General features: G+C 37.5%; 4 protein-coding genes and 3 pseudogenes across 9 annotated transcripts in view; 6 read left to right on the forward strand and 1 right to left on the reverse strand.

Moving 5' to 3' along the window:
• Window positions 1–3,824: 3,824 nt before the first annotated feature.
• Window positions 3,825–12,928, forward strand: LOC107644291 (uncharacterized). 2 transcript variants are annotated; one of them, XM_016348132.3, is made up of 14 exons: window positions 3,825–4,405; window positions 5,059–5,133; window positions 5,214–5,321; window positions 5,729–5,761; window positions 5,842–5,931; window positions 6,064–6,189; window positions 6,366–6,509; window positions 6,755–7,171; window positions 7,289–7,423; window positions 7,897–8,115; window positions 8,216–8,494; window positions 8,642–8,779; window positions 9,296–9,598; window positions 12,196–12,928. In XM_016348132.3, exons 1-14 carry the CDS (start codon window positions 4,208–4,210, stop codon window positions 12,421–12,423), a joined length of 2,493 nt encoding a protein of 830 aa, XP_016203618.1. In that variant the 5' UTR covers window positions 3,825–4,207; the 3' UTR covers window positions 12,424–12,928. The 2 variants fall into 2 exon arrangements, with proteins under 2 accessions (XP_016203618.1, XP_088344326.1); XM_088488200.1 differs by lacking the exon at window positions 5,729–5,761 and having other exon boundaries at window positions 5,214–5,332; window positions 5,826–5,931.
• Window positions 12,929–14,088: 1,160 nt separating this feature from the next.
• On the forward strand, window positions 14,089–20,744 carry EMB1865 (CRS1 / YhbY (CRM) domain-containing protein). 2 transcript variants are annotated; one of them, XR_001621294.3, is made up of 10 exons: window positions 14,107–15,224; window positions 15,919–16,372; window positions 16,452–16,582; window positions 17,468–17,815; window positions 18,221–18,377; window positions 18,456–18,748; window positions 18,848–18,907; window positions 19,025–19,108; window positions 19,460–19,680; window positions 20,201–20,744. XR_001621294.3 is itself a non-coding variant. In XM_016348133.3 (9 exons), the coding sequence occupies exons 1-9, from the start codon at window positions 14,286–14,288 to the stop codon at window positions 19,595–19,597; spliced, it is 2,604 nt and encodes an 867-aa protein (XP_016203619.1). In that variant the 5' UTR covers window positions 14,089–14,285; the 3' UTR covers window positions 19,598–20,001. The 2 variants fall into 2 exon arrangements, 1 of the variants encoding a protein (XP_016203619.1); XM_016348133.3 differs by lacking the exon at window positions 20,201–20,744 and having other exon boundaries at window positions 14,089–15,224; window positions 19,460–20,001.
• A 2,941-nt stretch (window positions 20,745–23,685) lies between these two features.
• LOC107644298 (uncharacterized) lies at window positions 23,686–25,759 on the forward strand. Its single transcript, XM_016348137.3, has 2 exons — window positions 23,686–23,921; window positions 24,028–25,759. The coding sequence occupies exons 1-2, from the start codon at window positions 23,814–23,816 to the stop codon at window positions 25,573–25,575; spliced, it is 1,656 nt and encodes a 551-aa protein (XP_016203623.1). The 5' UTR covers window positions 23,686–23,813; the 3' UTR covers window positions 25,576–25,759.
• A 147-nt stretch (window positions 25,760–25,906) lies between these two features.
• On the forward strand, window positions 25,907–28,845 carry LOC107641212 (putative serine/threonine-protein kinase SIS8; annotated as a pseudogene). The gene is made up of 6 exons (XR_015883534.1): window positions 25,907–26,754; window positions 26,887–26,927; window positions 27,202–27,270; window positions 27,884–27,984; window positions 28,342–28,420; window positions 28,525–28,845. The product of XR_015883534.1 is annotated as a putative serine/threonine-protein kinase SIS8 (transcript).
• Window positions 28,846–43,864: 15,019 nt separating this feature from the next.
• LOC148566098 (uncharacterized) lies at window positions 43,865–45,697 on the reverse strand. The gene is made up of 2 exons (XM_088488201.1): window positions 44,935–45,697; window positions 43,865–44,847 (listed from the first exon to the last, which is right to left on the reverse strand). Exons 1-2 carry the CDS (start codon window positions 45,695–45,697, stop codon window positions 43,865–43,867), a joined length of 1,746 nt encoding a protein of 581 aa, XP_088344327.1.
• Window positions 45,698–65,338: 19,641 nt separating this feature from the next.
• Window positions 65,339–67,369, forward strand: LOC107644295 (uncharacterized; annotated as a pseudogene). Its single transcript, XR_015883533.1, has 2 exons — window positions 65,339–65,542; window positions 65,637–67,369. The product of XR_015883533.1 is annotated as an uncharacterized LOC107644295 (transcript).
• Window positions 67,234–71,415, forward strand: part of LOC107647920 (putative serine/threonine-protein kinase SIS8) — a 6,463-nt pseudogene continuing 2,281 nt past the window's right edge. Inside the window, exons 1-9 of the transcript XR_015883376.1 lie at window positions 67,234–67,242; window positions 67,431–67,437; window positions 67,533–68,329; window positions 68,462–68,502; window positions 68,775–68,843; window positions 69,452–69,552; window positions 69,914–69,990; window positions 70,094–70,255; window positions 70,456–70,606. The product of XR_015883376.1 is annotated as a putative serine/threonine-protein kinase SIS8 (transcript). The remainder of the gene's footprint in view (window positions 67,243–67,430; window positions 67,438–67,532; window positions 68,330–68,461; window positions 68,503–68,774; window positions 68,844–69,451; window positions 69,553–69,913; window positions 69,991–70,093; window positions 70,256–70,455; window positions 70,607–71,415) is intronic.

The raw sequence follows: 71,415 nt of genomic DNA on the forward strand, positions 1-71,415 counted from the left end.
ATTTATCAAACATAACTATTATAAATAATAAAATTATATTTTAAAATTAGTTTTAATAAGTTATTTTAAAAATTAATTTTTTTATCAAATTGGACTAAAAATGTCCAATTACCAATGAGAAAATTACAACATGAAATAAAACAAAGATTACAATGCTTGACATGTCTCAATTGCATGTTACAAACATGTGAACCACTCGTTGATAATGACAACAACAAGGTTTTTAAGGGAAGCTACTGCATGAAGTTCTTCTTGTCAAAACAAAGCTTGATCAACAAACACCTTCAAAGAGAAAATTAAATTTGGTGGTGTTTTTGGATGCTGTCACATTTGGATGTCTAGAAATTGAAAAGTCTTTGACTGGCGATCTATGTCATCAACTCACATTCTCATGAATCTTCGGTGTCAAATTTTCTTCCTCTCTCTTAACTCTATGTAATTTTATTTTGTCTACCTCTAATAGTATACTTGAGATTTTCTATTTTTTTTTTCACATGTTTATGCTTATTGTCCTGTTAGACCTATTTATAATTTTATTTTACTCGTCAATAAAGTTTGATGTATTTTTGAAAAAAAATGCAAATCAATTTATTTATAATGTACATTTTGTTTTTCATAATGAGTATGAAAATTTTAGGTTTGGAGTAGTATGATCTCTATTCAAATGTAATAGTGTTGAGTTGTCATTTCTCATAGAGAAGAGAGATTATTATAGAGCAAATGGAATTAAAAAAATAATCAATTTTAGAATAAGTAATAAGAGAAAATAAATAAATAAAAATATTATTAGAAATACTAATTTTAAGGAATAGTTTTATAAATTCATTCTTAATTTTTATAACTTTAATACATTCTAATAATATTTTAAACTAAATAAAAATTTTAAAATCAACACTCATTTAAAAACAGAATACGACTTCTGTTACATAATTTACGATTACAAGTACTTGATCAAGAGAATTGAGAGTGCTTGTAAGATGAAAACCACATCTTATTACATGAACAAGACAAAAACACTTGACTAATACTTTCGGTACTTTTTATCCTTTAAGGATTTAATAATTAAGCCATTTACTTTATCGAGAAAAGAAAATTCTTCCGGTTATGGTTTTCTTTTAGCAATAAAAAACACACAAATTTAAATATAAATTAATATAGTCTAGACCGGCCAATATTAAAATTTAATTTGATGGTCAAGCCTATCATTATGGAATAAGACTTGCTACCAAGAAAATAAGAGAGAAAAGTCTAATGGCATATCACAATTAGATTGTGGGTCAACTCGGGTATGACATATAGGTTGTTGAATCAATCTACAATTCTCTAATAATAATAATAATAATAATAATAATAATAATAATAACAATATAGCAATGTTTGGGAACATTATCTTTGTACAACTACTGTACGTTCAAGGTTTAGATAATTCTTATGTTTATTTATGTTTAAAACATTTTTATATCATGGATACAAATATGAAAAATTTTTAAATAACATTCAACACAAAAAAACAAAAAGCAGGTGAGAAATTTGGATGTATAGGTTTGTTGTCATCATTGGCAATGGGGTGGCATCGATCGGCATGAAAGGCAAGTTGTCCTTCAATGTGGCTGGCCACATGCTGCATATAAAGTAATAAACCTACCTTTCTGATTTGATATATTATTTTTCACTTCATTTTAAAATAATTATTATTTTGTTTTTTATATTTTTCTACCTTTTATTAATTTTTTATGTATTAAAAAAAATAAAACGAAAGAAAATAATATTTCTAGTTCAGATTGGTAGTAAACAAATAAATAAATAAGAGAATGAAACTCATTATTATAGTCACTCATTCGGTGAAATATCTGAATATATTTTTAATTTGCTATTTAGTATTATGTTTTAAAGAAAATCTTAATATTTTTTAAAACAATAAACTTTACATTTTTGTTCTTTCTTTCAATAAAAACTTAGTACCAATTTAAAAATTAAAAAATTCTACTTACGCATAAAAAAAAAAGAATTTAAATTTTTTAAAATAAAGAATCAGCAACATGATAAAATAAGGAGTTAATTGAATATTTTTAAACAAATAAAAAGTATAAAAATTATAGATATAGATATAGATTGAAATATTTAATTTTTTATATTTTATTATTTATCTCATTTTCATATAAAACGAATTTGTTATATACATATTTCATTCTTAAAAAAGATAAGATTAAAAAAAAAAAAACAGTGTATTTAGTTTGTGATGAGATAAGATATTATGATCATTGTAAATATATTTCGCCTATGATAAAGAGAAGATACATGTATAACTATCTCATTTACGATGAAGATGGAATACATGCAAAAATAACCTATATATATTCGTCTGTAGACGAGTTCATTTGTTAATTTTTTAAGTTCTTTTAACATTTTTTTAGAAAAATTCTGTTTTTTCTACTTTTCTCGTTAGATTTTAGATCATTGAACATTCAACCGATTGAATGCGACTACACATTGCTAACGTTCGCCTGTAACTGAATTAATTGATTATTTCAATATTATTAATAGTATATTAATTTTGTTAATTAGTTTAAGTTAGATAATAATGATTTTAAAAAATATAATTGTTAGAAAGTATGTAGTTTGTTTGGATTATTTGTTGGGTAGTTAGTTATATCTTACTTAATAATTTTATTCTAATTAATTTAAATTAGTTAGACTTTTTGTGACATGATAAAATATTATTGAAGAAAATTGAAAAAATAATATTGGTGTTATAATGACATACATAAACTCTTTGTAAAGCTGAAAATTCTTAATTATTCTATATCACATATATGTACATATGACCATTGAATTTTTGATGAGGAGACGAGATACTTATTTAAAAAAAGTGAGTTATTTAGATAAAGGTATCTAAATTTTTTTTTAAATATATTTTGTAGTAATTAAAATTTAATACATATAATCAATTAAATTGTATTATTTTTGTCAAAATTAAGTCAGACAAATTAATTTGATCAAAAAAATAATGAATCAAATCTTGAATTAGTCTAAATTAATATTATAGAAAATGACTAAAATACTCATATATAACGCTATGACGACAGAGAATTAAAGAACTAGAATTTAGGATTCTCAAAATTAACACATATAATAGGAGTATTTTAGTCATTTTCTATAATAAAGGTATTGTAGTTATTTTCTATAAAAATAATATTAATTTAGGGCGGTTCAAGATTTGATTCACTATTTTTTTCAGTCAAATTAATTTATCTGGCCTCATTTTAACAAAAATAATACGATTTAATCAATTATATGTATTAAATTTTAATTACTAAAAAATATTTTTAAAAAAAGACGTTTAGACGTTTTAAACGTCTTTATCCGAGTGACCCCTTAAAAAAATAGTGTTAATCACAATTGAATTTTTAATTTTTAGAAAAGGTGTATCTTATTATTTTAATTTAAATATGATTAACTTTTATTTCATTAATTTAAAAAATAATTACAAAATTAATTATAATATATTTATATATAAATATATATTATTTAATTTATTTTTAATATATATTTTATATTTTAATATTAATATTAATCACTGATTTTATATATATATAGTAAACTTGTTTTAAAATCTTATTGTAAACCGGTTTAAATTCACCGTCAGTAGATATTAATTATTACCCATTAATAAAGACGATCACTCTCCAAATGATTGAAATATCATCACTCCGAAATCCATATTATTATTTATTACTGCTATTGAAATTCATGATCACTCCATAATTAAATAATTAATTAAAATAAAAAAAGTATATAATATTAATATCCGCATTTTTCCACTTGAAGACATTCGGAAACTGCTTCAGTTTCAGTTATCGAATTTACCATTCAGCTCTTCCCACTTTTTGTGGTCTTTGTTTCTCTCTCTCTTTCTCTCTCTCTCTCTGTTCTTCTTCTAGTAATACAATCCCCTTCAAAATCCGTCAAATCTTCTTCCTTTATTCCATTCTTCAATTCCATTTCCCAATTGGGTACTCTTTCATTTCCCTTTCTCTTACCCCACCTTGTTTTCTGGTCTCTTATTGTAAAAAACTATGAATGAGTAGGTAATGCATAGCAACAAGATCACACTTTTTGACAACTACAAAGAAGAAGAACAAGAAGGAAAAAAAAGTTTCCTTTTTTATTTTTGTGGCATTAAGAGCAGAGTGATTTGGTGGTTGCAATGAGTAGAAAGAAAAGGGGACTTTTGTTCAACATAGAAGAAGTTGCAGTGGACTTCTTCTTCAACCATCTCTTGAAGGAGAAGCCATCAATTCCATTCTTCATTCCTCTGGTTTTGGTTGCTTGGGCTATTGAGAAATGGATGTTCTCTTTCTCCACCTGGGTTCCCATTCTTCTTGTTGTGTGGATAGCTATACAGGTAGATATTCAGTGATGATTGGTAACTTTTTTATTTTTATTTTTATTTTCTCATTTTAAAATCTGTATTCAATACATGAATTGAATTTGAAGCAACAAAATGTTCCCCAATTTGGTGGTCTTCCAATCATTGTCCTTAGTTTCCCCTCTTTTTGTCTTACTTTATCCATCTGGCATTTACTAAAATATTTGTGCACAATTTTTAGTACTACAAACTATCTTGCCTGATCACTTTAATTGTTGTTGTCAAATTTCATGAAATTGAGGTCATTTCAGATTCAATTTTTAACTAATTATATTTCTGATTATGGTGATACCTAAGTTTTTAGTATAAACTGTTAAGATATGCACCGTTGACCTTTTTTGATTAGTTGACATTGGAGCATAGTTACATAGAACGCAATCCATTTGTATATAGTATGCCACATTTAAAATATTTTTTGAGGGAAATATATTATGGGGCTTTGGTATGCAGGTGAATTGTGAATTGGTCACTTAACGGGTGAATTCATGTAACTATGCATCGAAACACTTATGTGTAATGTAATAGAAGAAAATAGACAAAATCAATGGTGGTTGAGCCTGAGCTTAATGATATTTTTCCTAGTGTATGATATAAGCAGTTAATGTGAGATTTTGCTGTTCCATTTTTAGTATGGTAGGTATCAACGGAAACTACTTGTTGAGGACTTGGATAAGAAATGGCAACGAATCATACTGAACACATCGGTACCTTTCCCTTCTCCTTTTCATCATTTCACATTCCCAAAGTGCTTTATGAAGTTGACTTCAGCTTCCTGTTCTTATAGCCGATCACTCCGTTGGAGCATTGCGAGTGGCTGAATAAGCTCTTGACTGAAATCTGGTCCAGCCATTATAACCCAAAGCTTTCAATAAGGTTATCGGCGATAGTTGAGGTGAAATATCAGTGCCGTTTCCTAGTACATTTATGTTACTGTCAACATTAAAGTATAGTAGTTATTATGGTTAAAGTAGTTTGTTTAGATTCTACATATTGTTATCTTCTACATTTTGGAATACTCTCTATGTTTTCAATAAAAAGGGTAACTTAGATTGGAAGTCTGTAACACAAACAGATTTCTGTTTTTGTAATTTGTTTTTTCCTTTAGCTCTTATGGTGATTAAGAAAACATTGAAAGAGTCGATAAGTTTCTTGTTGGCAATTCTTATTCATTCTACACTCTGCAAGATTTCTACATTCTGTGCAACACACTCTTCAGACATGCACTAACACCCCACCCCCCGCAGGAATTGTTATGTATTTTCTAATTTGATTTTCTTGCTTTTATCTTTATGTCTCTAGAAACGTTTAAAGCTCCGGAAGCCAAGACTTATAGTAAGAAACACTCTTTTCCTTCAATCATAGATGCTGGAAATTTCATAGGTGCATGCTGAACTAGGGAAATCATTCTGTAGGAAAGAGTCGAGCTGCAGGAGTTTTCATTGGGTTCATGCCCTCCTAGTGTGGGTCTTCAAGGGATGCGATGGTCAACTATCGGTGATCAGGTTTTACTTCCTTCACATTTCAATATTATAACCTGAAAAACAGTAGTTTTAGATATTTTATTAAGAATATTTCACATGATTAGGTTTTGATTCAGACACAAATGAAATGAGCATTTTCTTGGTATTTAACAGCGAGTCCTACAACTGGGTTTGGATTGGGACACAAATGAAATGAGCATTTTGATGCTTGCGAAGCTTGCAAAGCCATTGATCGGAACTGCTCGGATTGTGATTAATAGTCTTCATATCAAGGGTGATGTATGTAAAAGCAATGTCCGCATTTTGAATTTTGAAGAAGCAAATTTAGAGAAAAAGAAAACATTTGGATATGTTATCTTTACTTCTAGGGCTATGAACTGATTTTCATGCATTAATTAAAAACATGGTTTGGTGCTTTATCTTTTTGTTATTAAGATTCATATTTCATTTTGCAGCTTCTATTTACACCAATCCTGGATGGAAAAGCACTTTTGTATTCATTTGTATCAACTCCTGAGGTGAGAATAGGAATCGCCTTTGGAAGCGGTGGAAGCCAGTCACTTCCTGCCACTGAATGGCCCGGTGTTTCTTCTTGGCTGGTGTGTTTCTACTACGTTTGATTTAATATAATTGTTGTAAGAAAAATAATAAATTTCGAGTTGTGCTGTTTTCCATAAAAGACTTCTATTTGCGGTGCTGTTGTAGAAAGAATATGAACTTCGGTTTTGATGCAACTCTTAGAAATTGTAATGCATTGTGGATTATGAAGCTGATTCTATGTAAACGGATATCAGCTTGATGCCTTTCTTGTAATCATGCTTATTTTGAATTTATTTTTTTGTAGGAAAAGCTTTTTACTGACACCTTGGTTAAGACCATGGTGGAACCTCGGCGCCGCTGTTTTACTTTGCCTGCTGTTGATTTGAGGAAGAAGGCTGTTGGTGGCATTATATATATTAGAGTGATTTCGGCTAGTAAACTTTCAAGGAGTTGCTTCAAGGGGGGATCTAGGAGGCCTCAAAATGGTACAACCAATAGTTTCTCGGTGGACAGTTTTGATGACAAGGACCTACAAACATTTGTCGAGGTAGAAGTTGGGGACTTAATCAGGAGAACAGATGTTAGACTTGGATCAACCCCTCGATGGGATGCACCATTTAATATGGTTTTACATGATAACGCTGGAAACCTTCGTTTCAATCTTTATGAGTCTCATCCCAACAATATCAAGTGTGACTACCTAGCAAGTTGTGAAATCAAGGTACCAAAATAATTACCATGTCAGGTCAAATAGTAGTTACATTTCTTTAGTCTTTATTATGTTTTGGAAACTACTTCAACTTTTATACAGTCCTTACTATGGTAAGTTTTTGAGCAGATGAGGCATGTTGAAGATGATTCAACAATATTCTGGGCAATAGGACCCGATTCTGGGGTCATAGCAAAGCAAGCACAATTTTGTGGAGATGAAGTTGAAATGATGGTCCCATTTGAGGGGGCTAACCCCGGGGAGGTACAGTGTTTATGACCATTCTATAATTAGTTCCTCCTGCTTTATGATTTAGACACTTTGGTTGCATTATGGCCACGCGGGAAACAATTTTCTCATGTGAAATTTGTACACGAACTGGACATATTTTCAATGTTGATAACATTTCTTTGTAAATAACATTATATCGATATTAATCATTTAAAATTGATTATGGAGTTTCATAGTGATAGCCTTTGTTGTGTTATGCTTCTAGCTTCATCTGTTTGTGGTCCGGGCTTAGTTTATTATATCAATTTTAATTGGTCTTAATGAATGCTATAACCTTTTAATATACAAAATGATTATTTTTCTATTTTTGACTGATTTTTAGTAATACCTCCTAGAAAAATGCTCTTTAGGCCAGATTTTGTGATGGATAATTGATTTAGCTTTTTGAATGAAAATAAAATATTGTTGAATGGCATATTCATTTACCTCCTTTCTTCAATTTTCAGTTGAAGGTCAGCATTGTAGTAAAAGAGTGGCAATATTCTGATGGTACGCATAGCTTGAACAGTCTCCGGTCGAGTTCTCAGTCATCAGTTAGTGGATCATCAAATATTCAGTTAAGAACTGGAAGGAAACTTAACATAACTGTTATGGAAGGAAAGGATCTCGCTGCAAAAGATAAATCTGGAAAGTTTGATCCATATGTCAAACTTCAGTATGGTAAGGTGAGTGGTGTTGTGTCTCCAAGGCACTTCTCTCTCATTAACATGATTAACTGAGGTTGTAATGATTACGCCATATATAATTTTGTTGTTAATCTTCCAGACTGTCCTGAAAACAAAGACTGCCCATGGTTCGAATCCTGTATGGAACCAGACGTTTGAATTCGATGAGGTTAGTGGCGGTGACTACTTAAAAGTAAAAGGCTTCAGTGAAGAAATTTTCGGAGACGAAAACATTGGTAGTGCAAATGTAAATTTGGAAGGGCTGGTAGATGGAACAGTCAGGGATGTATGGATACCTCTAGAAAGAGTGCGTTCTGGAGAATTAAGACTTCAAATACAAGCAGTCAGGCTCGACGACCAAGAAGGATCAAATTCAAGGGTGTGTTTTATCAGTAAAAAAATTAGTGATGCTTTTAGTAAATTATACAAATCAGAAGAAAAGATATGCAAACAGCTGAGATTCTATTTGTATATTATCTCTTAATCACTTAATTCTAACATGCTTTGCTACATTGAAAATGGCCAGGGATCAGCTCCAGGCCCGGCCAATGGTTGGATAGAACTTGTTCTAATTGAGGGAAGGGATCTTGTTGCCGCTGATCTACGAGGCACAAGCGATCCATTTGTGAGGGTGCAATATGGAAACATAAAGAAAAAGACGAAGGTTGGAACACTTTTTCCTTGGTTTCTTTTCATGAAAGTGATTTTCCTTAGGCATTACAGTTTTATCTGGATTATGATACAAATATTAAGGCAAATTACACTGACTTGCCCCACAGTTAAGCGTTATTAGTAAAAATGACATTCCTTCGTTTGTAAAAGTATACACTAATCTTTTGAAATTTAGGTTATATAACACTTGACACCCTTGTATTCTGTAAAATGTGACATTAACCTCCATTATAGACATATTGACCTCCCCTCGAACTCGAAGGAGGGTAGTGTAAGCATGATAAATCAAGGGGAATTGTGTGTAACATCACCTAAATATTAAAGGTATCCATGGCATGGTGGATTCTTACTAACTTCTATAACTTTTCAGTTTGCCGTATCTCTCTTATCTTTCATTTCGTTTAATCCTTTTGGGGTAACTTGCTCCTCAATTATGTATTGCTTTATTTTGCAAGGGTAGATTGCACTTTTTTTTGTCTTGTAATTTCATATTTTCATTGTGGTGTAGGTTATATACAAAACTCTTAACCCTCAGTGGAACCAGACCTTAGAGTTCCTCGATGATGGTAGTCCCCTTGTACTCTATGTGAAGGACCACAATGCATTGTTGGCCGCATCAAGCATAGGTGAATGTGTCGTCGAATATCAAAGGCTGCCTCCAAATGAAACGGCCGACAAGTGGATACCCCTCCAAGGTGTGAAAAGGGGAGAGATTCACATCCAAATTACTAGAAAAGTTCCGGAGTTGCAAAAGAGAAATAGTATAGATTCTGAACCTTCCTTGAGCAAATTACACCAAATTCCGAACCAGGTGAGATCTTGCAAATCTAGAAATTTCTCTTCTAAGTTGCTAACTAGATGGAGAAGCATGGGTAGATAAAGCATATTAATTATATTTTTTATAGATATAATAATAGAAATAATTAAGAGAGAAATGAAAATTTAGTGAAAGCAAATTATCTTTTACAATAAAATAAAAGCTTACTGACATAAAGGAAAGAAAAGGTATGTAACTATGATGACCCAAAGCCGAGTTATAGATTCAAATATTACAAATTTGGTAATATAAAGTTAGAAAAATGTATATAACTGTTATGGCCAAAGCCCCATTATAAATTTGAATAATTACATGGAATGGCTTTTGTGATGTTTCCACAATAATGTAGATTTATAGATGGTTAGCGTATATACTCTCTTGTCTCCGCACCGATGTAATGCCCCACAAAACTTGCACACACTTGTTGCCCTTCCTAGATTCCAGGCTTCACTAATATAATTTGCCAATAGGTGCATATATACATCCAAACATAAAATTATTGATGAACCAAAGATTTTTTTTTTTCACATGTAAGTTTATTTGGTATTTGGATATTGAGCAAAACAAATTATGTTTTGTTGTAAACAATAATGGGATAAGATTCTAAGGGCTTACCTGTCTGGAAAAATGGCAACTAGTAGGAATTGTTTTTGTGAAGAAGTATGTTCAATTTGTAAAGTATGTGTTTGAAAGTAAAATAATATAAATTAATAAATAAGGGAAAAACTCTTTAATATATAGTCATATATACTTGAAGTATGAGGGATGTTGGACATCGTCTCAAATTAAGTAATTGCTTTCTGAAATCATCAACTCGTGCCATAGAACAAATTTATATATCTAAATAGCGCCAAAGAAAAATATCAAAATAGGATATTGTTTCGCTTTTGCTCTTACTTGTTGAGTAAAACTAATCAATCATGCCACTAAACTCTTTATTCTGTTGTTCAGTTCCTTGTTTAACAATTAATAGTTGGGTTTCCTAGATTAACTATGTTTCTTTTGAAATAATTAATTCTCTTCACCTCAATGTGAATACCTAATCTGTTAGAATAAACTACACTGAAATGAATGATTAAGAAGATCAGTGGATTCCTTACCAAATAACCACACAAATTACTTTTGCTTATCTCTTACTTTCACTCAACCTGTAGCAAGCATGACAAGAAGGTTTGAATTCCTTTCTCAAGTTCATGTCAATTCAATCAAGTGTTGATTAGACATTTGAATAGGAAACGTGAATTACATCATAATGAGATTAATAATCAAAGAGTGGCTATATCAATGGCCTAATTAAAGGGTCTATCTCATTAACGATGAGAACAAGATAACAAAAATGGAGGAGAGGTGAAAGAAGCTCCATTGAGATTGAAGCCATTGTGCCTTTTTTGTATCTATTAGTGATCATTTGGAACTCAATAACTTCCAAGAACCTTCTCCAGCTGCCTCCTCAGTGTTAACGGTTTGGAGATTGTGCCAAAAGATGCTTAATTGCATGGTTAAAAACCCTTGAATGATAGACTCTGTAGTATTTAGTTGGATTGGAATTCATGCACCTCTAATGATAGATCTTCAGCTTGACAAGTTTTATGGGATCAAATTAGTCATATAACATCTATTTGGTGTAAAGCTCTCAAACATGTTGAGATTGGAAAGCTGCACTTGGTTGATCTTTTGTTTGTTTTTTGCTTCTTTGTAAGGAGGATCTCTGATACTCTCATCTTTTTGTAATTTTCTTAATGACATTCCTCTTTTATTTTAAAAATACCCCTTTTATTACCCTTAATCACATGTTGATTAAATAATTTACGTGTTGAGAGTCGCAATTGTGCTCCAACATGGCATGCCTGTGTTAGAGCCCACAGTTGCAATCCTGTATCTTCTGACTTGATTGTGCTCTAGCATGGTTGCAATAGGTTGAATTTCCTCTTTTTGTGCTAAACATACATAAATAAGAACTATGAAATCATTAAATAACAAAACTACACAATTCTACTATGTATAATGGTATGGAAATGGCTAACATCTATGCTAAAGACTTGGGAAAACATAACTCACATTGGAGAATTATCATGATTAAGTGGCGATGAGTGAATGCTCACAACAAAAATACCATTCATGAGACAACTGAATTCTCAATGGCTTCGAATTTTGCTGAAGCACTCTCGTACAAAATGTTTCTTTCTTACTATTTCTGCTTACATGTTCTTTATTCAATGTTATGAATGAAATGTTTTATCAAATGAAATGGGGAAGTATAGAATAGGAGGCACATCAAAAGAATTAATTGAAGAGAGAAATCACATTGTAAGCCTAAGGTGTAACCTGTGTTAAGTCCCTTAACAAAACTTGCAAAACGGAATAAAATTAGAACCTAGATCTTGCAAATACACTGCTATAAAATATTCTTACTGCTGTAAAAATGCTTGCTGCAAACTTTCCGCACTGCTATATTGAGCTTCAAAATGACCAATTTTTCAGCATTATTGAACAAATGTTGCAAAACTATCAACATATAAGTTGTGCTGTGTGAAGTTATTATCATCCTCATTTTATGTTGACACATTGCATAAATTGAAATATCGTCGCAGATTAAACAGATGATGATCAAGTTCCGGTCTTTAATAGAGGACGGAAACCTCGACGGGCTATCAGAAGCTTTGAGTGAGCTAGAAACTTTAGAGGATACACAAGAAGGTTACATAGTCCAATTGGAAACTGAGCAAATGATGCTTCTCAGCAAAATAAGGGAGCTAGGTCAAGAGATGATTAATTCTTCTCCTTCAATGAGTCGAAGATCTTCTGGAAGTGGAAGCTGACCCTTGTCTTCCTTCTACTTTGTAGTTGAAGTTAATATATACTTTCCCATGCTCAACTTTGCTTATGGGAAAAAGAAGGACCATCATGAAAAGATTTTGTACATGTTTTCTAATTTTCTTAGCATGCAAGTCATCTTATAGTATCACATTATAGCTTGTATATGGTTAATTTGATTAATTTTTGTATTGGTATGCATAATGTTGGGAATCAGGTGCTGCATTCAATACAGAAAGGACTATTATAGTTTTTCTTCATAGGGTTTAGGCCAGTAGATATCCTTAGAGATTCATGGGTTTGGACAACCAGAAAATTAGTTTTGTTTCTATTGTAGGAATGTAAGGGTTGTGTAGTCTTTTCACAAGACATGATTTTATAGGATGTGAAGGTTGGTTATTTCCATCACAAACTAGTTGTGGAATTGTTACCATTATATAGTTGACATGAGTGGTGTTTATGTAAACTTAAACTGGTGACATATAATATATATAGTTCCACTCTTGTTTATTTTTCTTTGCATATATATAATTTGTCACTTTTGAGCATATATCATGTCTCCATTAACATATCCAGTAACTGAAGAGATACTATTAGTTGTCATTGTCAACAGATTTAATAGATAGATATATGATTCTGAGGTCAAATCTCCAATGTAATATGGCATGGTTGATTGTTTAGATTTAGCATGCTTTTGTATCTCTCTCTTGTTCTCTTTTGGCTAAAAAAATTTTAAATATGGAAACTACATGATGTATCTGCCAAAAAATGGATCAATCAAGAGAACATTTCCTTGGGGTGAAATTCATTTTAAAAATGATAAAGTACATTCATTGGGAAGAATCTTTTTTGTAGTCAACAAAGTGATTTCGTTAAAAGATAATTGCAGACAATGGGTAACAAATTAACCAAGTTCGAAAGTTTAAACAGAAAAGAACATCCATCCAGAATGTAGAAATTGTTAGTGTTTGAATGAAGTTGTAAGTTGAGAGGAAAAGAATCACCATAAGACGATGAAGAACTTTTGTTGTGATGAATGAGGTTGTGTGATCATATTTGTTTGTTTCAGGTACTAATGTTTCCTGTTTTTAGTTTTGTATGTTCTATGTTGAGCTTTAAATTTGAGTTGAGAAAAGGTGAAAATACAAACTTGTACCTCTGGGCAACCTATGTCTTTTTTCTGAAATGATTTTAGAAAATTTTACATAAACAAAGAGTGAAATAATAAATAGATTAATCCCAATTAATTTATTGGTAATAAAAATAATATTAATTTGTAAGCTTGAAATGACAAATCAAATCATAAATTATAATTAATAATTCAATAAAAAAATTAATCATTAAATTAATTATTAATATAAAATATTTATTAAAATATAAAATATATATTAAAAATAAATTAAATAATATATATTTAGATATAAATATATAATTAATTTAATGATCAAATTTTATTTTAAAAATATTATTTTTACACTAAAATTAATTAATATATATTTATGTATAAATAATTAAATACATATATAATTGAACTCATTTTAGTGTGTATTTTATATTTTTATATGTATTTTATAGATGGTTAATTTTAGTATTTAACATGATTGTTTTTATTTACATAGTAATTTTTTAAATAATTTTGTAGATATTTTTTTATGTAAGTTAATTTTCACACCGAAAAAAGTGAAAAACCTTATCGCCTTTTGTTGCTGCCACTTGCATTGCATCATCATCATCATCATTTCTTCTTCTTCTTCTTCTTCTTCTTAGTTACACAGCTCCAAAGTCTGCAACTTTTCTCTTCCGAACACAAACCGAAGAAAACGAAACGAACAATGCGACTCTATTAAGAACTATCAATACAAAACAAATGGCGTTCGCAGCCACCACGACGGCAACTACTAACCTCTCTGAATTGCACCTCAAAACTTGTTCACCTTCATCACTCTCACTCACTTCTCCTCATTCTTCATCTTCCTCCTCAACGCTCTTCTTCTTTGGCTCTAAACCCCCATTCCGCACTCTTACACTCACACCCTTCTCTTCTCTTAGAACCTCACAACAACAACATACAAAACAGAATAACCGTTCTTCTTCCACAACAAAACCTAACACCAACACCAGCACCAGCACCAGCAACCCTTCTGCCCCATGGCTCGCAAAAACCCCTCCCCCCAATAATTCCTCCAAAAGGGTCACCGAATCTCACACCAACGACCCACTTCATGATACAACGGAAAATCGTTACTTTGACGGTGATAAGGGGCAAAACGCGGTTGAGAGGATCGTTCTTCGGTTGAGGAACCTGGGATTGGCTTCAGATGATGATGATGATGATGATGATGAAGAAGGAAAAGAAGAGGTCTCAATTGGTGGTGCTGGTGATGATTTTCCGGTGACCGGAGAAGAGAGGCTTGGTGAGCTTCTGAGAAGGGAATGGGTTAGGCCTGATGCTATTGTACGTGAAGATGATGGTGTTGGTGATGATGAGATGGTTTTTTTGCCATGGCAGAGAGAAGTGGAAGAGACAGATATGGGTGCTGCTAAAGAGGGAGGGGAGAAAGGGATGAGGGATAAGAGGAGAGTAAAGGCTCCAACTTTGGCGGAGCTGACGCTTGAGGACGAGGTTTTGAGGAGGTTAAGGAGGGAAGGAATGCGTACTAGGGAGAGGGTTAATGTCCCTAAAGCTGGGCTCACCAAGGAGGTTATGGAGAAGATTCATGAGAGGTGGAGGAAGGAGGAGCTTGTGAGGCTCAAGTTTCATGAGGACCTTGCAAGGGACATGAGGACTGCTCATGAGATTGTTGAGGTTTGGTTCATTGCCTCTGCTTTTGCTTTTGAATTTCTTTGTTTCGGTTGAGACCTCGGCGCCGATTGATCATCGTGACCTGATAGCGTCAATTGGAATGATGTGTTGGTTTTATAGTTTGCAAATGAATTGATCTCTCTGAGAAGAGTAATGATCTAGCATCCCAAAAATGTTCTAAACAATTTAATAGTAAAGATTTTTTATGTATTGAAATCTTAAAAAAGTTTTCAACTCTTCTCGCATTTGGTATTTAGTAGGATGCTTAGGAGGATAGATCATTGCTTATCTAAGAATAAACCCTTTTTCGCGTGCGCGCGAATCATAGATTAGGACTAAAGATCATGTTAAAATATAATTCAACATGATGCACACCTTCTAAACCATGCTTTGGAAAATGCAATATCAAATCCAGACATGCTAGAAATGGCAGCTTTTTTTTTATGTTGAAGTAGTTGTAGAAGTTGACATGTGATAGGACATGAATAATTTACTTCAGTGTCATTCATGTTTTGGTGGGCTTCGTGAGCCGCTTCTAAAATTAAAATTTGCATTTGATTTACTTGTTTGGTCGATATATCACTGATATACATATTTATACTTGTATCCTTGTTCAAGCATAGCCATTAGAGATTTACCTTTGATGTTTGTTCTAATGCGTTGAAGAGCATATCAACTGACTTGTTGCAGTGTGCAGCGCCGAACAGGAGGGTTGGTCACATGGAGGGCAGGTAGTGTTATGATGGTTTATCGTGGTGCTAATTACCAGGGGCCTTCATCTGGGGGTCAACACAATGCAAAAGAAGGTGATGCTTTTTTTGTACCGGATGTCTCTTCGAGAACAAAAGACAGTGATGCAGCCTCATCATCGGAGAAGAGTGAGCCAATTGTGTGGAATCGAGTACAGCCTGAAAACATGACAGAGGAGGAAGCGGAGTACAATGCCCTGCTTGATAGTTTAGGTCCTCGTTTCATTGAATGGTGGGGTACAGGAATACTTCCTGTTGATGCTGATTCACTTCCCCCTACAGTTCCAGGTTACAAAACACCCTTTAGGCTTCTTCCTACTGGAATGCGTTCTCGACTAACAAATGCGGAAATGACCAATTTAAGGAAACTTGCCAAGACACTTCCTTGTCATTTTGCCTTGGGTAAAATTTGTCTGTTGTAATATTTTGTTGAGTTTATTTTCCTTTTACTTATATGGATTATTTCCTGGCAATTATGAAGGGAGAAATAGACGTCACCAAGGCCTAGCTTGTGCTATTCTTAAGCTTTGGGAGAAAAGTTTAATTGCAAAGATTGCTGTAAAACGTGGTATCCAGAACACAAACAATGAACTGATGGCTGAGGAGATAAAGGTCTGTTATTTGTGGTTTCCCATTTGCAGTTATTTGATTCTATAATTGTGCTTGTATTTAATCCAGAACACTGACAATAGGTTGGAAAGTTGATAACATCAAGTGAAATATTAGAGAATGAGAAGGGAGTGAGACAGAGGAGGCTTGAGGGAGAAGATACATCAGGGGTAGATTAGGTATTTAGCTCATAAGTTTTTTGTCCTAATCTAGTTGGCAGCCCTAGCTGGTAGAGTTTGTTAGTCAAGTCATAGTTCTTCTAATTAGGTCAATCAGGCTGTAGGTAACATGAGTTGCTTGTGGGTGGTTCAATTGGAACCAAGACCGTGCGGAGGTGAGGCTGCGGTGTGGGGGTTGTTAAAATGACCTCTGAAGTTTTTAACCGAAAAAACAGTGTCCCTTTAAGCTGTTGGCTATGCTTTATTCAGTACATTGGAGTAACAAACCAATCAATAATTGTTTTACAGATTGATCTTCCAGTGAAGTAGTGCGTTTTTGGCATTGACTTTTACTAGTAACATAATTATACCTAAGAATAATTTTAGGGGCATTATATACTCAAAGAATATATTATTTTATTATTTTCCTTTTATCCATAAGAATGTGGTTCTTTTTTTAATCTTCATTTTTTAAATGTTATCTTTTTGTTTTGGGGGGGGGGGGGGGGGATCTATTTTGAAGATATTGATACTCATTCTATGGGCTGGTTCATGTAAGGTGGTGAAAAATTAGTTTTGTTTTATTTATTTATTGTTTTTGTTTTCTTGTGTTTTTTTTTTAAAGCATAATTCTTTAATTGCTCACATGTTATAAGCTAAAAATATGTAAATCCATCTCATATGTTAATCTGATTATCAGAAAAGTGACTGTTATTCTGTTAAAGTGCAGACATTGACCGGAGGTACCTTGCTGCTAAGGAATAAATATTACATTGTTATATATCGTGGGAAGGACTTTGTCCCGACAGCTGTAGCTACGGTCCTAGCTGAAAGACAGGAAATGACCAAACAGGTACAAGATGTTGAAGACAAGTTCCGGTCTGGTGTTCTTGATGCTACTCCATCAGGGAAGGATGAATCAGCAACACCACGAGCAGGATCTTTAGCAGAGTTCTATGAAGCTCAGGCACGCTGGGGAAGGGATATATCTACTGAAGAACGGGAGAGGATGATGGAGGAAGCTGCCAAATCCAAGCAAGTCAGGCTAGTCAGACATATCGAACATAAATTAGCTACCGTAAGTGGGTTTTTTTTTTTTAATAATCAATTGTTTATATGCTTAACATGATTTATTGTGCATGTGGATATATGTTTGGCATAGGAGTTGGGTCCTGTCTTTTTATTTCTTCATTGTTCAAGATATATATCCTTATCCTGTTAACTTTATCCCATTAAATTTTACTTTCTTAGTTTGTCTGCTGACAGTTTTGTAAAGTTTAGTTTAGATTGTAAATTTACTCAAATTATGATGCCTAGATCAGCTGGCTGTAACTTTAAAATTATATGCTAAGATGAATGCAATGCAACATATGTTGCCGGATTCTGGGTTGAATGGGATTTTCATGTTGTTTTGATTGGCCTCCGCAAATCTTGACAATTGTTAACTTCCCTTGTTTGTATTTAACACTTAATGTATGAACAGGCTGAGGCCAAAAAACTTAGGGCAGAAAGGCTGTTAGCAAAAATAGAAGCATCTATGGTTCCAGCTGGTCCTGATTATGACCAGGAGACAATCACAGATGAAGAACGTGTTGTGTTCCGTCGGATTGGTTTAAGAATGAAGGCATATTTACCACTTGGTGGGTTGATTTTCGTCTGACCGAAAGCTGTTCCATTCCAATGATACAAAACTGACATCAGTTTGTGTCTAACTGCAGGTATTCGTGGTGTTTTTGATGGTGTCGTTGAGAACATGCATTTGCATTGGAAACATCGAGAGCTTGTAAAATTGATATCAAAACAGGAGACCCTTGCTTTTGTTGAAGATACAGCAAGGTTACTGGAATTTGAAAGTGGTGGAATCCTAGTGGCAATAGAGAGAGTTCCCAAAGGATTTGCTCTTATTTACTATCGTGGAAAGAATTATAAGAGGCCCATCATTCTGAGGCCTAAAAACTTACTGACAAAGCAAAAAGCATTGAAGCGATCGGTGGCTATGCAACGGCATGAGGTACCCCTTTGTTATATTGCTAATCTGTTCATCTTTTTTCTTTTCTTTTTTCCTTTTTAAATCTGTAATGTTATATTCAATCTTGTATGAACTGTGCAGGCTCTTAGTCAGCATATTACTGAGTTGGAGAAAACCATAGAACAAATGAAAACAGAACTTGTAAGTATTTGATCCATCATAGTTTATTTTGCTCTGTGTTTTTATGTCGGCATTTTGGTTTCTCTATGGTCTCTATTATCAAGTTTCATCAACCTATAATTTAAATAATTTCTGCAGGGAATGCCTCAAGATCTGGAAGATGAAGATATGCCAAACATAGAGGACCATAACCAAATAGACAATAGCTCGGAATTCAGCCAAGTAAGATACCCCACTTCTCTTGATGGTTTCTTATCTGCCTTACTTTGGGAATGCAATGGAATTGTTCTTTGCCAAATCAATACAACTTCTGCATATAGCCATGGCTTTCATAATTTTCTCGATCATACAATTCTGATTCTCCTAGACAACAACTTGGGTGATAAGTTTTGGATCTAATGTAAACACAGCTATATAGTATAATGCAATATGAGACTGTTCATCACAGTAATTTACCTATCATTGAAAGAGTGTAGGAGGTCAAACACTGATGGGATTCTTTTTTCCTTTTAATTTTGAAAAGAATAGATTATCATTCCAAAATTAATTTATCCACTTTTATGTTATTTGCAGAGCGAAGATGAAAATTTTGATGGTTTGGATGATTATGATGACGATGAAGATGATGATTCTGATGAGGAGCAAGACATTGATTGGGAAGATGAGGATGACTCTGAGTTTTCTAAATTAGAAAATGGTGAACATCCTTGAAGGCCATATGCAAATCCTTGAAGGCCATTCTGAATTTTCAAAATTAATTGCAATGAACTTTGCCAGTGCCTGCAGCTAGAGCGGTATCAAACTTTGCCATTTGATCATTCAGTTCATAAGTTTGCGACACTGTTTTTAATACCTTGCACTGTAAGATAAGATTGATCTCCCCATTTGGTTAAGTTACTCCAATGGTCCCTATAATTTCATTTAATTTTTAATCAGGTCTTTATTATTTTTAACGTTTGTAATCAAATTCTTTTGTATAGAAATTTTCAAATTAGGTCTCTAGTTCAAACTTCTATAGTCTTACTGTCTTAGTCCTTGTATTAACATTTGTACAATACAGGGACTTAATTAGAAATGTTTAAGCTACAAATATCTAATTGAAAATTTTTATTTAAGAACTTGATTACGAACTTTTAAACTATAGAAAATTAATTGAAATTTAGTGAAACTATAGAAATTTCTAGAATAATTATACCTTTCCATTTCTGTGATTCTAAATACCATTCTTTTTAGCTTTATGATGATTATGCTATGTTAAGTATCAATAGTCTAACATATTAGACTAACTGTAATGCATACTATTTTGTACAACAGGTTTCATGATCAATTTTGGCCTTTGCACAACTTGATAATTTCTTCTTGATCAGATGAGGTGTTAATTTGTTTTTCCCCCCTAGGGGACTATTTTGCAATAAATCTAGCAACTGTTCCTACTTGTAGAGTGAACGAGTGATCATAAGAGGCAGGCTCTCATAAAACTTGAGTGGTTCTTCCGCTTACACAATCTGATCTGAAATTTGGTTTCAGTTTTACATAAAAAATTCTACAAAGATGCGAGTACATATAATATTTCAAGCACTGTTGTATAATTGAGTCTGAATTTCATTGTAGATTACCTGGTTATTGTAAATCCTCCTTCAAACCGTAATTTCTTTTTGTAATATGTTATGCTTTATATGCAATCATTCAATGCAGCAAAAGAATAATTCCTTTATTTAAGTTATGTTGGTACTTAATGGATTCTCTGTCAATGTCATTTTGTTACCATTGAAGAATTTGATGTAAATGAATTTTATGTAAATTATTGAAGCTGATAGAAGACCCCATGGAGTTTTGCAATTAATATTATTCAACCAAAGTCAATTATTCTATTCAGCTTAAACTCCTGTATGCATGAAAAACTCTTTTTTTTTTTTCATTTATTTATTTTTATTTATTTATTTATTTTTTGTATCCTTGGCATTAAGTAGTGATTTTGACACAGTACCATGTAATATAACATTATCAATACGTATGTTCTCTAACATCTTTTCAGTACTATTCTCCATTACCATTTCTTCTTTTTTATTTTATCATGATGATTATCTTCTCCTTTTCTTGTTCTTTTAGCCATTTTTTCATTTACCACTAACCTGAAGGAGACATCAAAATAGGGTGAGACAAATGAGATATACATTTTCGGAGGTGGGAGGGACATCAAAATAGGATTAGATTCTTCTAATCTTGCGATTGTAGGGAGAATTAGATGAGATCTCGATTTTGGCTATCTTTTTAGAAAAAATTATTTTGGTATATAACATTAGAATAATTTATTTTAGAAAATAATATTTTTATTTACTTTAGATTTTTTTTTTTTTTTTGTCTCTTCAAACTACATGATTAGTATATCTCCATATATCATACATATGAAAGTGAATAATTTTTGTTCAAAGACATTATTTGAAAGGGCATTCCAATGACAATCTTACCACTTACATATGTAGATAACGTTTTATTAATACATGAGAATGAGAATAAAACAAATTGGTAATCAAATCGATCATATTATGTAGTATCACTAAATTACTGGTTAAACCAATAAATTATCGTTAAATTTATTAAACTGATCATAATTTGACACTCATTTACCGTGAGTTTATTACTTGGTATGACTCGGTATACTTGTCAATAATAAGTGTGAAAAATTCTGCATCAATCAGTTACCTTCGACAGCTATAAAAAACTCTTTTTCAGCAAGAACCTCAACCGCTGTGCTTTTTTCCATGCTAAAGCCAATCCACCAGCTCGGACTAACAAACTAACAATCCTCCAATCCGTAAAATGACAAGATCGCAACTTACTTTTTACCAGGCGAGATTGATTTTGTTTCACATATAAATACAATCTCCATGGAGTAGAATTGACACAAGGTTATGGACTGTCAGAGTCTCTCCAAACTCGACAATTTCATGGCGAATTAAAAGAAAGGAATAAAGAAGGGAATAAAAAAGGAATTGACAAAAGTCAAACATTATCCTAGACGGCACAAAAACTCTATTTTGAGAAAATCAACGTACTCCTCATACTATACTTGTTAGTAATTTATGATTGATTTGAATAATTACTCATAAAAAATTTTAAACAGTATATAAAATATTTTATACTTTAGTAAAATTAAACTTCAAAAATAATTATTGTTACAATTCAGGGGTTTACAATTATTTTATTTAAACAAAATTGCTTTCTTTAAAAGATAATTTCTGTGAAAAATAAATAATAGTTCAATTAAACATATTAAATTTTTGAATTGACTTTGTTCGATTTAGTAGTACCATGTAATTCGAATAATATTAATTTGATTTAGTACTATAATGGCTAATTCAAATTCAATAAATTCGATTTATATAGAATTATGAACGAAGACATATACATAACGTTATTTAGTCTGAAACTTTCATATAATATTGTTATATATTTGAATTATACATGTGTTTTACCCTACAATTTAATTTTAACATATTTTATAAAATTAGCTTTTACTTAGAATTAGTTGGACACAATAATCCGAGTTAATATTCAAATTAGCCACTAAAATTTGATTCCGACTCAATTTAGCTCTCAAAGTTTTAATTGACTCTAATTATATTCTAAAATTTTGACCCGAGCATCAAATTGGCCTTTATGTCGTTTTCCGTCACCGGAGTGTTGACCTAGCAATTTTAAATGACACCTGTCGCTCTCAAAACGACGTCGTTTTACTCTTGGCGCCGAAAATATTAGAAACTACGTCGTTTGATATGAGAAAAGGGTTAAATGAAAACCCAAAAGAACATAAAATTTCATTTTTATTTTGTCATTAAATAGTAAATACATAACAATGTTTCATTCACATAACTGATATCACAGTTACATATATTTCTTCCCACCTAATCCATAAGCTACAATCACAAATCCAAAAATAATAACAAACACAGACAATATAATATTCCACATTTTTAATATTCTAATTTCAGCTTCAACTGCACTAATTTTTCATCTCGAAGATATTTTTCAATGGTCTTCACTAACTGAACTTTCATTTCTGGCAACTATGGCTTCTTCTTCTTCAACAGCTGGCCATTTAAAAAAGCCACACCATCTCTTACAGGTAGTCTACAACACCAAAAATCAAAAAAAAAAAATGAGAGAAAAAATAACTACAAAACCAACAAGAATTTGAGAAATAAGACACACAATCAACTTGCAACAATTTAACCAACTCACATTATAGTTAGGGCATCCATAAAATGATTTTTCTGGATTAGAATCCGTCCCAGACCACCACCGAAGAATAGGACGCAACCCACAACCGCACCAATACGAAACCTTCTCACCTCTGTCACGGTGTGCGTTCTTCACCCAGCCACCATGCAAACGAGCTCTACTAGAGTTACTCGAGCCTTGACTGCTGCTCACCAACATTCTTCTCAATTCTTGGAGATACTCTTGCGATTTGCGGAAATTGGGACTTTTAGATTTTATTTAAAATTTTTAGGGGTTAAATTGATGTCTTCAAACATTTTACCACGTCATTTAACTACTATGATGTGTTAGGTATCACCCAAAATTGCCACATCAATTTTTCGATGACAAAAAACGATAAAAAGACTAAATTGAAGCTCATGTCAAAATTTCAGAATACAATTAAAATCAATTAAAATCTTAAGGGCTAAATCAGCTCGGAATCAAATTTGAGGGGTTAACTTGAGGATTAACTCCAATAATCCAATAGGAGAAATCTCCACCTCCTTAACAATCTTTTTCCATTGACCATTCACACAACAAAAAATACAATTCTCTTTCTTTTAGAAAATAAGCCATGATGTGCGAATAATCAGAAAATTATCTCCAATTTCATTAACATGGTTCGTTGATTTGGTCTCAACTATCAAGTCTCAACCTTTGTTTCATGACAGTGATTGTTTCCACCATTGAATTCGCTCTTTTCTCTTCCAACTCCTTCTTCTCATTTGATCGGATTTTACACAAACATGTTGCGTGCAGCATCATTCTCCAGGTTCAGCTTCTCTCTTCATATCCCCTCTTTTCTTGTGCCCTATGTTTTCCCTTTTCGCTTTCCTTGCTGTTCATGTTCAATGTCAAGTCTTCACTCTCATTCTCAGCTCACATCCCCGCCCCATGTTGATGAAGCTGTTGATTCTTTCACTCGCATGCTCTCTATGCGTCGCACTCCATCCATTATCCAATTTAACCAGATTTTGGGGTCCCTTGCCAAGACGCACCATTTCCCCACCGCCATTTCCCTTTTTCAGCAATTGCAAACCAGGGGAATTGCGCCCAGCATAGTTACTCTGAATATTTTAATCAATTGTTGCTGCGGCATGGGTCGGATCACTCTCGCTTTCTCTATATTCGCCATGATTTTCAGGATGGGTTTTCAGCCAAATACCATAACGTTGAATACACTCGTTAAAGGTCTCTGTCTATGTGGTAAGGTTGAAAAAGCACTGCACTTTCACGACAGAATGCTGGATCAAGGATTTCAGTTTAATCAAATCACTTATGCAACCTTGATTGATGGGCTCGGTAAGACCGGACACACAGCAGCTGCTATTCAAGTGTTGAGAAAGATCCCACGGTATGGCATTGTTCCTGATGTGTTCATGTACAGCGCAATTATTGATAGCCTGTGCAAGGATACACTTGTAAGTGAGGCTTTTCATTTCTATTCTGAAATGCTTGCTAAGGGAATTTCTCCTAATGTTATCACCTATACCACTTTAATTTTTGGATTGTGCCTTGTGGGTCAACTTAAGGAAGCCATTGATTTACTAAATCATATGATGCTGAAAAACATTATTCCAAATGTTCGTACCTATAATACTTTGATTGATGGACTATGTAAGGAGGGAAATATCAAAGATGCTAAGAGTGTGTTGGCCGTGATGACAAAAGATGCTGTGGAACCAACTGTGGTTACTTATAATTGTTTAATGGATGGGTATTGCTTGGTTAATGACTTAAACAAGGCAAAATGTATATTCGACACAATGGCTCAGATAGGAATGGCTCCTAATATCCGAAGTTACAATATTATTATTAATGGCTTGTGCAAAAGTAAATTGATGGATGATGCCTTGAATCTCTTTGAAGAGATGCGTCGCAAGAACTTGGTTCCTAACACGGTAACTTACAATACTCTAATTGATGGCTTGGGAAAATCAAAGAGAATCTCTTGTGCTTCAAAGCTTCTTGTTGAGATGCATAATAAAGGTCAACCTGCTAATATAATCACTTACAATTCCTTGTTGGATGGGATGTTCAATATCAAACAACTTGACAAGGCACTTATGTTATTTAATCAGATGAAAGAGAGTGGCATTGATCCAAATATATGCACGTATACTATACTTATTGATGGCCTATGTAAAAGTGGAAGACTTATAGATGCAAAAGAGATTTTTCAAGATCTTTCCATTAAAAACCATCATCCAAATGTGAGGACATACAATGTTATGATCAATGGGCTCTGCAAAGAGGGCTTATTTGAAGAAGCATTGGCCCTGCTGTCTGAAATGGAAGACAATGGTTGCTCACCAAATGCTGTGACTTTTGAAATCGTTATTCGTGCTTTGTTTGAAAAAGGTGAGAATGACATGGCGGAGAAACTTCTTCGGGAAATGATTGCTAGAGGCTTATTGAATGGATGAAAAAAGATAAGATACATCGACTCAAATTAAAATCACATCTCTATTGTTGCTGAATGTGTATCATAGTTCTGTAAATTCTGTATCTATTGGGTCAGAGGACTTTGGCAATGCCATAACATCAATACCACTGATGTCTTGACTATCTCATTTTTATTCAATTAAGTTTAAACTTTCAATGTTTGCAATTGCTATCATCCTTTTTGATTACACTATTCTTTATTGATTCTTTAGAGGATATTTCTCGTTGTAGCTTACAGGTTAAGTGTTTAATATCTCTCTATAGTAATTAATAGATATTTGCTGTTATCCTATGAGACCATATATCTCAACTATTATCATGCTACAAACTAAGAAAAACAAAAAAGAGGTTTACAAACATTTGCAAATCCATTTGCAAAGAGTTCCCTGCTGTGGGCAGAATGAAAGTCAAAGATGTTTCATTATATATGATTGATGCTGCCATGGAAAATCCTCACTTAGCTCCATGATTTTTTACTTGAAAGTGGTGTCATTGCTCCTCCAAATTTATTTTCTGAAGTTTATCACGAGTTAGGCTCCCCAACTGAAGAAAAAGATGAACACAAACCAGAAAGTGGACAAGAGACTCAGGTTGACGAAAATCTCGGTCCTACTTTGCCTCACCACAGAGTTCATCCGAAAGGAAGTTCAAACAGCCAGCCGGAGCACTCTAAGCCTGTTGAAGGTTTAGGAATAAACCTTCTTCTTGATCCGAAGTTAGCAGCTGTACAACATACACCATCCCAGGTAACATATGGGAAAAATGTTCCAGTTGCGGCGGCTGCAGCAGCAGCTGCTGCTGTTGTTGCTTGCTCTATGGTTGCTGCTGTAACAAAGTCAAACACTGACTCGAACATTGAGCTTCCAGTAGCTGCAGCGGCCACTGCAACTGCTGCAGCTGTAGTAGCAACCACTGCAGCTGTCAGAAACAGTATGAGCAAGGCAGTCGAAGTGACGGACACATGGATGGCACTGTTTATGAGCCGAAGGGTAGTGGTGATGGTCAGAATATTGTGGTAGGAGCAAATTCAGAAGGTGATAGAATACCTGATAGATCTATAGTAAGCAATGACAGTACAAAATCTGATTTTACATTTGATGATGTTGCCGAGTATGACATTCCGTTGGAGGAAATCACACTGGGTGAACATATCGGACTTGGTATTAACTGTACTTTGCTCTATAAGATTTGGTTGCTTTCTTTTGTTATATGGTGTTATTTATAGTTTTATACATATAAATTCCCATATGATGGCTACAATTACATTTTGGTGGCCTATTTTTTGCATTCAGGATCGTATGGGGAGGTATACCGTGGTGAATGGCGTGGAACAGTGAGTTTTATTCCTATTCAGGCATACATTCCATATCTATCTTACAATTCAAATTGTATTTTCAACAAACAAATTATAAAATGTAATTTTTTTTTCTTAACTAAGCAAGGCCCAAGAAATTTTTGGCTTCAGTTTCATTTTTACCCTTAACAAAAGTAATCAATACCTTATACTTGACTACCTTTTATGTTTGTCATTTTTTGTTGTGTTTTTCTGTTAGGCTGTCGGTTTTTGAATTCTTTCATTTACATCAGGTCTCTGCTTTGGTTTGTAGGAAGTTGCTTTAAAAAGATTTCTTGATCAAGATATATCTGGTGAATGACTTGAAGAATTCAAAAGTGAGGTAATATTTCATTAGTGTCTCTTTTTGTAGTTTCTACTCATATGTTTATCTTTGTTGATGAATGATTTCATTTAGTACACATTTACAACTATCAGTTGTGATTTTTATGCTCCATAATGACATCTCAGATAGCTGCAATACTTTATTTAGATTGCTATTGTATTTGTCCCAGGATAATTTGAAAGTTGGATTAAATACTTTGTCCTGTTGAATTGCATTTTTTTAGAAGTTCATGGTGAAGATTGACCATTTCGAAGCTCTTTGATGTAATCCTTGTTTTATTTCTCCAACATTTTATAGCTTCTATTGTTGTTATATACTTCCATCTTGTGTGCTTCTCTTCTCTCTATGAATAGATTTCCTAATGCAATTTGAGAATATAGTGGTGCATGAATGTATATATAAGAGAACATATATATATGGAAAGAATATATTAGATGGAGACTAAGAAGTAGGGTTAGCACATTGGAGTTATTTAGCTCATGCAGTTGACTATACTTATTCAAAAAAAGGATTTTGTTTAATTCTTTTATGAATGCCAAAACTAGTTGTGCATTTTCATGAATTTATATGATTTTACTGCATATTTAACATATGATGTAAGTTGCCATAGGTTCAAATAATGAAAAGACTGAGGCATCCAAATGTTGTTCTCTTCATGGGAGCAGTTACTCGACGTCCGCATCTTTCTATTGTTACTGAATTTCTTCCCAGGTAACTTAAGATTCCTTATTTCCTGAGATTCATATGAGACTCTGTATTCCAAATAGATCTTAGTATATGATCATTGGTACAGAATAGTGCTATGCAGGCCAAAAAGATTACTTCTAAATGAACATCTAAAATATCTGATGTATGCTGTTAATAGCTCAAATGTCAATTGAGACGTAATAAGCAAAAATAAGATGAAAATTTCAGTTATTATTTGGTTAATTTAGACACAATTTACCTTACTATATATTGTGTTGGACTGTTACACTTTTCCAGGAGTTTTTATTATTTTGATTAATGTTGTTCTGGAAGGATTACTTTTAATGACTCTGAAGTCTGAACTGTATATTTCCTATGCAGAGGAAGTTTGTACAGACTAATTCCTCGACCAAACAATCAATTAGATGAGCGAAGGCGGTTGAGGATGGCCCTTGATATTGTAAGATTCTGTTTTGTTTTCTTGCAATGTAGTTTCTTTAAGTAAATTATTGCCATAATCAGTGAAATTGAGTTGATGTGACATATCTCTTTAATCTTCTTCAGGCCTGAGGAATGAGCTATTTGCACAACTGCACTCCAGTGATTGTACACCGTGATTTGAAGTCACCAAATCTTCTTGTTGATAAAAATTGGGTTGTGAAGGTGCCAACTAATTGTCATGAGTGAATTTTCTTGATAGCATGCTGAATGCTACCTGTAGATATGATTTAATTTGAAAATATCATTTTTTTAGTTGTTCAATTATAACTATAATTAAGATAGGTATAAACATATCTTATTTTTACAATAAACAAGTTAACGAGATGTATAATAACGTGTAAAAATATTTATATACTAGCATTAAATCGTATTTTCCTTCCTTTATTTCCTTTTGTTATCAAGAATATCAGAATAACAAACATGTTTTGCTTTATTCTACCATAATGTAAAAATCTGGTCCTTTTAGTCTTTTACACATCTATTGTAACAAAAAAAAGAAAAAATTAAAAGAAACCCTGAAACCCTTTATTATGTTCTAAAAGCCGAATATGGCCACATGCAGAATCTACGAAAAATCTAAAACACAACTGGCACGCTAAAAGATAGAAAAGAAAGACAAACTACATGCCTAAAATAAAGGTATAAGCTGCCATAACCCTCATTTCTAAGCTCAAATACTGTGTCATACGGTACCCTCTGCCTTCCGAATTATTCGTTCTTTGATGCTTTTGTTTTTCATTTTGCTATATATTTTTTTTCACTAAATCAAATTAAAATCAGATTTCTAATTTCTTTTATGAATCTTTTCTGTAAATAGAATTAATTATAATTGTTCATACCCTGGCCCAATAAATAGGGCCTAGGATCCAAGCAAAGAAGCCCAACTCAAAGGGTTGGCTCTCCCCCAGTACCAGCCTTCATCCCAAGAAGTCGGTACTGAACACGACCTGCTCCAAAGAAGTCGGATACGAGGGTTAGCTGGCAGATAACACTCATTCGAATGAGTAACTGCCCCTAGAAACTCTCTAACCACTTCATAGAGCCATATCTTAACCTCCCTAAGATATGGGAACGGTTATCCACCTAAAAAGGTGGCACTACTTCAGCGGTGGTTATTGGTTCACCACTATAAATACACTGACACCATTCAGGTATCTCTAAGTTCCAATACTCTCTAACCTGCTCACACTCTTGCTAACTTAGGCATCGGAGTGTCTTTGCAGGTACCACCCCCCATTCTTTCTCACGTACAAGTCGGACGGAGGAACACCGAGTACCAGATCCACTCGAAAGCCACCTCCTTCATACGTTTGGGCCAACCAACGCCATCCAGCCCATTAATCTCCGGTTACCCACCGTAACATTGGCGCCGTTGCCGGGGACCCGAGAGATCAACCAGTGATGGCGGATAGATCCCCTGAAGAGGGTCATGTGGAGACAGATTCTGAACAAGAGAATCTGAACACTGGAAACAATGAGGCAGACCAGACCCTTCACCAGGAAGCCAATGATCAACACAGGGAAGGCACCTCCGGAATAAAAAATCCGAAGGTAAATTCCTCGGAGAGGCACGAATCAGAAAAAGAAGGACCATCCCACGCAATTGAGCTCATGGGATTAGTCCACAGTCGCCTCGAGCAGCTAGAACAGGAACGGGAACGACAAAAGGATACCGAAAAGAACCTAAAAGAGGAGATGGAGCGACGAAAAGAGTTAGAAAGAAAACTCTTAAAGTTAGAATCCTCCCTCAAAGGTCAGAACTCCCACGACGGTAGAGAAGATTCGCCCTTAGGGGAGAAAGATCCTTTTAGCGAGGACATAATGAGGGCAAAAGTTCCGAGAAACTTTAGAAGCCCCGATATGGACCTCTACGACGGAACCACTGATCCAAAGCATCATCTGAGCAACTTTAAAAGTCGGATGTATCTGGCTGACGCTTCTGACGCTACGCGATGCAAAGCTTTTCCGACAACCTTGTCAAAAGCAGCGATGAAGTGGTTCAACAGCCTCCCTCCGAGGTCAATTACCAGTTTTGAAGACCTCTCAAAAAAGTTCTTGATGAGGTTCTCCATCCAGAAAGACAAAGTAAAACATGCACCAAGTCTCCTGGGAATAAAACAGGAGGTCGGGGAGTCCTTACGGGCCTATATGGAAAGGTTCAACAAAGCATGTCTGGAGATTCAAGACCTGCCCACCGAAGCAGTCATCATGGGGCTAGTCAATGGTCTTAGAGAAGGTCCCTTCTCACAGTCCATATCAAAAAGACACCCCGCCTCTTTAAGTGATGTACAGGAAAGAGCTGAAAAGTACATCAATATGGAAGAAAATGCTAGGCTAAGAGATCCGAGTTGGCGACCTGGTCACCCTCCCTCAACGAAAGAGAGGGAGAGGGAAGCTAAGAAGAAGGAAGAACTCGGCCTCGATAGGCCAAGAAAATATCACTCTTATACTCCACTGAAAGTTCCTGTAGTGGATGTATATAGAGAAATTTGTAATACCGAAAGGCTGCCTCCTCCCAGGCCCATTAAAAATAAAAGAGGGGGGAGCCGCGGTGATTACTGTGAGTACCATAAGATATATGGGCACTCCACAAACGACTATTACGACCTTAAAAATGTGATAGAAAAACTGGCCAGAGAAGGTCGGCTTGACAGATATCTCATAGAAAGGTCGGACAGTCATGGAAAAAGAAAGCGAGATGATATGGATAGAAAAGACCCACCACCACAAACTCCGGAGAGACATATCCATATGATCTCAGGAGGGTTTGCGGGAGGGGGACTCAGAAAATCTTCTCGTAAAAGACATCTCAAGAGAGTTTACCAGGTCGGAGAGCGGTCCTCCGACCTTCCAACCATTTCATTCACAAAGGAAGATGGGCGAGGAATAATCCCTGGGCACGACGACCCAGTGGTAATTACCATGATCCTGGCAAATGCCCATCTACACAGAACACTAGTAGACCAAGGAAGCTCAGCGGACATCCTCTTTAAGCCCGATTTTGACAAACTAGGGTTAGATGAGAAAGAGTTAAGAGCCTACCCCGACACCCTGTACGGATTAGGCGACACGCCAATAAAGCCACTAGGATTTTTGCCCCTCCATACCACCTTTGGAAAGGGGGAGAAATCAAAGACTCTGAGTATAGACTTCATAGTCATCGACGTGGGGTCGGCCTATAATGCTTTAATCGGCAGAGCTACCCTTAATCGACTCGGAGCGGTGGTATCGACACCCCACCTCTGCATGAAATTCCCGACCTCAGCGGGGATAGCAACGGTGAGGGGAGATCAGAAGCAGGCAAGGAAATGCTACAATGAAAGCCTAAACTTGAGGGGAAAAGGCAAAGAAGTTCACGCAATAGAGCTCGGTGGAGCGAGGATTAAAGAAGAGCTGCGACCACGACCCGGAGGAAAAACCGAGGAGATTCAGGTCGGAGAAGAGGAAGGAAAAAACACTCACATAGGAACCAACCTGGGGGAAACCCTAAGACAAGAATTGATTAAGCTCCTAAGAGATAATTCCGATCTCTTCGCCTGGAAGGCCTTCGACATGCCTGGGATAGATCCCGAACTCATGTCCCACAAGCTCTCGGTCTACTCGGGATCTCGACCTGTACAACAACGAAGACGCAAGCTCGGCCCAGAGCGAGCTCTAATAGTAGAGGAGCAAGTACAAGCGCTCCTAGAAGCCAGTTTCATCAGAGAAGTCAAGTATCCAACATGGCTAGCCAATGTAGTGCTAGTCAAAAAACAAAATGGTAAATGGAGAATGTGCGTCGACTATACCGACTTAAATAAGGCATGTCCCAAGGACCCTTATCCACTACCAAGCATTGACGCCCTAGTAGACTCTAGCTCGGGGTATCAATACTTGTCGTTCATGGACGCCTACTCAGGGTATAACCAAATCCCGATGTATGAACCAGACCAGGAAAAAACATCATTCATCACGCCCAGAGCTAACTTTTGCTACGTGGTCATGCCATTTGGATTGAAAAATGCAGGGGCCACATATCAGAGGCTGATGAATAAGGTGTTTGCCCCTCACCTAGGGAGCTTAATGGAAGTGTACGTCGACGATATGCTGGTAAAGACCAAGAAAGAAGTCGACCTCTTGTCTGACCTTTCACAAGTCTTTGACACCATAAGGTTGCACGGGATGAGACTAAATCCTGCAAAGTGCGCCTTCGCGGTGGAAGCAGGAAAATTTCTAGGATTCATGCTAACACAAAGAGGGATCGAAGCCAATCCCGACAAGTGTAGAGCTATCCTAGAAATGAAAAGCCCGACTTGTTTGAGAGAGGTCCAACAGCTGAATGGCCGGCTAGCAGCTCTCTCCAGATTTTTGGCAGGATCAGCACTAAGATCCCTTCCACTGTTCTCCCTATTGAGAAAGGGACACCAGTTTGAATGGACTCCCGAATGCGAGGAGGCGTTCCAGGAGTTCAAAAAGTTTTTGAGCCAACCTCCTATTTTGACCCGACCTGTAGCCGGAAAAGACCTCGTCCTATACCTATCCGTGGCGGACAAGGCTGTCTCAGCAGCCTTGATAAGAGAAAACGAGGACGGTCAACACCCAATCTATTTCATCAGTAAAGTTCTACAGGGCCCTGAGCTAAGGTATCACAAATTAGAGAAATTTGCCTACTCCTTAGTGGTAGCCTCTCGAAGGCTACGGCCTTACTTTCAAGCTCACACAATAAGAGTCCGCACGAACCAACCCATGAAGCAAATCCTCCAAAAGACGGATGTTGCAGGAAGAATGGTTCAATGGGCAATAGAGCTCTCCGAGTTTGACTTGAAGTACGAAACTCGGACGGCGATTAAAGCCCAGTGCCTCGCCGACTTCATTGCAGAATATGCAGGGGATCAAGAGGATAAACCAACTACATGGGAACTCTATGTAGATGGATCCTCCAATAAAACAGGAAGTGGCGCAGGCATAATATTGGTAGATGAAAGGGGAACCTAGATAGAGGTTTCCCTCAAGTTTGAATTCCCAGCTTCAAATAATCAGGCAGAATATGAAGCCTTGATTGCAGAATTGAAGCTGGCAGAAGAAGTCGGTGCTACGAAGGTAATGATACACAGTGACTCTCAAGTGGTGACCTCCCAAATAAGTGGAGAGTATCAGGCAAAAGACCCAAATATGAAGAGATACTTGGAAAAAACTCTGGAACACCTTGGGCGCTTTGCAGAAACTGATGTTACGCACATAACTCGGGACCTAAACAGCAGAGCAGACGCCCTATCCAAGTTAGCAAGTACCAAGCCAGGAGGAAATAACAGAAGCCTGATCCAAGAAACTCTCCAGGAACCTTCAGTGGTAAAAATGAAAGACAAACAAGAAGTCTTTGAAGTGGTCGGATTAAACCTCGGATGGATGATGATTGGATTTTTGACGGTTTAGAATTTCACAAATGAAGTCTCGTTGCAAGTATAGTTTCTAAACCAATCACTAATCCTTTCATACAAAAAGTTGTTTGTCACTAAAACAAACCCCTAAAATTTATAAACCGAAGTATTCAAACCTCGGGTCGTTCTCCCTAGGATTTGCAATGAAGTGTCTTGTTATTGGTTATGAGTTATTTTGGGGTTTTGGATAAGAAGCACGAAAAGTAAATGGCAATGAAAATAAACTAACAACTATAAAAGGCTCTTGGTAAGGTGTGAGAACTAGAAGTCCTATCCTAGTTATCCTTCTCAATTGTGATGAGAATTGTTCATTGCTACCACTTAGTTAACCCTTACTAATTAAAGGAAAGTCAAGTGGATGAATTGACTTGAGCCACAAGTCCTAGCCAACTCCCAAGGAAAGACTAGCCTTAGTGCACTCCAAACCAATTAGCAATCTCTCCAATTATCAATCAACAAAGGAACTAGATAACTCAAGTGTCACTAATTACTCTACCTAGGCCAAGAGGAACAAAATCTATACTAAAATCCAACCAAGCATTTCATCAAACACTTGGAAGGCACAAAAGAAAAGTATAGTCAATCACAACAAGAATGAATTCTAACTACAATTGAATGTAAAGAATTAACAACAACAATCAAGGAAATCACAATTATCATGAATTACCTCAAATTGCATTATTGAAAGAAAACCAAGGAACAACAATATATCCAAAACAAAATGAAGAATTACAATTATTAAAGCACACATCTAGAAAGAGGAAGAGGAGAAGATTAAGAATTGGTAAATGAAAAGTGAATCAAAGCATGAGTTAAACCTAGATCTAAGAAGAGAGATTAACCTAAACCTAATCCTAATCCTAGAGAGAAGGGAGAGCTTCTCTCTCTAGAAACTAACTACAAAGCTCAACTAAACTAATTGGTAACTAACATCTAAAGTGATCAATGATCCTAAGTGATGAATAATTCATTCTCCTTAATCCTTCATCCTTTTATTCCTTTCCCTTAGCAATTTGGCGCCAAAAATGGGTTCAGAAACCCTCTCAAATCGCCAGGCACGTGTTGCATTAATGAGGTCATGTGCCATCATCGGCGCGTGCGCGCATGGTACGCGTGTGCGTCCCTGGTCGATTCTGCAATGTGCGCGCGAGCGCCTTGTGCGCGTGCATGACTGACTTTGCTTCTTTGACTTTTTATGCTTCTCTCCACTTGTATGCTTCCTTCCTTGCTTCCTTTGATCCATGCCTAGTTTCAACCTGAGGTTACTAGCAAACACATCAAGGCATCGTATGGAATCAAACAGAAACTAGAATTCACCAAGATAAGGCTTAAAAAGCATGTTTTTACACTTAAGCACAATCATGGGAGAGATAACAAAACCATGCTAACTCTTAGGCTAAATGTGACAAAAGGTTATCAAAATGTTCTAAATTCAAGGCAAAACAAACCGTCAAATTGGGGTTTGTCAACCTCCCCACACTTAAGCCTTAGCATGTCCTCATGCTAAAATAAGAAGGAGCTAAGGGGTATGGCATTTATTGAATGCAACTAAACTATATGAGTCCTATCTAAATGCAACTATCTAAAGCAATTGGAAATGCTTTGTTCAAACAAATCAATTCCCAAGAGAGCATGTGTAAGTACAAGAGCTAAGTAATAAGGGCCAAGTCCAAACCACAATTGTATTGAATTGTTAAAAGGAGTTCAAACTTGCAAGGATATAGATAATGTGGGTGAAGACATGTGGTTGAACTTTTGAACCCTCACCGGATGTGTATCCGCTCTATTCACTCAAGTGTTTAAGGGTTAATTCACTCAATTCTCTTCTAATCATGTTTTCCAAGATTTGATTTTCTTCTAACAATCAACATTTATTCAATGCATGCATACATTCATCATGAGGTCTTTCATTTAGGTTGTAATGGGGTTAGGGTCAAGGTAGGATCATTTATGGTCAAGTGGGCTAGGATTTGAGTCTTTGATTAGCATAGACTTTCCCACCTAACCTAATTAATGACCTATACAAATGCGAGCTATTCTAACTACCCATTCTTCACTTTTTCTTACATACTCATGCATTTTCTTTTCATTTCACAACACTTATGCATTGATTCCTTTTTATTGACTTCACTTTGGGGCATTTTGTCCCCTTTTATTATTTTTTTTTCTCTTCTGTTTTTTTTTTCTTTCATTTTATTTTTCTTTTCATCATCATTTTTTTTTCTTTTCTTTCCTTTATATATATATATATATATATATATATTTTTTTTTTTCAAACTAAATACAAGAACATCAATGCATAAGGTCTCTACATTTGATTAATACATGAATATGTGCCCAATTCCTAAACATAAAAGTGTATTGCCCCTTTTTATCCCATCCAATGTTCCCAAGCCTCACCAACTTGAATAATACACACTCTCACTAGCCTAAGCCAATCAAGGATCCAAACAAGGACTTTTCATTGGTTTTCCGCCTTGGGCTTGTAATGAGCTAAAATAAGGATGAGTTGGTTAAGCATAGGCTCGAAATTGGCTAACAATGGAGAGTAAAAGGTTGGCTATTTGGGTAAGTGGCAAATGAAATAATGGCCTCAATCATATAAATGCACAAACACAAGAAATAAACGGATATATAGAATCAAGCAAATTAAGGATCACAATCATGGAAAGAGAACAATTTCACACAAGAATGGAAAATAAGTGGTTATAAAATGTAACCACATCAATAGGCTCAAGTCTCACAAGCTTGTGTTCTCAATTCAATACATGCTTCAAAAGGTATGAATTTCAAGCAAGTTTCAAAAATTTTCTTTCAATCAATTGGGTTAATGCCCTATATTTAAACTTTCTTGAAAAAAAACTCAATGTTTGACTAAGCATTGTTGTGATTGAAAAAATTCAAATTTTTTTTTTTTTTTTAGTTTACCCTTTTCTTTTTCACACAAAACCAATTTCTTATGCAAAAAGGGTGACTAAGTTTTACTTAAAACATGATTTCTAATCACAACCACAAACTAAAGGGAGAATATACAAAAGGAGATGTGCAAAAATGTATAAAGGAAAATCAAACTAAAATATGGAATCTATCATCCAAAATATCTAAAAATATCCAAAAGCATCAAAATATCTAAAATCCAAAATAAGCAATAAAAGTATCCAAAGCAAACTAGAAATGCATCAAAATATATACAAAAATGTGCAAAATGAGATAACTAGGCCGAAAAAGAGTTCACCGGTTCCCAAATAATGCTACCGGTGCCCTCCCCACACTTAAGATTAAGTATCGTCCTCGATGCTAAACCCGAGGATCAATGGGAGGTGCAACGATAGGCTTTGTGAAGACGGGGCGGCGGCGGAGGGCTCGGTCACGGCGCGGTTAAGAGGGGTGAGAGGGAGAGAGAGAACGGGTAGTGGTGAGAAGGGAAGAGGGGTTGAGGGTGAGTGAGGGCGAGTCGCCGGCGGTGAAGGTGGCGCGGCGGCGGAGGCGGTGCTGCTGCTGCGATGGTAGATGGGGCGAGGGGAAGAAGATGGAGGTTGAGAGGGATGGGTTGCGCGACTGCGCAGTGTGCTTCGCGAGGTAGGGTTATCCCGATTTTTGAATTGGCGCGTGCGCGCACCTTGCGCGTCCGCGCCCATTGAGAAAAATGGGCTCTTACGCGTGCGCGTACAACGCGCTTAGGCGAGGGTGAGCGAAATAGGAAAGGGTGCGTGCGCGTACCGTGCGCGCACGCGTGCATGGAGTTGGGCTAGGGGCTTAGAGTTGGCCCAACCCAGGCCTAACTCTCTGGAGAATGGCCTGAAGGTTGCGCTACTAGACCTGCGCGCACGCGGCAAGTACGCGGCCGCGGGCATTGAGGGGAATGGAGAACTACGCGTGAGCGTACAGTGCGCGCACGCGTACATGAGATTGGGCCTTAGGCTTAGAATGGGCTTGAGGCACGCCCAACTCTCTGGTCCATGGCCTAGTTTGGTGGCACCGCGCAAGGACGCGCGCGCGGCAAGTGCGCGTCCGCGTGCATTGACGAATTCGTGAAATGGCGCGCTGGCGCGATGCGCGCGCTCGCGCAGATGGGGTTGGGCCTGGGGCCTAGAGCCAGCCCAGAAATGGCTTAACTCTCTGGAATTTGGCCCAAGCAGTTGCAGCAGCAGATCGGCGCGGACGCGGCAGATGCGCATCCGCGCGAACTTCCAGGAACTAATAGTTGGCGCGCCCGCATGTAGTGCGCGTCTGCGCCTCCTTTTTTTTTTTTTTTGGGTGTTCCCCTTAGTGTTCACAACTCTTATTCACTCAACCACCATAGAATTCATAAAAAAAATGCAATTTTTGGTATTATTCATCTACTACTAAACACAACATGCATGTGACTAAGCTAACAATTAAATTGTACAAACAAATTTGTATGAAACATCTACCTACAATGGTAACTCAAATCACTTATTAGGCAAATTTAAAAAGGAATGGAAAGAGTTTACCATGGTGGGGTGTCTCCCACCTAGTACTTTTAGTTTAAGTCCTTAAGTTGGACATTCTTGAGATGCTTATTGTCATGGTGGCTTATGTTTGTACTCATCCTTGAATCTCCAAGGATCCTTGCTTCTCAATTGGTTGACAGAATTTCCAACCATTTTCGTCAAGCTTGGGCAAAGTTCTACCCAAGATATGAGTCCCCATAGTTGATCTTCGTATAGCGAACCGGGATCCCATATCTTGTCTTCACACCCATCCGTTAGTTGAGTTTCATGGTTTTGTCGGATGAGCGGTTGACATAAAGGTGATTGGCACATAGAATTCTCTTTACTCCACCAATGCTTTCTCCTAGGTCCATATAAAGTAATTCGTGTCCCAACATCATCCCTATACCTTGAAGCTTTGACCTCAATGAGCCTAATTCCTAACTTGCAACCACTACACAACTCATTCTTGCTTTTAATTCCACAAAGAGCTCTAAGTTGTCCATCCGTTTCAATCAAACCATATTCAGGCGAGAAAGTGAAGCTTATGGATAAGAATTTTACCCACTTGAAAGTTGTGTTGGATGGTAATTTGGGGAGAGAGGCTTCCCCACACTTAGACAATGCAAGGTCTACTTCCTTGTGCTCTTCCTTGTGTATTTCCACCTCTTGACGAATTTCTTCACTTTCAACCTCATCCTTTTTGTTACGTGGCTTGGTGTTATCTTCAAGAACTTCATCTTGTTTAATGAGAGGCGATTCAATTTTGGATAGAAATTCATTGATGAACGAGGTCATCTCTTGATCAACCTCTTCATATTCTTCAATTTCAATATACACCATGCCCTTCTCATCTTCCTTGTGAGGTTGTGCATACTCTTCTATAATTTCGACTCTATATCCAATGGGAGAGGATTCCATTGTAGAGAGAAATTCATCCATGATTGAATCCATCTCTTGATAAGCTTCTTCCAAGTCTCCAACGATGATATGCCTTGGAGATTGCGCACCCTCCTTAACTTCAATATCAAGCTCCTTGGAAGAGTGCTCCATGAGACTACATTCCCTTGGACTTTCAACATCTCCTAAATCTTCAACCACTTCTCCCCTTTCTTCAATGATTATAGGCTTCTCCAATTGTTCCAACACAAAATTTGACTCCTCCTTTTCCACCAAATTTTCCAATTTCACTTTCATACTTTGCTCTTCTTTTGACTTTTCACATGTGGTCACGGAAGTACCTTGAGTATTCAAGCATTGGTGGGCTAAAGTGTGCACCACCTTGGTCAAATTGGTCACAAACTCAAGTGTATCCCGCTTCATGGCTTCTTGTCCTTGGAGTAACAAGATGAGGGGCTCGTCTATTGGGGCTTGGGGTAAATAGGAAGGTTCATTATTTTGGAGAGAGGGTTCATGGTAGGAGGGTGGTTCTTCTTGGTAAAGGTATGGAGATGGTGAGATTTGAGGTGGTTCTTGGTAGTGATCTTGATAGAGTGGTGGTTCTAAGGGTTCTTGCTCATAATGGCCATAAGGATATGGTGTGGATGATTGGTTATATGATGGATATGGATCATATGGTGGTGTTTGGTGATGAAAGGCTTGTGAGAATGGTTGAGGTTCATGTTGAGGGTATGCGTCATAGGCATATGGTGGTGGTTGGTTATCATAAAAGGAGCCACCATAGCCATTAAATTGGCATGCATTAGGATGGAAATTATACCTATAAGTGTCCGGAGGTTGATGCCAATAGGAGTGATCAATTCCTTGAGGCTCCTCCCATCTTGGAGTGTTCCATCCTTGGTACATGTTAGCATTGAAGTTCACATTCCCTACAACACAATTAGAGCCAAACTCATAGCTAGAGTGAGAATTCATTATGGAAAAACAAAATAAAACTAACAAAATATAGTAAACAAGCAAAAGACAAACTATTTACACTATTCACATATGTACAATAACCAATAACATAACACCATTGCTCATCCCCGGCAACGGCGCCATTTTGACGATTGGATTTTTGACGGTTTAGAATTTCACAAATGAAGTCTCGTTGCAAGTATAGTTTCTAAACCAATCACTAATCCTTTCATACAAAAAGTTATTTGTCACTAAAACAAACCCCTAAAATTTATAAACCGAAGTATTCAAACCTCGGGTCGTTCTCCCTAGGATTTGCAATGAAGTGTCTTGTTATTGGTTATGAGTTATTTTGGGGTTTTGGATAAGAAGCACGAAAAGTAAATGGCAATGAAAATAAACTAACAACTATAAAAGGCTCTTGGTAAGGTGTGAGAACTAGAAGTCCTATCCTAGTTATCCTTCTCAATTGTGATGAGAATTGTTCATTGCTACCACTTAGTTAACCCTTACTAATTAAAGGAAAGTCAAGTGGATGAATTGACTTGAGCCACAAGTCCTAGCCAACTCCCAAGGAAAGACTAGCCTTAGTGCACTCCAAACCAATTAGCAATCTCTCCAATTATCAATCAACAAAGGAACTAGATAACTCAAGTGTCACTAATTACTCTACCTAGGCCAAGAGGAATAAAATCTATACTAAAATCCAACCAAGCATTTCATCAAACACTTGGAAGGCACAAAAGAAAAGTATAGTCAATCACAACAAGAATGAATTCTAACTACAATTGAATGTAAAGAATTAACAACAACAATCGAGGAAATCACAATTATCATGAATTACCTCAAATTGCATTATTGAAAGAAAACCAAGGAACAACAATATATCCAAAAACAAAATGAAGAATTACAATTATTAAAGCACACATCTAGAAAGAGGAAGAGGAGAAGATTAAGAATTGGTAAATGAAAAGTGAATCAAAGCATGAGTTAAACCTAGATCTAAGAAGAGAGATTAACCTAAACCTAATCCTAATCCTAGAGAGAAGGGAGAGCTTCTCTCTCTAGAAACTAACTACAAAGCTCAACTAAACTAATTGGTAACTAACATCTAAAGTGATCAATGATCCTAAGTGATGAATCCTTCATTCTCCTTAATCCTTCATCCTTTTATTCCTTTCCCTTAGCAATTTGGCGCCAAAAATGGGTTCAGAAACCCTCTCAAATCGCCAGGCACGTGTTGCATTAATGAGGTCATGTGCCATCATCGGCGCGTGTGCGCATGGTACGCGTGCGCGTCCCTGGTCGATTCTGCAATGTGCGCGCGAGCGCCTTGTGCGCGTGCGCGTGCATGACTGACTTTGCTTCTTTGACTTTTTATGCTTCTCTCCACTTGTATGCTTCCTTCCTTGCTTCCTTTGATCCATGCCTAGTTTCAACCTGAGGTTACTAGCAAACACATCAAGGCATCGTATGGAATCAAACAGAAACTAGAATTCACCAAGATAAGGCTTAAAAAGCATGTTTTTACACTTAAGCACAATCATGGGAGAGATAACAAAACCATGCTAACTCTTAGGCTAAATGTGACAAAAGGTTATCAAAATGTTCTAAATTCAAGGCAAAACAAACCGTCAAATTGGGGTTTGTCAATGGATGAACCCCTTGGTCGAATACCTGAAATTCGACATCCTCCCCAAGGAGGAAAAGGAGGCCAAGAAAATCCGAAGGGAAGCACAACACTATACCTTGGTGAAAAATATTCTCTATAGAAGGGGGATATCAACACCATTGTTAAAGTGTGTACTGACCTCAAGAGCCACCGAGGTATTAGAGGAGGTACATAGTGGAATCTGCGGGAACCATCTCGGAGCAAGGTCATTAGCCAGAAAGGTGATCCGAGCTGGATTCTACTGGCCAACCTTGCAGAAAGATGCCACAGACTTTGTGAAAAGGTGCCAACCGTGTCAAATGCATGCAAATTTCCACGTGGCCCCCCCAGAGGAGCTCATCAGTATCACCTCCCCATGGCCCTTTGCAAAATGGGGAATGGATTTGTTAGGTCCTTTTTCCCAGGCGCCAGGACAAGTCAAATACCTAATAGTGGGAATAGATTATTTCACAAAGTGGATAGAAGCAGAACCACTGGCCACCATCACTGCACAAAGAAGTCGGAGGTTTCTCTACAAAAATATAATCACAAGGTATGGGATACCTTATTCCATTACCACAGATAACGGAACCCAGTTCACCGACTCCACCTTTAGAAGCCTAGTAGCCAGTATGAACATCAAACACCAGTTCACCTCAGTAGAACACCCACAAGCCAATGGGCAAGCCGAAGCAGCCAACAAAGTCATACTGGCAGGGCTGAAGAAAAGATTACAAGATGCGAAAGGAGCTTGGGCTGAAGAGCTCCAACAAGTACTATGGGCTTACAGAACAACCCCCCAATCCACCACTGGAGAAACACCCTTCCGACTAGTTTATGGCGTAGAAGCCATGATCCCAATAGAGGTCAATGAGCAAAGCCCAAGAGTGATTTTCCACGATGAGATCGGGAATATACAGGGGCACAAAGAGGAGCTCGACTTGCTCTCCGAAATCCGAGAAGAAGCCCAGATAAGAGAAGCAGCGTTGAGGCAAAGGATGACCGCGAGATACAACAAAAAAGTCATTCGAAGGAGTTTCACCCCAGATGACTTGGTCCTAATCAGAAACGATATTGGAGTCAACAAATCGGGGGAAGGAAAGCTCGCTGCTAATTGGAAAGGACCATACAAGATCAACGAGGTCTTAGGAAAAGGCTATTATAGGGTAACCGACTTTGACGGCAACGAGTTACCAAGATCATGACATGCTTGTAATATGAAAAGGTACTACAGCTAAAAGCGAACCCTACTCCCTGATGTACTCTTTTCCCAATTTCATGATTTTTTCCCAAAATCAAAGGGTTTTTTCTGAAAAGGGTTTTTAACGAGGCATCATAGTAAGGGCTAAGGGAAAATGAATTATCAAAAGCCCTTAGTAGCAATACGGTACCTCCTCAATTAATAAAGATCTCTTTCATTTTAAATATCTCTTTTAAATTCCCTTTTTATTCTCTTTCTACGAAACGCGCCGATTTAAGCTCGACAAAACGTGAAAATCCCATGAACCGACCTAGATGGTCGTCAGGATAAAACGACGAGGTACAAGTCGGCGTAAAGAGGCTATAGAAGTCGATCATGATAAACTCGGGAGCAGTCCGACTCATAAGTCGGAATGCGAAACCGAGTAAAATTAAAATGAATCGCAAAAGTAGCCTAAGTCACGAAAAACTCAATAAAACAAAATTGAGTACCAGGAATAACAAAAAAGAGATAGGAAAAAACTAAAAGTTGTAAGGCTGCCTTAAGGATCAAAGATTCAGAAAAGCAGGCCAGCCCCAAAGAATAGGTTTTTCCAGAAAAGATCAAAAGAATAGAAAAGCATGCGCGCATAAGGTAACTCAAAACCCTTATCCAAAAAGGGAATTTATTTAAAACGCTAAATTAAACCCTTATTAAAAAAGGGTATCGTAAATTGTTTTGTTTACGGCCTTAAAAGGCCAAAAATTGTTCAAACATCAACAAATAAATATAAAGAGTTTAAAAAAGGGGGGGTCCACAGGCCGGACCCCCAATAGCCAACAAATCACTTCTTTGCAAGAGGAGTAGAAGGATCACCACCACCAGGACCAGGAGTTGGAGAGAAAGTCGGAGGAGCGGCAGAAGAACTCGGAGCGTCCTTAGAGCGAGGAGGGGACTCTATGATCCTCTGCCCCCGAGTCTTCAAATCAGACTCAGACTCCACCACGGGGACAGGAGGATCCACGATGGCACCATCAATAACAATCTTATCAGGGTCCAAAGGAGAAAGGTCCAAGTCAGGAGCAATGACTCCGACCTGCTCCTTAAAAACCCTCCAAGCCTCATCAGCACCATCTGCAATAGAGTCCTCCAACTCGGTATAGGCCTTCCGGGCATTCAGCAAGTCATTCTTTACAGACACAAGATCAGCAAATAAACTGTTGTAGCTGGCTTGCGCTGCCTTCCTCAAATCCACCTCCATGTTGCATTGGGCTTGCAATTTTCTCTCCTTCTCCCGGAGGCCGTCCCTCTCCTCCTTCAGCTTGGCAACTTCCCCCTCCAACTCCCTCTCATGCTCCTGATATATGCGAAGCCTGCCTTCCAGCTCCTCGACCCTCGAGGTCGTCCCTAAAGAGCTGAGAGGAGTCTTCTCAAATATATCTAAGAGTTTGCCACAAACCCCCGCCGTCTTGAGACTCTCCTCAACCACAGTGGTGAGGTAGTGCCGAACAGAAACATCATCCATACTCATACGAGCATGGGGATAAATGTTCTTTCGGACGAACGCAAGAGCGTCCGCCTCACCAGAAGTGCCAGACTCTAAGGTCTTGCACTTCTTCGGCTCTGGTTCAGGAGTAGGTCGGACAGAAGGGGGTGGCAGAGAGGAAGCAGAGGAAGAAATTACAATAGGTTGGGAGGGAGTCCCGACGTTCCGAGGAGGAGGAGGAGGAGAGACAACCGCCCTAGCACCACCAGATCTGGCACGAGACCTTGCCTTGGCTTCCTGAACCCTCTGGTAAGACTCTTGAGCGTTTTTCTTTGCCATCTCTGCAAAAACAAATTGGTAGCTAAAAGTCAGACAAGTCGGTAAAAGAAATTGCAAGTCGGAAATAAATGAGAAACGCAAAAAGCTACCTAGTTGTGACTGGACAAAAGTCGGCGACCCCTGGAGAAATTTTTTAGTATCCAAGTATGGGGCCCTCCCCCACACTTCTCGGAGGAACTCTACGATGGCCGCCTCCACTTCGTCCAGGTCGTCCAGACCATATTTCTCACAGGGGGAGGCCTCTAACCAGTATAGAGGAAAGCGAGGAGAAGAACTCTCATCTAAGAAAAAGGGGTGGTGGCCCTCTACAGCTTGCACTTTGAAAAAATAGCTTTTGAAGTCGTGGAAGGATTCGTCAAAAAGGGTGAAAATCCTCCTACCTTGTATGGCTCGGAAGGACACCCACTGTTGCTTATTATTTAGCCCACTGAAGGGCTTGGTCATATGGAAGAGATAGAAGAAAATCCTCAGAGAAGTCGGGAACTCTAAGGCCTGGCTGATAAATTGGTAAATTTTCAAAAAACCCCAAGAGTTGGGGTGAAGCTGGGTGGGAGCAACCCGGCAATGACATAACACAGACATTTCAAACTCTGAAAATGGAAGAAAAACGCCCAAACGGGAGACCATACTCTCATACATAAAAAAGAAATGAGGGGCCGCCTCGTTGGCCCTCCCGAAGCAAACCCGGTCTTCTGGACTCGGGACTACCAACTCATACTTCGGCTCATCCTCTTCAGAAGTACAAATTCTGTGGTGAGTGCGAAGGTGGGTGATAAACTCGGTATCGACTGAAGGCTCCTCCCCTAGGACCGTGACATCAACCCACTGAGAGAGAACATCTACGGAAGCCATTTTCTTTTCTTAAAAGGGGTGACAAGAAACCTACAAAAAGAAAAGGAAAATCAACACACGGTCTCTAAAGGGAGGGGGTACGGAACTAAAGCCTACAAACCAATCTACCTACAAAATAAAGGCACGCAAATAGAAAGCATGTTATAGAAGGGGAAAAAGCTAACCTTTAAGTCTGAAATCAAGACTGGAGGAAGTAAAAGCCTTCGAAACACAAGATTGCAGCACGAACAAATGAAGAAGAGATTTGAAAGATCGCAGAAACGAAACAATGAAAGAGAGGGAAAGTATTTATAAGAACGTTAGGGGGCATAATGGTAAAATAGGGGCAGTCATTAATGAAGATGCACCGTTACCAAGGCTATTGAATCCCTATGCACACCCCTAACGGACACGACGCTTGATTAGACGTAACTGTCAGAACCAAAAGGTCACGAAAAGTCACGTCGGTTTCAAATCATCACGTCGGTCCCCTTACAAATCGGCTACGATCCCGAGTACGATACTCGAACCCAAATCTTAAAAAGAAATTGGGCTCGAGTAGGGGCACTGTTCATACCCTGGCCCAATAAATAGGGCCCAGGATCCAAGCAAAGAAGCCCAACCCAAAGGGTTGGCTCTCCCCCAGTACCAGCCTTCATCCCAAGAAGTCGGTACTGAACACGACCTGCTCCAAAGAAGTCGGATACGAGGGTTAGCTGGCAGATAACACTCATTCGAATGAGTAACTGCCCCTAGAAACTCTCTAACCACTTCATAGAGCCATATCTTAACCTCCCTAAGATATGGGAACGGTTATCCACCTAAAAAGGTGGCACTACTTCAGCGGTGGTTATTGGTTCACCACTATAAATACACTGACACCATTCAGGTATCTCTAAGTTCCAATATTCTCTAACCTGCTCACACTCTTGCTAACTTAGGCATCGGAGTGTCTTTGCAAGTACCACCCCCCATTCTTTCTCACGTACAAGTCAGACGGAGGAACACCGAGTACCAGATCCACTCGAAAGCCACCTCCTTCATACGTTTGGGCCAACCAACGCCATCCAGCCCATTAATCTCCGGTTACCCACCGTAACAATAATATCTTTTTCTTTTTACTTTAGTTTAATTTTAAAAATTTTATGATTAGAAATCTTTCTTTTATTTTAAGTTGGTATTTTTTTATTTTTTAGTTATTTTTATTTCTGTAATTCCTCTATAAAGATAATGATTTCCTGTACATTTGATATAACATAATATTCAAATACTTTAAGTTGGTATCAGAGCAGGATCTCTGCATTGTGCCTCTGATTTATAGCTATGGTTGACAGTTCCTCAATCATTAATCATGAACAGAAGGAGAACACTACTACTCCTCCATCATATTTAAAATTTGAACAATGGGTACTAGTTAGTGGTGACTCCCATTCAATTCTGATCACAACATTTCGACTCAATGGATCAAATTACCTTAGGTGGTCTCAATCAATTCAGATGTATATCCGTGAAAGAGGGAGGATTGGATATCTCACCGGTGAGCGAAGCCAACCTAACATCACTGACCCACAATATAATGTGTGGGATACCGAAAATTTCATGGTGATGACATAGCTGGTGAGCTCAATGGAGGAGGATATCAGTAGTAACTATATGTAATATACCATTGCCAAAGAATTGTGGGATAGTGTCAAGGAGATGTATTCTGATTTTGGAAATAAATCCAAATTTATGAACTTACTATAAAAGTTAGAGAAATTCAACAAGGGAGTCACAATGTCACCAAATATTTTCATACGTTGAAGCAGGTGTGGCAGGACCTTGACCACTTCAATAACTACAAGTGGAATTCAACCACTGATGCCAAACACCACCAACAAATAGTGGAAGAAGGGATAACATTTCGATTTTTGTAGGCTTCAATGTAGAGCTAGATGAAGTTCATGGCAGTGGAAGAACAATCTTACCCTCAATTGAAGAAGTATTTGTTGAAATTAGAAGAGAGAAAACTCGTAGAGTGTGATGATAGAAAAAGGCAAGACTGAACAGACTTTTTTGGAGTCTAATGCACTCTTAGTGACACCTGTTGCACTTAAAAGTTCATCAAATCAAAAGTACCTCTCCAATCTTTGGTGTGACCACTGTAATAAACCCGAAAAACCTGCTGGAAGATTCATGGAAAACCAGCACATTTTAAAGGCAGCAAATCTGGTCCCAAAATATGTTCTACTCCAGCTGCTCATGAGGCTGAAAAATCATCCTTGAGTAAGGAGCAGGTTGAGCAGCTCATACGGCTGTTAAATTTCAGTTCTGTGTCTAGTATTCCTAGTGATTCTTTGGCTCAAATAGGTAATTTTAGTATTCCTATGTCCCTTAACTGCACCTCAAACTTGAATGCACTATGGATTATCGATTCAGGTGCATCTGACCTATGATCAGCCTCTCCCCTTTATTTAAAACTTATTCTCCCTGTTTTGAAAATGAGAAAATTAGAGTTGCTTATGGTAAATTTTCATCTATTACTGAAAAAAGTACAATTAATTATCCAAAAATATTGACCTAAGAAATGTCCTACATGTACTAAATTTTTTTTGTAATCTTCTCTCTATTAGTACAATCTGCAAGAATTCCAATTGTGCTGTGACATTCTTTGACACTCATGGTATTTTTCAGGATCGGACCTCGAGAAAGATAATTGGCAGTGCTAAGATGATGGATTGAGTCTATCATTTTGAGGATATTTCGGAGGATAAAGTAGTCCAAGGATTTAGTGGTATAAGTTCTATGCCTATAAAGTACCAAATAATGCTCTGACATAATAGACTAGGATACCCTAGTTTTCCATATCTCAAACATTTATTTCCAAGTTTATTTAAAAATATTGATTCTTCCTTACTTAAATATGAAAGTTGTATTCGTGCAAGGAGTCATAAAGTTCCTTATTACTCTCAACCTTATCATGCATCTAAACCTTTTACTTGATTCATAGTGATGTATGGGGTCCATCGAAAATAACAACTCAATTTGAAAAAAAAATGGTTTGTAATTTTTATCCATGACCACACATGACTATGTTAGATCTATCTCATGCATGAAAAATCTGAGGTTTTTTAAAAATTTTGAGTATTTTTCAACAATGGTAGAAACACAATTTGACACAAAAATTTCAATATTGAGAAGTGATAATGGCACTGAATACTTTAATAAAAATTTTGGTGAATTTTTTCAAAAGAAAGTTATTCACAATCAATCTATATGTCCCAATGCACCCCAACAAAATGGCATTGCTGAAAAGAGGAATAAACATCTTTTCGAAGTAGCACATGTCATTATGTTTGAGGATAATATTCCAAAGTATTTATGGGGAGATGCTGTCCTAACAGCAGCCTATCTTATAAATCGAATGCCCACGCGTGTGTTAAATTACTGCATATCATTGGATACTTTCAAAAAGAATTTTTCAGCATGTAGGTTGCATTTTGACTTACCTTTAAAAGTATTTGGTTGTATTGTATTTTTGCATATACGTTCATATCGAAGTAAACTTGATCCAAGAGCAGAAAAGTGCATTTTTATTGGCTATTTCCCAAGTCAAAAGGGATATAGATGTTTCAATCCACACACAAAAAAATTTTAAGTAAGCATGAATGTTACTTTTTTGGAACATGAAACCTTTTTTTAGAAAAATTCTCTTCGGAGGAGAGTCTAAGTCAAGAAATTTTTTTTTCATGAACCTTTATCCACTCCTATCTTACATATTAAGGATACAACTTTCACTGATCAAACAAATTCTGAAACAATTATAAAAAAAGATGTGAAAACTAATTCTGAAATTGTGTCAGAATTAGTTGGAACCGAAACAGGAAAAGAAATACCACAATCAGAAAAGGAGCTTTGATGTTATGTTTGGAAATATTCCAAGAAAACTAGAGACCAGCCTATCATCTCTGTACCAACCCAATCTGAAAATTTAGAAGACGGCCCAATTGTAGTATTTCAGGAACTTTCAGATAAATTTGAAATTGCCACTTCTAATAATAACTTGCCAATAGCCCTTAGAAAAGAAACCAGAACCTACACAAAAAAAAGTACCCAAAACCAGCACCAACCATCCTATTTTCAATTATGTCTCTTACCAAAATCTCTCTCAAAATCATCGAGCATTTACTTCTAAAATTACAAATCTGTTTGAGCCCAAGATCAAGAGAAAGCACTAGATGATCCCACCTGAAAAGTAGCAGTGTTAGAAGAGTGGCATGCACTCAAGAAGAATGAAATTTAGAAGATTGTAGACCTATCACAGGACAAAAAATTGATTGGCTGCAAGTAGGTTTTCACCATCAAGTGCAAGGCTAATGAAAGCATAAAGAGATATAAGGTTAGGTTAGTAGCTAAGGGATTTACACAAATCTATGGAGTAGACTATCAAGAGACCTTTGCTTTAGTTGCTAAGCTCAACTCTATGCGAATTCTCTTATCTCTTGCTGCGAATTACAATTTGCCTTTACATCAATTAGATATAAGGAGTGTTTTTCTGAATGGAGAGCTAGAGGAAGAGGTGTTCATGAAACTTTCACCTTGATTTGAGGCTGAAATAGGGAGGAATAAAATGTGCAAACTAAAGAAGTCTCTCTATAGATTGAAATAATCCTCAAGAGTTTGGTTTGAACGACTTGGAATGGTGGTAAAAAGACTTGGTTATAATCAAAGCCAAGCTGATCATACACTTTTCTATAAATATTCAACAGCTAATAAAACTGCTATCTTAATTGTATATCTTGGAGCTAAAAGATTTGAAGGAGAAGCTTGCCTAAGCATTTGAAATAAAAAAAACTTGGCTCATTAAAATACTTTTTTAGAATTGAATTTTCAAGGTTTAAGGAAGGCATTTTTATGAACCAATGAAGATACATTGATGAGCGGATATTTTATACGCTTTTTGGGGATAATTTCATATAGTTTTGAGTATGTTTTAGTTAGTTTTTAGTCTATTTTTTTTAGTTTTTAGGAAAAATTCATATTTCTGGACTTTACTATGAGTTGTGTGTTTTTCTGTAATTTCAGGTATTTTTCTGGCTGAAATTGAAGGAGCTGAGCAAAAATCTGATTCAGGCTGAAAAAGGACTGCTGATGCTGTTGGATTCTGACCTCCCTGCACTCAAAGTGGATTTTCTGGAGCTACAGAACTCGAAATGGCGTGATTCCAATTGCGTTGGAAAGTAGACATCCAGGGCTTTCCAGCAATATATAATAGTCCATACTTTGCATAAGAATAGATGACGTAAACTGACATCCAGGGCTTTCCAGCAATATATAATAGTCCATACTTTGCACAAGAATAGATGACGTAAAATGGCGTTCAACGCCAGTCTTCTACCCAATTCTGGCGTCCAGCGCCAGAAAAGGATCAAAAGCTGGAGTTGAACGCCCAAACTGGCATAAAAACTGGCGTTCAACTCCACAAATGGCCTCTGCACGTGAATTGCTTAAGTCTCAACCCCAGCACACACCAAGTGGGCCCCAGCACACACCAAGTGGGCCCCAGAAGTGGATCTCTGCATCATCCATCAAAGTTTATCCAATTTTTGTAAACCTAGGCTACTAGTTTAGTATTTAAACAACTTTTAGAGACTTATTTTGTATCTCATGACATTTCAGATCTAAACTTTGTATTCTCTGACGGCATGAGTCTCTAAACCCCATTGTTGGGGGTGAGGAGCTCTGCTGTGTCTCGATGAATTAATGCAAGTACTTCTGTTTTCCATTCAAACACGCTTGTTCCTATCTAAGATGTTCATTCGCGCTTAAGTGGAAATGAACAGTCCAGGAGGACTCTGGGGTCATATTCTAACCCCTCTACTGCTTCATATGGGAGTAGCATATGCATACCCTCCATTGGAGTTAGTAGCTTTGAGTTGAATCCTCAGCTCATTATCATGGTGCAGCAAAGTTGCCAGTATTCCGGTCTTCCACAAGAAGAACCTACAGAGTTTCTGGCACAGTTTCTACAGATTACTGACACAGTACATGATAAAGAAATAGATCAGGATGTCTACAGACTATTACTGTTTCCATTTGCTGTAAAAGATCAAGCTAAGAGGTGGTTGAATAACCAACCTAAGGCCAGCATAAGGACATGGAAACAGCTGACAGAAAAATTCCTGAATCAATATTTCCCTCCAAAAAGGATGACACAGCTAAGGCTGGACATCCAAGGCTTTAAACAAGGAGATAATGAATCCCTTTATGATGCCTGGGAGAGATACAGAGAGATGCTACGAAAATGCCCCTCTGAAATGTTTTCAGAGTGGGTTCAGTTAGACATCTTCTACTATGGGCTTGCAAAAGGAGCTTAGATGTCTCTAGATTACTCAGCTGGTGGATCTATCCACATGAGAAAGACAATTGAAGAGGCTCAAGAGCTCATTGATACAGTTGCCCGGAATCAGCATCTGTATCTAAGCAGCAACCCTTCCATGAATGAAGAGGTTAAAACAGTAACTGCTGAATTCAGTACTGTAAAACAAGCTGCTGAATTCAATCAGCAATTGGATTTTCTAACAAAGCAGCTAGCTGAATTCAAGGACAGGCTACAAGAGACAAGGATAGCTAATATACAGATGGACGAACAGTTTAAGCAAACAAAGCAGCAGCTATCAAGGCAAATAGCAGAAGAATGCCAAGCAGTTCAATTAAGAAGTGGGAAAACATTAAATACCCCACCTCAAGGCATCAAAAATTCAAGAAATGAGCGACCCACCAAAGATTCACCTGAGGACAGTAAGAGCCCAGGGAAAAATAATTCTGGCACTAAAACGCCAGAAAATGGGTGGAAGGCTAGCGCTGAACGCCCAGACCATGCCCAAAACTGGCGTTCAGCGCCAGAAACAAGGCAGGATTGGCGTTCAACGCCAGAAATGGGCAAGAATATGGCGTTGAACGCCCAAATGGTGCAGAATCCAGCGTTGAACGCCCAAAATGGGCACATTTCTGGCGTTCAGGCGCCAGGAACAGACAGTGAGTTGGCGTCTAATGTCACTCCAGCTTCTGACTCTGGTACTCAATTGCCAGTGAGGGATCAGACACACACAAGTGCTGATAACAACCCCTCTAAAAAGGCTTCTTTAACCACTAAGGTTGAGGAATATAAAGCCAAGATACCTTATCCTCAAAAACTCCGGAAAGAGGAGCAGGATAAGCAATTTGCTCGCTTTGCAGATTATCTAAGGACTCTTGAAATAAAGATTCCATTTGCAGAGGCACTTGAGCAAATACCTTCTTATGCCAAGTTCATGAAAGAGATCTTGAGTCATAAAAAGGAGTGGAGAGAAACAGAAAGAGTTCTCCTCACTGAAGAATGCAGTGCAGTCATTCTGAAAAGCTTTCCTGAAAATCTTAAAGACCCTGGGAGTTTTCTGATACCATGCATATTAGAAGGTGATTGCACCAAGACAGCTTTATGCGATCTTGGGGCAAGCATCAACCTGATACCTGCATCCACTATCAGGAAGCTTGGCTTAACTGAAGAAGTTAAACCAACCCGGATATGTCTCCAACTTGCTGATGGTTCCACTAAATACCCATCAGGCGTGATTGAGGACATGATTGTCAGAGTTGGGCCATTCGCCTTTCCCACTGACTTTGTTGTGCTGGAGATGGAGGAGCACAAGAGTGCTACTCTCATTCTAGGAAGACCCTTCCTAGCAACTGGACGATCCCTCATTGACGTCCAACAGGGGGAAATAACCCTGAGAGTCAACGATGATGAGTTCAAGTTGAACGCTGTCAAAGCCATGCAGCATCCAAACACATCAACAGACTGCATGAAAGTTGATCTTATTGACTCTTTGGTAGAAGAGATCAACATGGCTGAGAGTCTCGAATCAGAGTTGGAAGACATCTTTAAAGATGTTCAGCCTGATTTGGAGGATTCGGGGGACATGAAAGAGCCTCTGAACTTTCTTCTGAAAGAGGAAAAACCTCCTAAACCAGAGCTCAAGCCACTACCACCATCCCTGAAATATGCATTTCTAGGAGAAGGTGACACTTTTCCAGTGATCATAAGCTCTGCTTTAAATTCACAGGAAGAGGAAGCACTTATTCAAGTGCTAAGGACACACAAGACAGCTCTTGGGTGGTCCATAGGTGACCTTAAGGGCATAAGCCCAGCCAGATGCATGCACAAAATCCTATTGGAGGATAATGCCAAACCAGTGGTTCAACCACAGAGGCGGCTAAATCCAGCCATGAAGGAAGTGGTGCAGAAAGAGGTCACCAAGTTACTAGAGGCTGGGATTATTTATCCTATTTCTGATAGCCCCTGGGTGAGCCCTGTTCAAGTCGTCCCAAAAAAGGGAGGCATGACAGTGATTCATAATGAAAAAAATGAACTGGTTCCTACAAGAACAGTTACAGGGTGGCGCATGTGTATTGACTACAGAAGGCTCAATACAGCCACCAGAAAGGATCATTTTCCTTTACCATTCATAGACCAGATGCTAGAAAGACTAGCAGGTCATGATTATTATTGCTTTTTGGATGGCTACTCAGGTTATAACCAGATTGCAGTAGATCCCCAGGACCAAGAGAAAACAGCATTCACATGTCCATCCGGAGTGTTTGCTTATAGAAGGATGCCATTTGGGCTATGTAATGCGCCTGCAACCTTCCAGAGATGCATGCTCTCTATTTTCTCTGACATGGTGGAAAAATTTCTGGAAGTCTTCATGGATGACTTCTCAGTATATGGAGACTCATTCAGCTCCTGTCTTGATCACCTGAAACTTGTTCTGAAAAGATGCCAAGAAACCAACCTAGTTTTAAACTGGGAAAAGTGTCACTTCATGGTGACTGAAGGAATTGTTCTTGGGCATAAAATCTCAAACAAGGGAATAGAGGTGGATCAGGCAAAAATAGAGGTAATTGAAAAATTACCACCACCTGCCAATGTTAAGGCAATCAGAAGCTTTCTGGGGCATGCAAGATTCTATAGGAGGTTTATAAAGGATTTTTCAAAAATCGCAAAACCTCTAAGCAATCTGCTAGCTGCTGACACGCCATTTGTGTTTGACACAGAGTGCCTATAGGCGTTTGAAACGCTGAAAGCTAAGCTGGTCACAGCACCAGTCATTTCTGCACCAGACTGGACATTACCATTTGAGCTAATTGTAATGCCAGTGATCATGTCATTGGTGCAGTATTGGGACAGAGGCATGACAAGCTTCTACATGTCATTTATTATGCCAGTCACGTTTTAAATGATGCCCAGAAAAATTACACAACCACAGAAAAGGAATTACTTGCAGTGGTTTACACCATTGACAAGTTCAGATCCTACTTAGTAGGATCAAAGGTGATTGTGTATACTGACCATGCTGCTCTTAAGTATCTACTCACAAAGCAGGATTCGAAACCCAGGCTCATCAGATGGGTATTGCTTCTGCAAGAGTTTGATATAGAAATAAGAGTCAGAAAAGGGACAGAGAACCAAGTAGCTGATCATCTGTCCCGGATAGAGCCAGTGGAAGGGACGTCCCTCCCCTTTCTTGAGATCTCTGAGACGTTCCCTGATGAGCATCTATTTGCCATTCAGGAAGCACCATGGTTTGCCGATATTGCAAACTATAAAGCTGCAAGGTTCATACCCAAGGAGTACAATAGAATACAAAAGAAGAAATTAGTTACTGATGCAAAGTACTACTTGTGGGATGAGCCCTATCTCTTTAAGAGATGTGCGGACGGAATTATCCGTAGGTGTGTCCCCAGAGAGGAAGCACAGAGAATCCTATGGCATTGCCATGGATCTCAATATGGAGGCCATTTCGGAGGTGAGCGAACAGCCACCAAGGTCCTCCAATGTGGCTTCTATTGGCCCACACTCTATAAAGATTCCCGAGAGTTTGTATGTAATTGTGACAGTTACCAAAGAGCTGGTAATCTGCCTCATGGTTACGCCATGCCTCAACAAGGAATCTTGGAAATAGAGTTGTTTGATGTATGGGGAATTGACTTCATGGGACCTTTCCCACCATCATACTCAAACACCTATATTCTGGTGGCAGTTGACTACGTATCAAAGTGGGTTGAGGCTATTGCCACGCCCACCAATGATACTAAAACAGTGCTGAAGTTCCTCCAGAAACATATCTTTAGCAGGTTTGGTGTCCCTAGAGTACTAATCAGTGATGGGGGCACTCACTTCTGCAATAAGCAGCTTTATTCTACCATGGTTCGGTATATAATTCGCCACAAGATAGCCACTCCATATCATCCACAAACCAATGGGCAAGCTGAAGTCTCTAATAGAGAATTAAAGAGAATCCTGGAATGGACAGTAAATACCCGTAGAAAGGATTGGGCACGGAGCTTGGATGATGCTCTGTGGGCTTACAGAACAGCATTCAAGACCCCTATAGGGACCTCTCCATACCAACTCGTGTATGGTAAGGCATGCCACCTGCCCGTGGAACTGGAACATAAGGCCTACTGGGCAACCAGATTCCTAAACTTTGATGCCAAATTAGCAGGAGAAAAACGATTGCTCCAGCTAAATGAGCTAGAGGAATTCAGATTCACAGCTTTCGAAAATGCCAAGCTTTATAAAGAAAAATAAAAAAAATGGCATGACAAAAAGCTATCATCTAGAATCTTTGAACCAGGACAGAAGGTCCTGTTGTTTAACTCTAGACTCAGGCTATTCCCCGGGAAACTGAAATCCCGGTGGAGGGGACCATACGTGATTACAAGTGTGTCATCATATGGTTATGTGGAGCTTCAAGATATTGATTCTGATAAGAAGTTCATTGTCAATGGACAGAGAATCAAGCATTATCTTGAAGGCAACATCGAGCAAGAATGCTCAAGGCTGAAGCTAGATTAAAAGCTCAGCAAGGTCCAGCTAAAGACAATAAAGAAGCGCTTGCTGGGAGGCAACCCAACCATGGGGCATCAATCCTCTAAGCATTTTTGCCCTATTTTTATTTTTATTTGTTTATATAAAGTTCACTGACACTAAGGTACAAAATCATTTGTATAAGTTTACAGGGTTACAGAAGGAATCAGCACACAAAACAGAGTAAAAGAGCTCAATGGCAAGAAAACGCCAGTAAAGGGGCATTTTGGGCGTTCAGCGCCCAAAATGGGCATCCACTGGGCGCTGAACGCCAGTAATGGTAGCAATCTGGGCGTTCAACGCCAGAAATGGCCACCCACTGGGCGTTGAACGCCAGTAATGGCAGCAACTGGGCGCTGAACGCCCAGGAGATCAGCATTTGGGCGCTGAACGCCCAAAACAAGCAGTGTTTGGGCGTTCAAACACTAGGAAGACAGGGAGGAGCCAAATCCATTTGTCCCACACGTATTTCCATTTTAATTTCAAATTTTATGCTTCAATGCATGATTTTTTTACATGAACATGTCAAGAACCCTAATTTCTAAAAATCCATCTTTCCAAATTCAATCCAACTCTTTTCAAAATCTTTTCTGAAAACAAATCTATCTTTTTCACTCAAAAATCTTTTCAACTAATCCATATCTTTTTCAAATATCCATATTATCTTTTTCAAAATTCAAGAGTTATCTTTTTCAAAAATCTATCATATCTTTTCAAAATTAAACTCAATCTTTTTATCTTTTTCAAAATCCAGATTTATCTTTTTCAAAAATCTATCCTATCTTTTCAAAATCAAACTATATCTTCTATCTTATCTTTTTCAACTCAATCTTTTTATCTTATCTCTTCCAATTTTTCGAAAATCCACCACCCCACCCCTTTAAATTTGGGTTCGGCCTCCCCCCTCCTCCATCAACAAGTGCACCTCGATCTCCTTCTATCCCTCTCCTTTCTTTTCTTTTGCTTGAGGACAAGCAAACCTCTAAGTTTGGTGTGTTTATCCGAGATCACTACTAAGATCATGGCTCCCAAAGGAAAACAATCCACTCCAAGAGGCAAGAAAGAGAGCGTTCCAAAATCACTTTGGAATCAAGGGAAGTTCTTATCTAAAGAACATTCAGACCATTATCTTAAAGTAATGGGTCTGAGATCAGTGATCCCGAAAGTGAGATTCGATCTGAAAGAAGATGAATATCCGGAGATCCAGGAGCAAATTCGAATCAGGAACTGGGAAGTCCTAGCTAATCCTGAAACGAAAGTAGGAAGGAACATGGTCCAGGAGTTCTATGCTAACATGTGGCAGACTGACAAGCAAAGACTATCTGGAACTGCCTGCTACGAATTTCGGACCATGGTTAGGGGAAAGATTGTTCATACCACCCCTGACAAGATCAGAGAGATATTAAAGCTACCTCAGTTAAAGGATGATCCAGACTCCTTCAACAGGAGGATGATGAGAGCAGACATTGGCCTGGATAAGATTCTAGAGGACATATGTATCCCTGGAGCCAGGTGGACCACCAACACCAAGGGCGTCCCAAATCAGCTCAAGAGAGAGGATCTCAAACCAGTTGCCAGAGGATGGCTGGACTTCATTGGGCGTTCTCTGTTGCCCACTAGCAACCGTTCTGAAGTCACAGTTAAAAGAGCAGTGATGATTCATTGCATCATGACTGGGAAGGAAGTGGAGGTTCATCAGCTGATTTCCACTGAACTCTACAAGATAGCTAATAAAAATTCAAGAGAGGCCAGTTTGGCTTATCCAAGCGTGATTTCTCTGCTCTGCAAGGACGCTGGAGTCAAGATGGGAATAACTGAATATATCCTAATTGAAAAGTCAATCACCAAAGCATCAATGGAGAGACAACAAGCACAGGAGGATCCTATCAAGAAGAGAGCACAGGAATTCCTCCCAGAGATTCCTCAAGCAGAATATTGGGAATATCTTGAGACGTCTGTCACCAAGATACAGGAAGCTATGGAGCAAATAATAAAACAACAGAAGGAACACAGTCAAATGCTGACCCATATGTTTAAAGAACAAGAGGAGCAGGGACGTGACTTAAGGGAACTGAAGCGCCAGAAGTCTTCTGTAATACCAAGCATCCCAAGGATCAGAGGAACCCCCATACCCCCAGAATAAAGGTTGTTAAATTCCAATTTCTGCTTTAACTCTGTGACAGTGTCCTTATAAAGAGTTTACCTTAGAAGTCATATAATAGTAATTAGTATCTATTTGATTTTATCTTCAATTAAGCTATAGTTTATTTTTCTCATCATCATTAAACATGAATAAAGTAGTAGATCTTTTGAATAAGAGGCAATAAAATTTCGAGTTTTAATAAGAGAAATTCTAATTAGTTAAATGTGGTGGCAATGCTTTCTGTCTTCTGAATGAATGCTTGAACAGTGCATATGTCTTTTGAATTTGTTGTTTAAGATTGTTAAATATGTTGGCTCTTGAAAGAATGATGAACATGAGACATGTTATTGATAATCTGAAAAATCATAAAAATGATTCTTGAAGCAAGAAAAAGCAGCAAAGAACAAAGCTTGCAGAAAAAAAAAAAGCAAGCAGAAAAAGCCAATAACCCTTAAAACCAAAAGGCAAGGGCAAATAAAAGGGATCCCAAGGCTTTGAGCATCAGTGGATAGGAGGGCCTAAATGAATAAAATTCTGGTCTAAGCGGCTAAACCAAGCTGTCCCTAACCATGTGCTTGTGGCGTGAAGGTGTCAAGTGAAAACTTGAGACTGAGCGGTTAAAGTCAAGGTCCAAGCAAAAAGAAGAGTGTGCTTAAGAACTCTGGACACCTCTAATTGGGGACTTTAGCAAAGCTGAGTCACAATCTGAAAAGGTTCACCCAGTTATGTGTCTGTGGCATTTATGTATCCGGTGGTAATACCGGAAAACAAAGTGCTTAGGGCCACAGCCAAGACTCATAAAGAAGCTGTGTTCAAGAATCATCACACTGAACTAAGAGAATCAATAACACTATCTGAATTCTGAGTTCCTATAGATGCCAATCACTCTGAGCTTCAATGGATAAAGTGAGATGCCAAAACTGTTCAGAAGCAAAAAGCTACTAGTCCCGCTCATCTAATTAGGATCTGAGCTTCAATCAAAAACTCTGAGATATTATTGCTTCTCAACCTATTAGTCTTCTATTTTATTTGTCTAGTTGCTTGAGGACAAGCAACAGTTTAAGTTTGGTGTTGTGATGAGTGGATATTTTATACGCTTTTTGGGGATAATTTCATATAGTTTTGAGTATGTTTTAGTTAGTTTTTAGTCTATTTTTTTTAGTTTTTAGGAAAAATTCATATTTCTGGACTTTACTATGAGTTGTGTGTTTTTCTATAATTTCAGGTATTTTTCTGGCTGAAATTGAAGGAGCTGAGCAAAAATCTGATTCAGGCTGAAAAAGGACTGCTGATGCTGTTGGATTCTGACCTCCCTGCACTCAAAGTGGATTTTCTGGAGCTACAGAACTCGAAATGGCGTGCTTTCAATTGCGTTGGAAAGTAGACATCCAGGGCTTTCCAGCAATATATAATAGTCCATACTTTGCACAAGAATAGACGACGTAAACTGGTGTTCAACGCCAGTCTTCTATCCAATTCTGGCGTCCAGCGCCAGAAAAGGATCAAAAGCTGGAGTTGAACGCCCAAACTGGCATAAAAACTGGCGTTCAACTCCACAAATGGCCTCTGCACGTGAATTTCTTAAGTCTCAGCCCCAGCACACACCAAGTGGGCCCCAGCACACACCAAGTGGGCCCCAGAAGTGGATCTCTGCATCATCCATCATAGTTTATCCAATTTTTGTAAACCTAGGCTACTAGTTTAGTATTTAAACAACTTTTAGAGACTTATTTTGTATCTCATGACATTTCAGATCTAAACTTTGTATTCTCTGACGGCATGAGTCTCTAAACCCCATTGTTGGGGGTGAGGAGCTCTGCTGTGTCTCGATGAATTAATGCAAGTACTTCTGTTTTCCATTCAAACACGCTTGTTCCTATCTAAGATGTTCATTCGCGCTTAACTGTGATGAAGGTGATGATCCGTGACATTCATCACCTTCCTCAAACCATGAACGTGTGCCTGACAACCACCTCCGTTCTATATCCGATTGAATGAGTATCTCTGAGATCTCTTAATCAGAATCTCCGTGGTATAAGCTAGAACTGATGGCGGCATTCATGAGAATTTGGAAAGTCTTCACTGGAAGGATGGAAGGTAGCCATTGACAACGGTGATCCACCAACACACAGCTTGCCATAGGAGGACGTGCGTGCGTGAATCAGAAGACATAGGAAAGCAGAGATTCAGAAGACAAAGCATCTCCAAAACTCCAACATATTCTCCATTACTGCACAACAAGTAATCTTTAATTTATGCTCTCTTAGTTATTCACAATTCAACTGATAAACATAATTGACTTCCTGACTAAGATTTACAAGATAACCATAGATTGCTTCAAACCAACAATCTCCGTGGGATTCGACCCTTACTCACGTGAGGTATTACTTGGACGACCCAGTGCACTTGCTGGTTAGTGGTACGCGTTGTGAAAAGTGTGATTCACAATTAGTGCACCATACATCCTATATCTTTTAAAACAGACAGGATTACTTGGTTGTAAAGCTGCTGAAATATCTATAGAGCCTAACTTAAAATTGAAGCCAGCTAAATCAGAAAATGTAATGGACAAAGCGAGATATCAGCGGTTGGTGGGAAGGCCAATCTATTTATCCCATACACATCCAGATATAGCCTTTTCTATAAGCATGGTAAGTCAGTTTATGCATTCACCTGATCGAGAACACATGGATGTTGTCTTTAGAATTTTAAGGTACTTGAAGGGATCGCCTGGAAAAGGGTTACTCTACAAAAACTATGGACATCTTCAAATAGAAACCTATGTAGATTGGGCTGAGAATGTCATGGACTGAAGGTCAACATCTGAGTATTGTACTTTTGTTGGAAGAAACCTGGTTAGTTGGAGGAGTAAAAAACAGAGTGTTGTGGCATGAAGTAGTGCAAAAGCTACGTTTAGAGCAGTGGCTACAAGAACTAAAGGTTCCCATTTCTCTACCAATGAGGTTGTATTATGACAACAAATATGCAACTTCTATTGCTCATAATCCAGTTCCGCATGACAGAACTAAACATGTCAAAATTGACAAGCATTTTATAAAGGAAAAGATTGAACGAGGACAAATTTGTATCTCATATGTTTCGACTACGGAACAATTAGCAGATGTTCTAACTAAAGGATTACTCAAAAAGACCTTTGATAGCATAATAAGCAAGCTGTTAATGAAGGATATCTTCAAGCTGTATTGACTAGATCAAATCAAAATCAGATTATTAATTTCTTTCATGAATCTTTTATGTAAATAGAATTAATTATAATATCTTTTTCTTTTTAGTTTAGCTTAATTTTAAAAATTTTATGATTAAAAATTTTTCTTTTATTTTAGGCTAATATTTTTCTTATTTTCTAATTATTTTTTTTTCTTTAATTCTTCTACAAAGAAAATGATTCCTTATACATTTGATATAACATAATATTCAAACACTTCAAGTTTTCTATTTCGTTGTGCTTTATATTCTTTTGAAGATATATAAACATACATAAATGGAGGCACTTGCTATTATCTTTTAACAAAAAGTTTGAAAAGTCAGGAGCTTCTTGCCACTTAAATATTCATTATGTTTTGCATTTTATATTAATCCGTTTGCGATGATGAATACCTATCTTCAGCCTCGGCTTATGATATGTTCAATTTATAATACAATTACTAGTGTTATGGGCCAAGAAAATGTCGATTGAATAAGGTTTGAAAGAATGTGAGAAGGAAGAAAACACAGAGAAAGAATGGAGAATTTAGAGGGAAAGATAGGAAATGTATGGTCTGCATTACTAGTGAGTGTTATAGTGAGCTTATCGCTAATCTGTGCTTATATATAGAGGAGTAGCTTGTTGTGCAAGCTAGTACAAAAGGTAGAACAGTCCCTTCATTCTTAAGTTTCTCTCATAACTAACTTACAGCTGTCCTATCGTAGCTGGCACTGTTCTAACAACCAACATTTCTCTCATAACTAATTCTTGTATCTCTTGTCTAGACTTTACCAACTCACTCTATTATGATTAATGGTCTTTGGTAACAAATGATAAAATCTTTGAATTTTTTAGTTATATAAAAGGATGTGTAATCTTTGCTATTCTTCACAAATTTTTTCTATCCTTTTTGTGTCTCATATTTTTCACAAACACAAGGCATTAATGGCCAGTAATAATCCATACATAGTTGTGCTTGTTTATCCCAATTGTCGTATGAGAAATGGCAACAACAGGGTGACATTTGAGTGTGAGGATTCGATATTGTTTCGCACTCAGCGTGTGGAGACGTTGTCGGATTTGAAGAGTTTGATATTGAGCAAGCTCGGTGGTACACAAGCGAGGAAAATCGGAAGGGTGGTGTATAGATTGCTGGCACTCATGGGTAACGGAGTCTTCTGGTTTCGACTATTCTGACTTCTAGGGGACGAGCATGTGCGACTGATGTTCGACATCCATGGGAGGATCATGGTGGAGCAGGTAATGGAGCTTTCAGCAGAGGTGGGACACAGTGGTGGTGGGAGTTCCATACACTCGACCTATGTACAGGACGACCGACCCCTCGCACCACCGCCCATTCATGTCGCCATTCCAGTAGATGAGGCAGAGGAAGGCGGGGAGGAGTCGGACGAGGATTACGTGGTGGATAGTGCGGACAGTGACTTGTCCGATAGTGGGGATGAGAATGAGTGTGTTCCGGAGACATCTGTTCAGACTGTGGCGCGCCATGTCCTACCTCCGCCTCACCCAATTCCAGTGCTTTCGGCAGTTCCATCTCACTATCACAGTCTGGATCTGGACGCCATGCATGAGAGGATTCCGTTTCTTGACACGGGTAAAGAGGACTACAACCTAGACGGCGGTGTAGAGTTTTGGGTCGGCCACAAGTTTAGAAGCCGAGAGGCAGTGCTTCAGGGTGTGAAGAACTACAGTATTCAGAGGAGTGCGGAGTACCGGGTGATCTGGCGGACAAGATCACGCAACCACACCAGTTTCAGCGTGAAGGACTCATTCCTCTGCGCAACCTGCTATGCCGCCACCGGAGGCATGGCACCAAGCAGCTGCTCCACCATGGCCCACGTCTCTGTGCTGTACCACCTACCGAAGTCACGAAAGCATCCTCAATGGGGTTCCCGTGCAAGCGTAGACCTAGGTAGTACGCCACGTCCTGCAAGGTGATAGTGACCTCACCCCACGGGAGATGAAACGTGTGTGTCTCCAGACGCCATCGCTCAACGAGTGCCGAAATCAGGGAATTGTCAAAAGTGAAGTCCCTGAGGGGCAACGTGTCGCCGAATCCGGCATCAGCCAAATACGGGACGATGGCGTCCGATGGAGGAAGGGTATGGCTGACTCGCCGGAGCAGTAGAAGGCGAGGCCTCTACCGAATAAACAAAAAAATTTTAACTTATAAAGAGATAATCATAAATTTTTGTACTCTACTTAAGAACATAGTGCTATTTCTACTTAAGAACATACTTCCATGTCTCTAGTCTACACATGTCTCTAAATTACATATGTCAGTAAGCAAATTCTAATTAAGTCATAACAATCTTACACAAGCAAATACAGTTCTAAATTCATCATACAGTCCAATCCCTAAAGCATTTTATTCATTGCTTGTCACTACAGGACTACCCTACCCTAACAATGTCCACATACTTAGATTAACCGAACAGAACGTAACTAACCTCGAAGTCGGCCGCCCCGGCGTAATGCGACGTCTTGCTCAGTCTGTTGATGTCCCCGTCGTTCCTTGCCTGGCGTGCCATCACCGTATCAGTCTCAAATATGGTAGGAAAGAGAAAAAGGAGAAGAGAAAGAAGTTGACTAAGGTCCAGTTTGGGTAAACAATTTAGTTAAGTTACTTTTGAAGAAATAGCTTAAACGATAAATGCTTATATTAAAAGTAACTTATAAATAAGTTATTTTGTGTTTGATTTTTTAGTTCTAAAAGTACTTATTTTAAAAGAAAAGTGATAAAAAGCTTTTTGTTATGAGAGAAGTCATTTTTTTTTAACTTCTCCTTAAGCACCAAAATAGCTTTTTAGAAAGTTGCAATTTTGTTTTGAAAATTGTACCATACATTAATACTACACATTTTCATAAGTTAAAAGTTAAAAAAAGTCACTTATGAACCTATCCAAATGGACCCTAAGTCAAAATAGGGCTTAAAGACACGCTGTAAACGACTTATACTTATAGGTGTGGTACAACCTTATCTCGTTTACAGTATAAACGAGATAGACATGATTCGGCTGACGTGTCATATCCCGTTTACACGGTAAACGAGATACATGAATTGTCATCTCGTTTACAGTGTAAACGAGATATGATTAGAGAATGCAAAACTTTAAATATTTTTAAAATTATTTTTTTCGGTAATTATTACTTTTATTTTATTTATTTAAATAAAAAATCCTAAAATATTTTCTAATTTTGTTGAGTCCTAAACAGTAAACATGAAATTGTTGAATTTTGCTTGTTACAATTAAATCTACTAGTGTTATTGTTTTATAAGAGTTAGACACAATAATCCAATAAGAGAAATCTCCACCTCCTTAACCTTCTTTTTCCATTGACCATTACAACAAAAAATACAATTATCTTTCTTTTAGATAATAAGCTATGATGTGCGAATAATCAGAAAATTATCTCCAATTTCATTAACATGGTTCTTTGCTTTGGTTTCATTCTCAACTATCAAGTCTCAACCTCTGTTTCATGACAGTGATTGTTTCCACCATTGAATTCGCTCTTTTCTCTTCCAACTCCTTCTTCTCATTTGATCGGATTTTACACAAACATGTTGCGTGCAGCATCATTTTCATCACTCTCATTCTCCAGGTTCAACTTCTCTCTTCATATTGTGCCCTATGTTTTCCCTTTTCGCTTTCCTTCCCGTTCATGTTCAATGTCAAGCCTTCACTCTCATTCTGAGCTCACATCCCCTCGCCATGTTGATGAAGCTGTTGATTCCTTCACTCGCATGCTCTCTATGCGTCGCACTCCATCTATCATCCAATTTAACCAGATTTTGGGGTCTCTTGCCAAGACGCACCATTTCCCAACCGCCATTTCCCTCTTTCAGCAATTGCAAACCAGGGGAATTGCGCCCAGCATAGTTACTATGAATATTTTAATCAATTGTTGCTGCGGCATGGGTCGGATCACTCTCGCTTTCTCTATATTGGCCAAGATTTTCAGGATCAGTTTTCAGCCAAATACCATAACATTGAATACACTCATTAAAGGTCTCTATCTCTGTGGTAATGTTGAAAAAGCACTGCACTTTCATGACAGAGTGCTGGCTCATGGATTTCACTTCGACCAAGTCACTTATGCAACTTTGATCAACGGGCTCTGTAAGACCGGACACACAACAGCTGCTATTCAAGTGTTGAGAAAGATCCCACTGTATGGCATTGTTCCTAATGTCGTCATGTACAGCGCAATTATTGATAGCTTGTGCAAGGTTACGCTTGTAAGTGATGCTTTTCATTTATACTCTGAAATGCTTGCTAAGGGAATCTCTCCCGATGTTATCACGTATAACACTCTAATTTATGGATTGTGCCTTGCCGGCCAACTTAAGGATGCCATTGATTTACTAAATCATATGATGCTGAAAAACATTACTCCAGATGCTCGTACCTATAGTTCTTTGATTGATGGACTATGTAAGGAGGGAAATATGAAAGATGCTAAGAGTGTGTTGGCTGTGATGAGAAAAGTTGCTGTGGAACCGTGGTTACTTATAATTGTTTAATGGATGGGTATTGTTTGGTTAACGAATTAAACAAGGCAAAATGTATATTTGACACCATGGCCCAGATAGGAATGGCTCCTGATATACAAAGTTACAATATTATTATTAATGGCTTGTGCAAAAGTAAATTGATGGATGATGCCTTGAATCTCTTTGAAGAGATGCGTCGCAAGAACTTGGTTCTTGACACGGTAACTTACAATACTCTAATTGATGGCTTGGGAAAATCAAGGAGAATCTCTTGTGCTTCAAAGCTTCTTGTTGAGATGCATAATAAAGGTCAACCTGCTGATATAATCACTTACAATTCCTTGTTGGATGGGATGTTTAATATCAAACAACTTGACAAGGCACTTATGTTATTTATTGAGATGAAAGAGAGTGGCATTGATCCAAATATATGCACGTACAGTATACTTATCGATGGCCTATGTAAAAGTGGAAGACTTATGGATGCAAAAGAGATTTTTCAAGATCTTTCCATTAAAAACCATCGTCCAAATGTGAGGACATACACTATTATGATCAATGGGCTCTGCAAAGAGGGCTTATTTGAAGAAGCATTGGCCCTGCTGTCAGAAATAGAATACAATGGTTGCTTACCAAATGCTGTGACTTTTGAAATCGTTATTCGTGCTTTGTTCGAAAAAGGTGAGAATGACATGGCGGAGAAACTTCTTCGGGAAATGATTGCTAGAGGCTTATTGAATGGATGAAAAGAGATAAGATACATCAACTCAAATTAAAATCACATCTCTATTGTTGCTGAATGTGTATCGTAGTTCTCTAAATTCTGAATCTGTTGGGTCAGAGGACTTTGGCAATGCCATAACATCAATACCACTGATGTCTTGACTATCTCATTTTTATTCAATTAAGTTTAAACTTTCAATGTTTGCAATTGCTATCATCCTTTTTCATTCCACTATGCTTTATTGATTCTTTAGAGGATATTTCTCGTTGTAGCTTACAGGTTAAGTGTTTAAGATCTCTCTATAGTAACTAATAGTTATTTACTGTTATCCTATGAGACCATATATTTTAACTATTATCATGCTACAAACTAAGAAAAACAAAAAAGAGGTTTACAAACATTTGCAAATCCATTTGCAAAAAGTTCCCCTGCCGTGCGCAGAACGAAAGTCAAAGATGTTTCATTATATATGATTGATGCTGCCAAGGAAAATGCTCACTTAGCTCAAAAACTACATGATGTTCTACTTGAAAGTGGTGTCATTGCTCCTCCAAATTTATTTTCTGAAATTTATAACGGGTTAGGCTCCCCAACTGAAGAAAAAGATGAACACAAACCAGAAAGTGGACAAGAGACTACTTTGCCTCACCACAGAGTTCATCCGAAAGGAAGTTCAAGCAGCCAGCCAGAGCACTCTAAGCCTGTTGAAGGTTTAGGAATAAACCACCTTCTTGATCCGAAGTTAGCAGCTGTACAACATACACCATCCCAGGTAACATATGGGAAAAATATTCCAGTTGCGGCGGCTGCAGCAGCAGCTGCTGCTGTTGTTGCTACCTCTATGGTAGGTGCTGTAGCAAAGTCAAACACTGACTCGAACATTGAGCTTCCCGTAGCTGCAGCGGCCACTGCAACTGCTGCAGCTGTAGTAGCAACCACTGCAGCTGTCAGCAAACAGTATGAGCAAGGCAGTCGAAGTGACGGACACATGGATGGCACTGGTTATGAGCCGAAGGGTAGAATATTGTGTTAGGAGCAAATTCAGGTGATAGAATATCTGATAGATCTATAGTAAGCAATGACAGTATAAAATCTGATTTTATATTAGATGATGTTGCTGAATATGACATTCCGTTGGAGGAAATCACACTGGCTGAACGTATCGGACTTGGTATTAAGTGTACTTTGCTCTATCAGATTTGGTTACATTCTTTTGTTAGATGGTGTTGTTTATAATTTTATACATATAAATTCCCATATGATGACTAAAATTACATTTTGGTGGCCTATTTTTTGCATTTAGGATCGTATGGGGAGGTATACCGTGGTGAATGGCGTGGAACAGTGAGTTTTATTCCTACTCAGGCATACATTCCATATCCATCTTACAATTCAAATTGTATTTTCAACAAACAAATTATAAAATGTAATTTTTTTCTTAACTGAGCAAGGCCCAAGAAATTTTTGGCTTCAGTTTCATTTTTACCCTTAACAAAAGTAATCAATACCTTATACTTGACTACGTTTCATGCTTGTCATTTTTTGTTGTGTTTTTCTGTTAGGCTGTAGGTTTTTGAATTCTTTCATTTACATCAGGTCTCTGCTTTGGTTTGTAGGAAGTTGCTGTAAAAAGATTTCTTGATCAAGATATATCTGGTGAATGACTTGAAGAATTCAAAAGTGAGGTAATATTTCATTAGTGTCTCTTTTTGTAGTTTCTACTCATATGTTTATCTTTGTTGATGAATGATTTCATTTAGTACACATTTACAACTATCAGATGTGATTTTTATGCTCCATAATGACATATCAGATAGCTGCAATACTTTATTTAGATTGTTACTGTATTTGTCCCAGGCTAATTATAAGTTTGGATTAAATACTTTGTCCTTTTGAATTGCATTTTTTTAGAAGTTCTTGATGAAGATTGACCATTTCAAAGCTCTTTGATGTAATCCTTGTTTTATTTCTCCAACATTTTATAGCTTCTATTGTTGTTATATACTTTCATCTTGTGTGCTTCTCTCTATGAATAGATTTCCTAATGCAATTTGAGAATATAGTGGTGCATGAATATGTATATAAGAGAACATATATATATGGAAAGAATATATTAAATGGGGACTAAGAAGTAGGGTTAGCACATTGGAGTTATTTAGTTCATGTAGTTGACTATACTTATTCAAAAAAAGGATTTTGTTTAATTCTTTTATGAATGCCAAAACTAGTTGTGCATTTTCATGAATTTATATGATTTTGCTGCATATTTAACATATGATGTAAGTTGCCATAGGTTCAAATAATGAAAAGACTGAGGCATCCAAATGTTGTTCTCTTCATGGGAGCAGTTACTCGACCTCCGAATCTTTCTGTTGTTACTGAGTTTCTTCCCAGGTAACTTAAGGTTCCTTATTTCCTGAGATTCATATGAGACTGTGGATTGCAAATAGATGTTAGTATATGGTACAGAATAGTGCTATGCAGGCCAAAAAGATTACTTCTAAATGAACATCTAAAATATTTGATGTATGCTGTTAATAGCTCAAATGTCAATTTAGAAGTAATAAGCAAAAATAAGATGAAAGTTTCAGTTATTATTTGGTTAATTTAGACACAATTTACCTTACTAAATATTGTGTTATTGTGTTAGACTCTTACACTTTTCCAGGATTTTTTTTTTATTTTGATTAATGTTGTTCTGGACGGATTACTTTTAATGACTCTGAAGTCTGAACTGTATATTTCCTATGCACAGGAAGTTTGTACAGACTAATTCATCGACCGAACAATCAATTAGATGAGCGAAGGCGGTTGAGGATGGCCCTTGATACTGTAAGAATCTGTTTTCTTTTCTTGCAATGTAGTTTCATTAAGTAAATTATTGCGATAATCAGTGAAATTCAGTTGATGTGACATATATCTCTTGAATCTTCAGGCCCGAGGAATGAACTATTTGCACAACTGCACTCCAGTGATTGTACACCGTGATTTGAAGTCACCAAATCATCTTGTTGATAAAAATTGGGTTGTGAAAGTGCCAACTAATTGTCATGATTCAATTTTCTTGATGGCATGCTGAATGCTCCTTGTAGATATGGTTTATTTATTTTTTTTCACTCTTTCTTTTTTTTTATTTCCCTGTAGATATGGTTTAATTTTATCTTCTCCACTCCCAATTGTTGTTGCTAGCACACGCTAACTATTGCTCTCAGAAAAAATGCTTCTAATTAGAGTTTAATTTCACAGACCATTAGAAAGTATTAAGTCCTTGACCATCAATAGTGGTTGATTTTGCAGATTGAAAGCTTCAGATGGAGGGACAACACAAGGATGTGGAGGAGCAAGTTAAGGATCGCTGAAGATTCGAATACTGAACCTATCACCAAATCGCCAAATCAACCCTTTTTCAACAACCTTACGCCCTTTCAATATGTTACTCCATCCCACGGTACTGCTCCGATCTCTGCATTCATTATAAAATTGTATCGAAAATATTTACCTTTGAAGAGTCTAGATAAGAGTGATTGTGGCTGAGAGACAACTTTCCAATATTATTTTGTTAATAGCGCCAAATTTTGATCCCCTTGGTCCTTAAAAACAAGTCCACCTTCTAATTTCGGTATTGTCATAATATCTCAACTAACCCATGCAATTTTTCGCTCTGTACCTTTTTGACCCACCAAAATTGGGAGAGTGTGTTATGAATCTCCCTAATTAAAATGTCAGAAAGACGGAAACGTGATAATGAATAAATTGGGATAGCCTCCCCAACAACTTTGATTAGAACATGTCTGTCTGTAGAAGAGAGAAGTTTTCTTTTCCACCCTTGAACTCGCTTCCTCACCTTGTCCTTGATTTCTTCGAAAGTGTTTTTTTTTTTTTTTGGACTGTAGATGAAAGACCCAAATACTTATCCTGTGCACCAATATGGACAATTTTCAATTTCCGAGCCAGTAGTAATCGAGCAGTAGAAGGAGTATCATTACTAAAGAATAGAGCTTATTTATGCAAATTAACTTTTTGGCCACTGAATTCCTTGTATGACTGAAGAAGACTAAGAATATTTTTACAACTATTTTCTGACACTTTACAAAAAAGAATTGAGTCATCCGAAAACAAAAAAATTATTAACAGAAGGCCATCTTCGGTTGATTTGAATACCTTCAACAGGATCATTTTACTCTGCCTTGTTTAGTAAAAAGGATAATTTTTCTGCACAGAAAAGAAAAAGATAGGGAGATAAAGGGTCTTCTTGAC

Source organism: Arachis ipaensis, chromosome B5 (genome assembly GCF_059453495.1).
Source record: "Arachis ipaensis isolate K30076 ecotype BB chromosome B5, ASM5945349v1, whole genome shotgun sequence".
Classification (NCBI taxonomy): Eukaryota; Viridiplantae; Streptophyta; class Magnoliopsida; order Fabales; family Fabaceae; genus Arachis; species Arachis ipaensis.

Coding starts and splice junctions, on each gene's coding strand:
- LOC148566098 (XM_088488201.1), bottom strand. CDS start 45,697: ATGGCTTCCGTAGATGTTCTCTCTCAGTGGGTTGATGTCACGGTCCTA. Junction 44,848..44,934: donor TTTTGTCCAGTCACAACTAG/GTAGCTTTTTGC, acceptor TTGTTTTTGCAG/AGATGGCAAAGAAAAACGCT.
- LOC107644298 (XM_016348137.3), top strand. CDS start 23,814: ATGACAGTGATTGTTTCCACCATTGAATTCGCTCTTTTCTCTTCCAAC. Junction 23,922..24,027: donor CGTGCAGCATCATTCTCCAG/GTTCAGCTTCTC, acceptor TCTCATTCTCAG/CTCACATCCCCGCCCCATGT.
- LOC107644291 (XM_016348132.3), top strand. CDS start 4,208: ATGAGTAGAAAGAAAAGGGGACTTTTGTTCAACATAGAAGAAGTTGCA. Junction 8,116..8,215: donor TCAAACTTCAGTATGGTAAG/GTGAGTGGTGTT, acceptor TTAATCTTCCAG/ACTGTCCTGAAAACAAAGAC. Junction 8,780..9,295: donor ACATAAAGAAAAAGACGAAG/GTTGGAACACTT, acceptor ATTGTGGTGTAG/GTTATATACAAAACTCTTAA.
- EMB1865 (XM_016348133.3), top strand. CDS start 14,286: ATGGCGTTCGCAGCCACCACGACGGCAACTACTAACCTCTCTGAATTG. Junction 16,373..16,451: donor TCCTTGTCATTTTGCCTTGG/GTAAAATTTGTC, acceptor GCAATTATGAAG/GGAGAAATAGACGTCACCAA. Junction 17,816..18,220: donor TCGAACATAAATTAGCTACC/GTAAGTGGGTTT, acceptor ATGTATGAACAG/GCTGAGGCCAAAAAACTTAG.